Source organism: Arachis ipaensis, chromosome B6, assembly GCF_059453495.1.
Source record: "Arachis ipaensis isolate K30076 ecotype BB chromosome B6, ASM5945349v1, whole genome shotgun sequence".
NCBI classification, from domain to species: domain Eukaryota; kingdom Viridiplantae; phylum Streptophyta; class Magnoliopsida; order Fabales; family Fabaceae; genus Arachis; species Arachis ipaensis.
Genome location: NC_142441.1, coordinates 57,340,644 through 57,412,732, shown reverse-complemented (window position 1 = coordinate 57,412,732; position 72,089 = coordinate 57,340,644).

Sequence of the window (72,089 nt, the reverse complement as noted above, 5' to 3'; positions counted from 1 at the left end):
TCCCTGCCGAGGTCGGTCCTCCTGTTTCTGATCCCGACTGCCAAATTCTGAATCGGGATGACGGTACGGTAGATGCCGTTCCTCTCCAGACTCGGCCTCCGTCTCCTCAGCCTGATGCTGCTAAAAAGTCATCTGATTCTTAGCTTTTTATGTTTATTCTGGACATGTGGTTGGCCTGGCCTGTGGGCTTTATTAAACTCTTTACGTTTTGCTGACACTTTCCTGTTGCTCGCCTTAGCAACTTTTGTTTTTTATAAAAAAACAAATGGTAGCATGCTTTAGTTTCTTTGTGGTAGGTTTTGGTTGCCTCCGAGGCTTTTTGACCTTGTGGATTTTGTCTTTTGTGCTGAACTTAGTATTTCTTTTTCCGTGAATGTTGGAGCCTTACAGCTTAACCGCTTTTTTGGACTGCTTTTGCATTTTGAATTTTGAATCCTTTGTGGTTGTGGCTAGGTAGATCTAACTTGATTTTTGGTTCGTTCTCGCTCGATTTGTGACCAGATCCCTTCAAGTTGGTCTCCGAGTTGTTTTCGCAGTCCATTTCCAAGTTATTTTTGTGATCCTTTTCCTGGATCTTTGTCAAATCTCTTTCCGGTACTACTTTGATAACTTTTAGTAGTAGTAAGAGTCTGACTTGGCGTATCAGTCTCCTTTAAGTTATTTATAGTCCTCTTTCTTGGATCTTTGTCAGATCTCTTTCGGGGACTTCTTTGATAACTTTTAGTGGTAGTAGGAGTCCGACTTGGCGTATCGGTCTCCTTTAAGTTATTTGTAGTCCTCTTTCTTGGATCTTTGTCAGATCTCTTTCAGGGACTACTTTAATAACTTTTAGTGGTAGTAGGAGTCCGACTTGGTTATATCGGTCTCCTTTAAGTTATTTGTAGTCCTCTTTCTTGGATCTTTGTCAGATCTCTTTCAGGGACTACTTTAATAACTTTTAGTGGTAGTAGGAGTCCGACTTGGTTATATCGGTCTCCTTTAAGTTATTTGTAGTCCTCTTTCTTGGATCTTTGTCAGATCTCTTTCAGGGACTACTTTAATAACTTTTAGTGGTAGTAGGAGTCCGACTTGGCGTATCGGTCTCCTTTAAGTTATTTGTAGTCCTCTTTCTTGGATCTTTGTCAGATCTCTTTCAGGGACTACTTTAATAACTTTTAGTTGTAGTAGGAGTCCGACTTGGTTATATCGGTCTCCTTTAAGTTATTTGTAGTCCTCTTTCTTGGATCTTTGTCAGATCTCTTTCAGGGACTACTTTGATAACTTTTGTTTTGGGCTGACTTTGTCGTATCGAGCCCTTCTAAGTTAAAGTAATCCTCTTTAATAGGGTTGGCCAGACCTCTTTCCAGGGTTTACTTATAACTTGGGTTGACTTGGTCCGACTTGGCAACGTCGGCCAGTCTTAAAGTTATTATTTTAGCGATCCGTAAGACCTCGTCAGGTTCTTTTTAAGATTGCTTTCGATAACTTCTTACATTATTCCGTGTTCATCTTTGCCGATTTGTAGAAAGTGGTTGTCATCTCTAGATCGTCCTTTGGGTGAATCGCGTTTTCACCTTTATCGGACGGTTTGTCTTTATCGTGATCGTATAGTGAAATTGTTTTTCACTTTCTGCCGATCTGTCGCTTTATAATCGGACGATGAATGCTTCAGATTAATGCGTCTTGAAATCTTTGTAGAATATCTCAGAAATATTTTATTTAAAAGAAAAGGGAGAAATATATACATATGGGATTGTCTGAGTCTCAACTTGGTGCCTCATTAAAAAACCTTTTCAGGAAAAAGAGTGCATCCAATGATGAGGTCTTTTATATACTTTTTTCTAATTGTAGTACCTTCTGAGGTTACAGGCGTGCCATGACCTGGGAAGCTCTCGTCCATCGAGTTCGGACAGTCTGTAGTAGCCCTTTCCAAGCACTTCTATAACTCGGTAGGGTCCTTTCCAGTTTGCTGCCAGTTTTCCCTCTCTTGGTCGAGTTATTCCGATATCATTTCAGATTAGGATGAGATCATTTTTTATGAAACTTGGCACCACCTTTTGATTATATCTGGAAGCCATTCGGCGTTTTAGAGCTTCTTCCCTGACTCGAGCTCTTTCTTGGGTTTCGGGTAACAAGTCGAGCTCTTCTCTCTGAAGTTGGGAGTTCACTCCTTCATTGTAGTGAACTACTCTTGGCGATCCTTCCTCAATTTCTACTGGGATCATCGCTTCTGTTCCATATGCTAATCGGAAGGGGGATTCCTTCGTGGTTGAATGTGGAGTTGTTCGATATGCCCATAGGACCTGTGGAAGTTCTTCTGCCCAGGCTCCCTTTGCATTTTATAATCTCCATTTTAGTCCAGCCAATATGACTTTGTTAGCCACCTCGGCCTGTCCATTGGCTTGTGGATGCTCAACGGAGGTGTACTGGTGCTTTATATTCAGGTCGGCTACTAGTTTTCTGAAGCCTGCATCTATGAATTGAGTGCCATTGTCTGTAGTTATCGAATATGGAATCCCGAATCTCGTGACAATGTTTCTATATAAGAATTTTCGACTTCTTTGAGCGGTGGCATTGGCTAGGGGCTCTGCTTCGATCCACTTCGTAAAGTAATCTACGCCCACTATGAGGAATTTAACTTGTCCTGATCCCTGTGGGAAGGGGCCGAGAAGGTCGAGTCCCCATTTTGCGAATAGCCAAGGTGAAGTCACGCTGATGAGCTCTTCTGGCGGGGCGATGTGAAAGTTGGCGTGTTTTTGACATGATGGACATGTCTTTACAAATTCTGTGGCTTCTTTTTGTAAAGTTGGCCAATAGAATCCTGCCCGGAGTACCTTTTTGGCGAGAGCTCGCGCTCCGAGATGATTACCACAAATGCCGCTATGTATTTCTTCTAGTACTTCCTTTGTGTTGGAGGTCGGTACGCATTTTAGTAAAGGTATTGAGATTCCTCTTTTGTATAGGATGTTGTTTATGATGGTGTAGTACTGTGCCTCTCTTTTTAACTTTTTTGCCTCCTTTTCTTCTGCGGGGAGTGTTCCTTCTTTGAGTTAGTTGATTATGGGGGTCATCCATCATTGGTCCTGACTTGTTATGGCAAAGATTTGTTCCTCTTCCGAGATTGATGGGTTTTGCAGCATTTCCTGGATGAGGCTTCTATTGTTGCCCCCTGGTTTGGTGCTGGATAGTTTTGAGAGTGCATCAGCTCGGGCATTTCGTTCGCAGGGTATGTGGCAGATCTTATATTCCCCGACTTGTCCGAGCAGTTCCTTGGTTTTATGCAAATACTTTTTCATGGTGGGATCTTTGGCTTGGTAGCTCCCTGTTATTTGTGATGTGACCACTTGTGAATCGCTGTAAATGTTGAGTTTTTGAGCTCCGACCTCTTTAGCCAGCTTCAAACCAGCTAATAGTGCTTCATATTCCGCCTGGTTATTGGAGGCCGGGAACCCGAACTTGAGGGAGAGCTCAATTTGGGTTCCTTGGTTGCTTTCTATTATCACGCCTGCGCTGCTTCCAGTTTTATTTGAGGAGCCGTCCACGTAGAGATTCCATTCTGTGGGAGTTTCCGGGGTATCTGTGAATTCTGCGATGAAGTCGGCTAGATATTGTGATTTGATGGCCGTCCGAGCTTCATATTGGAGGTCGAACTCTGATAACTCGACCGCCCATTGTAGAATTCTGCCTGCTAAATCTGTTTTCTGCAGTATTCCTTTTATGGGTTGGTTAGTTCTGACCTTAATGGTATGAGCCTGAAAGTATGGGCGGAGTCGTTGAGATGTTAGGATGAGAGTATAGGCAAATTTTTCTATTTTCTGGTAGTTCAGCTCAGATCCCTGTAGTGCTTTGCTAATGAAGTAGACGGGTTGTTGCCCATTTTCGTCTTCTCTGACTAGTGCTGAGGCTATCGCTCAATTTCCTACCGCGAGATATAATACAAGTGGTTCTCCTTCTTGTGGTCGAGATAGGATAGGTGGCCGTCCTAAGAACTCCTTGAAGTCCCGAAAATCTTGCTCACATTCTGTCGTCCATTCGAACTGTTTTCCCTTTCTTAAAGTAGCATAGAAGGGGAGAGATCTTATCGCAGCTCCTACTAAGAATCGGGATAGGGCGGCCAATCTCCCGTTGAGTTGCTGTATCTCTTTGACACAGGTTGGGCTCTTCATGTTGAGTATAGCTTGGCATTTGTCTGGATTTGCCTCGATTCCCCTTTGTGTGAGCATGAATCCCAAGAACTTGCCTGCTTCAATTGCGAAGGTGCATTTTGCGGGGTAGAATCGCATGTCATGTTTCCTTATAGTGTTGAATACTTGGGACAGGTCGGACAGTAATGTATTTTCGCTTTGTGTTTTTATCAACATGTTGTCCACGTATACTTCCATGATTTTCCCGATGTGAGTAGAGAAGACTTTGTTCATTAACCTTTGATAAGTGGCTCCCGCGTTTTTGAGACCGAAAGGCATCACGATGTAGCAGTAGTTTGCTTTGGGTGTCAAGAACGATGTTTTTTCTTGATCTGGTGGATGCATGGGGATTTGGTTGTATCCTGAATAGGCGTCCATAAACGATAGGTATCTGTATCCGGAGGAAGCATCTACCAGAGCGTCAATACTTGGGAGTGGATATGGATCTTTTGGGCAGGCTTTGTTGAGATCGGTGTAATCGGTACACATGCGCCATTTCCCGTTTGATTTTTTCACCAACACGACGTTGGCTAGCCATAGTGGGTACTTGACTTCTCTTATGAATCCTGCCTCCAGTAGCGTTTGTACTTGTTCTTCCACAGCTTGGGATCGTTCCGGTCCGAGTTTTCTTCGCTTCTGCTGTACCGGCCGAGATCCTGGATAGACTGCCAACTTGTGGCACATTAACTTAGGGTCTATGCCTGGCATGTCTGCGGCTTTCCATGCGAAGAGGTCGGCATTATCTCGTAGGAATTGTATCAGTGAGTTTTTTGAATCTCCTCTTAGGACCGTGCCGATATTAGTTGTTTTATCCGAGGTATCTCCAATCTGAACCTTCTCTGTCTCGCCTTCTGGGTGCGGACGGAGTTCTTCCCGACGCTAAGCTCCACCAAGCTCAATTGTATGAAACTTTTCTCCTCTTCCTTTGAGGTTTAAGCTCTCGTTATAGCAACGACGTGCCATCCTTTAATCTGCTTTTATCGTGGCTATCCCTTCTGTAGTTGGGAATTTCATGCATAGATGTGGGGTTGAGACTATTGCGCCGAGTTGATTGAGTGTTGTCTGACCTATGAGAGTATTGTAGGCTGAACTTACGTTGACTACTATGTAGTCTATTTTGAGGGTCTTAGATTGGTTCCCTTTTCCAAAAGTAGTGTGTAGCGATACGTATCCCAATGGTTGTATCGGGTTGTCTCCTAGTCCAAACAGATTGTTCGGGTATGCTCTAAGTTCCCTTTCGTCTAAGCCGAGTTTGTCGAAAGCTGTTTTGAATAAGATGTCGGCAGAACTCCCTTGGTCTACTAGTGTGCGGTGTTGATTGGTGTTTGCCAGTATAATTGTGATGACCATGGGATCGTCGTGTCCCGGAATGATGCCGGATGCGTCCTCTTTAGTAAATGTTATCGCCGGGATGTCGGGTGCTTCCTCCTTTCCCTCAACGTGGTATACTTCTTTGAGATATCTCTTTCGGGACGATTTGGAGATCCCACCTCCTGCGAATCCGCCATGTATCGTGTGGACGTGCCTTTCTGGAGTCCGAGGTGACCGTTCAGTTCGTCCATCCTCTTCGTCTCTCCGTCTTTTTCTTTGGTCATCATCCCGGGTGGCCAGAAATCGATCTAATTTGCCTTCTCTTACCAATTTTTCTATGATGTTTTTCAAGTTGAAGCATTCATTGGTAGAGTGCCCTCGAATCCGATGGTATTCACAATATTCCTTCCGATTTCCTCCTCCCCTTTTGCCTTTGAGTGGTCGTGCTGGGGGAATTTTCTCTGCATGGCAGACTTCTTTGTATATGTCGACCAAGGATGCTTTGAGAGGAGTATAGTTATGGTACTTTTGATTTTCTCACCCTGTCGGTCTTCTTTCCTTTTGGAGTCCTTGTCTTTGTCTCGGTAGGAGGCTCCATATTTTGAGGTTTCTCCCAACCGAGCGTTCTCTTCCATGTTGATGTATTTTTCTCCTCGCTCCTGTACTTTGTCTAGGGAGGTAGGATACTTCTTTGATATGGATTGGCTGAAAGGCCCTTCTCGTAAGCCATTGATAAGCCCCATGATGGCGGCCTCTATTGGTAAACTTTGTATGTCCATGCATGTTTTGTTGAATCTTTCCATGTAGTTGCGAAGGCTCTCCCGATCTCCTTGCTTGATCCCTAGTAAACTGGGTGCGTGCTTAGCCTTATCTTTCTAGATGGAGAATCTGGCCAGGTCGTCGAAGTTTGTGATGGACTTCGGAGGTAGGTTGTCGAACCATCTTATCGCCGTTTTTGTGAGAGTTGTTGGAAAATCTTTGCAGCGAACGGCGTCTGAGGCATCGGTAAGGTACATCCTGCTTCTGAAATTGCTAAGATGATGGTTGGGATCTGTGGTGCCATCGTATAAAACCATATCCGGAAGCTTGAAGTCTTTTGGAATTTTGGTCTTCATGATTTCCCTGGTGAATGGGTCCTGTTCTTTGCGTGAAGTTTCCTCAGGAGTGGTCCGAGGAGCTTTCGTTTTGAGGTCGGCCTCTAATTGCTGTAGTTTTTCTTCTAGTTCTCGACGTCGCCGTACCTCTCTTTGCAGATCCTTTCCGATCTCCCATTGTTGTTGGGTTTCTTTCTCAAGTTGTTTTAAACGATTTTGGAGTGCTTCCATGGCTCCCGGATTTGGTGAGTTTTTGTCCCCGTTGGATTCTGGGGTATCCTTTAGCGTAGTGTCCGCGTTCTTATGCGGTGTTCTGTTCTCCAGATCTGAATCGTGGTCGTTGTCATGGCCGTCCGCCATGGTTTTGGGATCACTTCCAGGTCCCCGGCAACGGCGCCAATGTTCCAAGGGTTACCTGAAACTGTAGGTCGATCTCGGATGAGATCTTCTGTGCTGGTCGGAGCTGTTGTGTCCGACTTGTTGTACTGACTGCCCTGCTGAATCCTTGGTCACCGGAGGGTGGGGGGTACCTGCAAGAGACTCCGATGCTTAAGTTAGCACGGGTATTAAATAGGTTTATTATGTGGAATCAGTGTATGAGTTATACCTGGGTGCTCCAGTGTATTTATAGTAGCGTGGGCTGACCTTTCTGATAAGATAAGTTAGTTATCCTATCTTATCTTATCTTATCTTGAGTGAAGTCAGCTTATCTTCAAGGGAACCGCTTTTATCTCTGTAGGCTGGGATTGCCTTTGGATTCTGGGTCGTGTTCCTCTATTTGGGCCCTTTTATTGGGCTTTGCTGTCGATTTGGCCGAGTTCTTCGTAAAGAAGTCGGTCCGCTTGACCTGAACAGGTCGGTCGCTTCGCTACTGAACATCCCAGTTCGGACAGCTCGACCCTGGGTATGAACACTAAGTTAATAACAAGATCCTAATAAGAGAAAAGGGAAAGAACAATGGAAGTGAAAAACAAAAGAAAAAGAGTAAGCAATAAGGCTAGGCACCAATGGTTTGGACCTTGAGACAAGTGTCTGTGGTGCTCCTGTGTGAGGGATCTACTTGGATGAATAAGCTCTCAGGGGTGTTTTATCACTTGGTAACTTGGGTTAACTAACCCGGGATTATCAGCTGAAAATCCACTATCAAGAGTAACCCTCACTACAGAGCATTTAATAACCCAAAGAGGTGCTGGACACCAAGGTCTCAAGAAAAGAAAATAAATAAACTATATGCCTGTGGTGTGTATGTATGGGGGAGAGACTTGAGGGAGTAAGTCTTTAGGGGTGCTTCAACACCTAGCACCTTGAACCAACTGGTTTGGGAGTGTTGGCTGAAAACTTATCTTAAAGAGTTGCCCCCTTACAGAGCACTTAGCCTAAATAACACAAATAACCCTTGAAATAATAATAAAAGGATCAATGAATAAAAGTCTCATGGGATATAAACAAAGTAAGTGTTTAGGGACATGATAAAAGTCTGAAAGCCAGTAATGGAATGAACCTAAGTTGCTATATATGAAACCACCATAAAATCAGTAACATGACTTCCACAAGAATGACTCATTCCTCTGGATATTCCATTCATCATTCTCTTGTTCCAGTACTTGCTTAGGGACAAGCAAGCTTTAAGTTTGGTGTTGTGATGCCAGGGCATCTTGGCCAGTTTTACTGACCTTTTCTTTACTCTTTTTAGGGTAGTTTCATGCATTTCTTTAGGAAATAAGCTAGTTTTGGGTAGATATTCACCTACACCTTGATTCAAGCATACATTGTGCATTTTACATTATTTTATGAGGATTTTGCATGAATTTAGTGACAAATTGTATGCTGCATTACGCATGACTTGGACTAGAACTTTGATGCACTCTGTTGCTTGATTTCAGGACCAAAGGAAGCAAGAAAAGGGAGGTAACTTGCAAGGTTAATGAGAAAAGTGATTGCCAATAACACTCTCAAAGCCATCATTACCCACATTAAGAGTCACGTTAACTAAGTTAACGTGCACTCTAACGTGGAGAAGGAAAGTTGAGCCAACGTTAGTGACACTTAACATTGTCACTAACGTTGGCAAACACTCATGAGTGGCCACGTTAGAGCCCACGTTAACCTAGTTAACGTGGCCTCTAACGTTAAAGGGGGAAGAGAAGCCAACGTTAGTGACATTCAACATTGTCACTAACGTTGGCCTAAGGATGCAACACACCATGTTAACTCCCACGTTAACTTAGTTAACGTGGGAGCTAACGTAAGAAGTGAGAGTTGTCGACAACGTTAGTGACACTCAACATCGTCACTAACGTTGGAAGCAACCACACAACTCCCCAAGGAGCCACGTTAACTTCCATGTTAACTTAGTTAACGTGGAAGCTAACGATGAGGAATGAATGATGAGCCAACGTTAGTAACACTCAACATTGTCACTAACGTTGGGATGGCTAAGAATGGCCACGTTAGAAGCCACATTAACCTAGTTAACGTGGACTCTAACGTGAGATCTAGGGGCACATTGGAACGTTAGTGACAATGTTGAGTGTCACTAACGTTCTCGAAGTTTGGCAAAGCCACGTTAGAAGCCACGTTAACCTAGTTAACGTGGGCTTTAACGTGAAGCAAAAAGGGGCACACTGGAACGTTAGTGACAATGTTGAGTGTCACTAACGTTCTCGAAGGTTGGCAAGGCCACGTTAGAAGCCACGTTAACCTAGTTAACGTGGGCTCTAACGTGAGGCAAAGGGGTACATTGGAACGTTAGTGAAAATGTTAAGTGTCACTAACGTTCTCGAACTTATACTTTCACTAAATGTTAACACCCCTAACGCCCTGAGCAAAAGTCTCTGCCCACTTAGCACTTTCTCTCTGCAAGTAAAGCCAAGCCCAAATGAAGAAAAGAACTGCTTCAAACTCAAGATCCAAAGGCCCAAGACTTGAAGAGCAAACTAGAAGCTGAGAAGAGTAGTATATATAGGAGTAGCTTTGAATTGTTAAAGGAGTTCTAGAGGCTGGAAAAAGAGAACTACTCTCTGTATTTTACCTTCTCTGCATTTTCTAGTTTTATGATGTATTCTCCATCTTTGTTTTCATTTTCTAGAACTATGAACAACTAAACCCCTTTCATTGGGTTAAGGAGCTCTGTTGTAATTTGATGGATCAATACTAATTTTCATTATTCTTCTTCTATCTTTTCTCTTGATTTTACTTGAAAGCTTTCGATCTTCATCCCATTGAGTAGTTATCTTGGAAAAGAAGCTATTCAAACTTGGATCTCTTTGGAACCTTGAAAGAGGAATGAAGAGATCAAGCTAGAAATGCTTTCTCATGTTGGACCAAATTGGGTTTGGATGGGTATGTGACTATAACCCTCTCAATACTTGATTTGGGAAATGCATGTGGTATAATCAGTGACCATACTTTATCTCTTCTCATGAGCAATTGACCAAGGAATTGGCTATTGATCAAGACTTGAGAGATTGAATTACAAGAAATTGTAATTCAATCAATTAAGATTGCCAAGGAGATCAATGAGTGCATTGATTGAGGAAGAGATGAAAATGAACTTGATCCGGAGAATTGCAACATCTCCTAAGCCCAATGAACTCCCCATCTCTGATCTTACCCATTCTCTTTAATTTCTGCCATTTACTTTTATGAGCAAATCCCCAATTCCCATTTACAATTCTGCAATTTATTTTTAGTCATTTACTTCCAGTCCTTTAATTCTAGCATTTACTTTTCTGTTATTTACATTCCCGCCATTTTATTTTCTGCAACTCTCAACCCAAATTCTGGATTCGCTCAACTAGAACATTCTTCTAATTAAAGTTGCTTGATCAATCAATCCCTGTGAGATTCGACCTCACTCTATTGTGAGTTTTTACTTGACGACAAATTCGGTACACTTGCTGAAGGGAGATTTGTTGAGAGACAAGTTTTCCGTGCATCAAGTTTATACATAAACTTGATGCACGGAAAACTTGTCTCTCAACAAATCTCCCTTCGGCAAGTGTACCGAATTGTCGTCAAGTAATAACTCACAAAAGAGTGAGGTCGAATCCCACAGAGATTAACGGATTAAGCAATCAATGGTTAATTGATTATCCTAGTAAGATGAATCAGATTGGTAGGATAAACAACAAGGAATTGTAAATTGACAGAAAAGTAAAGAAAGCAATAAAGTGCAGAAAAGTAAAATGGCAAGAAAAGTAAATATAAGAACTAAAAATAAAATGAACATTGGGATCAAGAGATATTGCAATCCTCCGGATCAAGTTCATTCCCATCTCTTCCTCAATCAATGCACTCATTGATCTCCTTGGCAATCTTAAGTGATTGAATTACAATTTCTTGTAATTCAATCTCTCAAATCTTGATCAATAGCCAATTCCTTGGTCAATTGCTCATGAGAAGAGATCAAGTATGGTCACTGATTATACCACATGCATTTCCCAAATCAAGCATTGAGAGGATTATAGTCACATATCCATCCAAACCCAATTTGGTCCAGCATGAGAAAGCATTTCTAGCTTGATCTCTTCATTCCTCTTTCAAGGTTCAGAAGAGATCCAAGTATGAATAGTTTCTTTTCCAAGATAACTACCCAATTGGATGAAGATCGAAAGCTTTCAAGTAAAATCAAGAGAAAAGAAAGAAGAGAAGAATAAGAACTACAATTGATCCATTGAATCACAATAGAGCTCTCTAACCCAATGTAAAGAGATAGTTGGTCATTGCTCTACAAAAATAGAAAAGAAAGAAAGTGCAGAAAAGTAAAGATGAAGATAAAAACTAAAACTGAAACTTCAAATTCATAAATGAAAATTACAACTAAAATGAAACTACTCCTAAGGAAGAAAAGAAGAGAAAAGTAAGAAGAGTGGTTGAGGGGAGGGGTCCGAAGACCCACTCCCCTTGGAGTGTGCCAATTCACAGAAGTTCGAATTGGTCTTCACTCTCTCCCCCTTCCTTCAATTCTCCATAATTCCAGAATGTCACAGAATGTAAAAACTAAGGCCTTTATATAGGCTCTCCTAAATTACAAAATGAAAATAAAAGCAAATTACAATAAAATGAAAATTCCTATTCTAGATGCTTCTTGTGGTCTTGATTGGTAGACAATTGTGGGCTTGCTTGCTTGAGCTTTGAAGTGGACTTGAGAGAGAAGTGAGTTAAGTTGAGGCCCAGGTGCTAAAGTTAGTGCTAAAGTTAGCCACACTAACGCTACAAGTGTGGCGTTAGTGCTAAAGTTATTGTGGCTAACGTTGCACTTGCTGCCCAGTTGGTATTTTTAGGGCTTAAAAGATGCCTCTTGTTTGTGCTCAAATTTTATGACCACTATAGAGTATTATATATCGTTGGAAAGCTCTGAATGTCAGCTTTCTAACGCAACTGGAATCACCTCAATTGGACCTCTGTAGCTCAAGTTATGCTCCTTTGAAATGGACATGGTCGCTGGCATATATGCCAACGTTACTGGAAATGTTGATTGCCAATAACGCTAGCGATCAGGGCTTCATTATTTTCAGTTTCTGAATCTCAAACTTAGTGTCCACCCCATACTATTATACATTGTTGGAAAGCCCTGGATGTCTACTTTCCAATGCATTTGGAAGCGCATCATTTGAAGCTTTACAACTCGAGTTACACTTCTTGGAAGGTGAAGAGGTCAGTTGGCCTTAATACAGGTTGATACCATGTTCATCATTGGACATTCGGAGCAGTTTTTCTCCCTCAAATTTAGTGTCAACCATGTAGTGCCATATATGCTTGGAAAGCTCTGGAATCCTACTTTCCAATGCCACTGGAATCACCTCATTTGGAGTTTTGTGGCTCAGGTTATGCGTGTTTGAAGAAGGCATGGTCAGGCTGCCAGGTGCCACGTTAACTAAGTTAATGTGGGAGTTAACGTGGCTCATAGTGGCTTGTGTTGGCAACGTTAGTGACAATGTTTGGTGTCACTAACGTTGTCGACAACTTCTCTTCTTCACGTTAACTTCCACGTTAACTAGGTTAACGTGGGAGTTAACGTGGCTTCTTGGGGATAGTGTGTGTTCATCCCAGCGTTAGTGACAATGGTTGGTGTCACTAACGTTGTCGACCACCTAGTTTCTTCACGTTAGCTTCCACGTTAACTAGGTTAACGTGGGAGTTAGCGTGGCTTCTTGTGACTTGGCCAACGTTAGTGAGAAAGTTGAATGACACTAACGTTGGCTTCCCCTTTTCTTCTTAACGTTAGAGGCCACGTTAACTAAGTTAACGTGGTGACTAACGTGGCCACTTATGAGCTTGGTCCAACGTTAGTGATAATGTTAAGTGTCACTAACGTTGGCTCCATTTCCTTTCTTCAAAGTTAATGCCACTAACTTTTCTTACTAACGTTGGGGCTTTCCTTCCTTCCACGTTAGTGCCCACGTTAGTGTAACTAACGTAGCTACTAACGTGGCTTCTTCTCTTCTTCTTTTGGCCTGAAATTAATCAAACAAAGTGCATTAAAGTCTTGCTCTTAATCATGGGATCATGCATCATCCAATTTATCATATAATTCATGCAAAATTCTCATGAAATCATTCAAAGTTCACAATGTTTGCTTGAATCAAGATGTAAGTGAATATCTATCCAAAACTAGCTTATTTCCTAAGAAAATGCACGAAACTACCTTAAAAACAGTAAAGAAAAGGTCAGTGAAACTGGCCAAAATACCCTGGCATCACAACACCAAACTTAAAGCTTGCTTGTCCCTAAGCAAGTACTGGAACAAGAGAATGATGAATGGAATGCCAAGAGAAATGAGTCATTCTTGTGGAAGTCATGTCCCTGGTTTTATGGTGGTTTCATGCATAGCAACTTAGGTTCATTCCTGGCTTTCAGACCTTTATCATGTCCTAGAATACTCACTGTGATTGCATCCCATGAGACTTTTATTCATTGATCCTTTTGTTGTCATTTCAGGGCTTATTTGTGTTCTTTAAGCTAAGTGCTCTGTAAGGGGGCAACTCTTTAAAATAAGCTTTCAGCCAACACTCCCGAACTAGTTGGTTCAAGGTGCTAGGTGTTGAAGCACCCCTAAGGACATACTTGCTCAAGTCTCTCCCCCATACATACACACCACAGGCATATGGTTAATTTATTTTCTTTTCTTGAGACCTTGGTGTCCAGCACCTCTTTCGATTACTAAATGCTCTGTAGTGAAGGTTACTCTTGATAGTGGACTTTCAGCTGATAATCCCGGGTTAGTTAACCCAAGTTACCAAGTGATAAAGCACCCCAAAGAGCTTATTTATCCAAGTAGATCCCTCACACAAGAGCACCACAGACACATGCTTCAAGATTAAAACCATTGGTGCCTAGCTTTATTGCTTACTTTTTTTCTTTTATTCTTCCACTTTCATTGTTCTTTCCCTCTTTCTTATTAGGATCTTCTTATTTAGCTAGTCTCATGGGCTGTGTCTCAAGCATAGTATTCATGACAGATAGTTGTCTTTCCACCCTTGTGGTTGAACCAACTTAGCTAACTTATGACCACACCACAAACTCATGAACTCATTCCATAGTATGAACTCTACTCTGGTCTTTTAAAAACACTCATTCTCCTTTCATTTGATTCAAAAGGGACAAGCATACAAGTAAGCAAAGTAAGGATGCAATAATGACATTCAGACTAGAAAACACAGCCTTAATCAATAAAAAGTTTAAAAGACAGAATTGACATGCTTATTTACAGGGAACAAGCACACATACATACAAAGAACTTAGAAGACAATCATGCAATTGAATGTACTGGAAATAAGTAAGAGGAGAAAGGAAATTTACCACCTTGTAGTTCATCTTTATTGTTGTTGCCCTTCTTCTCCTACTTTTCTCCCTTCCCACACCAATTTAGACTAATTGCTTGTCTTCAAGCAGCAAATAAAACAGTGGTGGTGGGGTCTCTGATGGGTCATGAATGTCTTACATACTGAAATGTAAGTGATGTATGTGGTTAAGCAAGCAAGAATTTAGGATAACACTGCAAGCCTAAGAAGCAAAGGCATTATGATTATACAAACAAGTGGTGTTGCTGGATACATTGCATAGAAAAATAAGTGGCACACCAAACTTAGTGTGACACTTTCTCTTAGAATTGATGCAAGTATCCAGAAAGATTGAAAATAGATTGTTGCAGGGCAACACCAAACTTAGAATGTGATCATATGCCAATTTTATTTGGAAAGAAGTTGAGTAAAGAACTGTTGTATTAATAACAAAATCACCAAGAGCCAAAGCTGTCACGAACAGGGGCTTCTTGGTGAGGCATTAACACAAACAGTTAGAGAGCATAGAAAATAAAGAACTAAAGTAATTACATGAATAAAGCAAAACAAAAGAAAATGTCTAATCTAGGTAATCAACTAACCGGTAGTTTGTTAATCACAATTAATCCCCGGCAACGGCGCCATAAACTTGATGGACGGAAAACTTGTCTTTCAACAAATCTCCCTTCCGCAAGTGTACCGAATTGTCGTCAATTAATAACTCACAAAAGAGTGAGGTTGAATCCCACAGAGATTAACGGATTAAGCAATCAATGGTTAATTGATTATCCTAGTCAGACGAATCAGATTGGAGGGATAAGCAACAAGGAATTGTAAATTGACAGAAAAGTAAAGAAAGCAATAAAGTGCAGAAAAGTAAAATGGCAAGAAAAGTAAATATAAGAACTAAAAATAAAATGAACATTGGGATCAAGAGATATTGCAATCCTCCGGATCAAGTTCATTCCCATCTCTTCCTCAATCAATGCACTCATTGATCTCCTTGGCAATCTTAAGTGATTGAATTACAGTTTCTTGTAATTCAATCTCTCAAATCTTGATCAATAGCCAATTCCTTGGTCAATTGCTCATGAGAAGAGATGAAGTATGGTCACTGATTATACTACATGCATTTCCCAAATCAAGCATTGAGAGGATTATAGTCACATATCCATCCAAACCCAATTTGGTCCAGCATGAGAAAGCATTTCTAGCTTGATCTCTTCATTCCTCTTCCAAGGTTCAGAAGAGATCTAAGTATGAATAGTTTCTTTTTCAAGATAACTACCCAATTGGATGAAGATCAAAAGCTTTCAATTAAAATCAAGAGAAAAGAAAGAAGAGAAGAATAAGAACTACAATTGATCCATTGAATCACAATAGATCTCTCTAACCCAATGTAAAGAGTTAGTTGGTCATTGCTCTACAAAAATAGAAAAGAAAGAAAGTGCAGAAAAGTAAAGATGAAGATAAAAACTAAAACTGAAACTTCAAAATTCATAAATGAAAATTACAACTAAAATGAAACTACTCCTAAGGAAGAAAAGAAGAGAAAAGGAAGAAGAGTGGTTGAGGGGAGGGGTCCGAAGACCCACTCCCCTTAGAGTGTGCCAATTCACAGAAGTTCGAATTGGTCTTCACTCTCTCCCCCTTCCTTCAATTCTCCAGAATTCCAGAATGTCCCAGAATGTAAAAACTAAGGCCTTTATATAGGCTCTCCTAAATTACAAAATGAAAATAAAAGCAAATTATAATAAAATGAAAATTCCTATTCTAGATGCTTCTTGTGGTCTTGATTGGTTGACAATTGTGGGCTTGCTTGCTTGAGCTTTGAAGTGGACTTGAGAGAGAAGTGAGTTAAGTTGAGGCCCAGGTGCTAAAGTTATTGCTAAAGTTTGCCACACTAACGCTACAAGTGTGGCGTTAGTGCTAAAGTTATTGTGGCTAACGCTGCACTTGCTGCCCAGTTGGTGTTTTTGGGGCTTAAAAGATGCCTCTTGTTTATGCTCAAATTTCATACCCACTATAGAGTATTATATATCGTTGGAAAGCTATGAATGTCATCCTTCTAACGCAACTAGAATCACCTCAATTGGACCTCTGTAGCTCAAGTTATGCTCCTTTGAAGTGGACATGGTCGCTGGCATATATGCCAACGTTACTGGAAATGTTGATTGCCAATAACGCTAGCGATCAGGGCTTTATTATTGCCAGTTTCTGAAGCTAAAACTTAGTGTGAACCCCATACTATTATAAATTGTTGGAAAGCCCTGGATGTATACTTTCCAATGCCCTTGGAAGCGCATCATTTGGAGCTCTACAACTCGAGTTACACTTCTTGGAAAGTGAAGAGGTCAGTTGGCCTTAATACAGGTTGATACCATGTTCATCATTGCACTTTCGGGGCAAGTTTTCTCCCTTAAATTTAGTGTCAACCATGTAGTGCCATATATGCTTGGAAAGCTCTGGAATCCTACTTTCCAATGCTACTAGAATCACCTCATTTGGAGTTTTGTGGCTCAAGTTATGCGTGTTTGAAGAAGGCATGGTCAGGCTGCCAGGTGCCACGTTAACTTCCACGTTAACTAAGTTAACGTGGGAGTTAACGTGGCTCATAGTGGCTTGTGTTGGCAACATTAGTGACAATGTTTGGTGTCACTAACGTTGTCGACAACTTCTCTTCTTCACGTTAACTTCCACGTTAACTAGGTTAACGTGGGAGTTAACGTGGCTTCTTGGGGATAGTGTGTATTCATCCCAACGTTAGTGACAATGTTTGGTGTCACTAACGTTGTCGACCACCTAGTTTCTTCACGTTAGCTTTCACGTTAACTAGGTTAACGTGGGAGTTAACGTGGCTTCTTGTGACTTGGCCAACATTAGTGAGAAAGTTGAATGACACTAACGTTGGCTTCCCCTTTTCTTCTTAACGTTAGAGGCCATGTTAACTAAGTTAACGTGGTGACTAACGTGGCCACTTATGAGCTTGGTCCAACGTTAGTGATAATGTTAAGTGTCACTAACGTTGGCTCCATTTCCTTTCTTCAAAGTTAATGCCACTAACTTTTCTTACTAACGTTGGGGCTTTCCTTCCTTCCACGTTAGTGCCCACGTTAGTGTAACTAACGTACCTACTAACGTGGCTTCTTCTCTTCTTCTTTTGGCCTGAAATCAATCAAACAAAGTGCATCAAAGTCTTGCTCTTAATCATGGGATCATGCATCATCCAATTTATCATATAATTCATGCAAAATTCTCATGAAATCATTCAAAGTTCACAATGTTTGCTTGAATCAAGATGTAAGTGAATATCTATCCAAAACTAGCTTATTTCCTAAGAAAATGCATGAAACTACCTTAAAAACAGTAAAGAAAAGGTCAGTGAAACTGGCCAAAATGCCCTGGCATCATCAGTAGAGGGAATATCAAACGCACATGATGGAACTACAACAAGATCAATATACCAAGATGTATGAAGCCATCAATAACTCAACTGCTGGATATGAAAGATCCATGAATAAAGTAATACAAGAACAGTTTCAGTTGAGGAAAGAGCAAGCTCAACAAAGGGAACTTCTTCAAAGAATGGATGACAGAACATACAAGCTTTACAGAGAATTCAATGAAAACAGAATGTTCAAAGAGGCTAGACACAGAGACAGAATTGATTATGATATGTGCACCCAAGAAAAACTCAGCTACCTTTGTGGAACACTCCCAGTGCTCAACCCAAAACTCCAAACATTCAATGAAGCACAAAAGGTATTAGAAGAGCAGGAAATTGCAAGGGTGAAATTTAATGTTCAAAGGCTAGAGGAGAGGATGGTAAGTTCAGGGATATGGAAGAAAATAGAGGAGGACTCAACAACAAAACAACAAGGGGAAATAAGAAGCAAGAAAAGGCAAGATCCAAAAGGCAAGGGAAAGCAAGGAGAATCAAGCAAAGGAAAGGAACCCAACGCTTAAAGGTGGTGAAGTTTCTTTCAGTATTTCAATAAATAAAGAAGATGTATGTCTGAAACATGACATACCTTCTAAGATTTCTCTTTTATGCATTTTCATGTTTATGTTATGCATGTTCATACGTACATCATGTTTGAAATGTATGTTTGTCCTATGTCCTTTTGTTTGATAATTGAATAAAAGATGAGATTTGAACAAGAATAGAGAGAAATCTAACCTAGAAAGAATAAAGTCATCCTATAAAAAGTGCTAGTATACATGCCTTCTTTGTAAATAAATCAAGGCTCAAGAAATTAAGAAATGCTTGCTTACACAAGACTAGTTGGTCGAAGGTTACAAGACTCTAAATGAAAAAAAAAAAAAGAAGAAGAAAATGAAAAGCTAGGCATCAATGACCAAATTTGGATATGTGTCTGTGGTGATTGATGTTAGGGGATATACTTGGGTTAGTAAATCCAAGGGGTGCTTCATCACCCGATAATTTGAGTTAACTAACTCGGGATTATCGATTGAAAACCCCGTTCAAGAGTAGCTCCATAACAGAACATTTAGCAACCCAAAGAGGTGCTGGACACCACTATCCAAATAAAATCTCAAAGTTATATGCCTGTGATTGAATGTGTTAAGGAAAGAGGCTTGAGCTAGTAAATCTTTAAGAGTGTTTCAACACTTAACAACTTAAACCAACTGGATTGGGATTGTTGATTGAAAGCTTATGCTAAAGAGCCGCCTTAAGACAAGATTTTTAGCTCAATGGAAGCAAAGAAAACTGAAAAAGAAAAAAAGATGGAGTATGTGAAAAGGTGTGAAAAAAGGAGTCTAATAAAGCTAGCTAGTCTAATACTAAAGCAAGCATTTTGATAAAGAAGTGAATTAGCTTTGATCATTTGCATTGAACAAATGACTACACAATCAAGGATGATAGAGTTCTTGAAAGAAGTTCCTTTCTGTTAAGATATTTTTGCATCTTAAAGTCTGTTATCTATTCTTTTTCTCTCTTGCTTAAGGACAAGCAACATTTTAAGTTTGGTGTTGTGATGCATTTGCATATTTACCAATTTAACTAGTTAGTTTAGTTAGTTTTAGCTTAATTTCATTCACTTTCTTTGAAATAAATGAGCAATTTTGTGAGTTTTTCATCCATGCATCCATGAACTAAGAACTAAGTGAAATTTGGCATAATTCATGCAAATGGCTCAAGGAGTTTATATATAAGTTGATGTGAATGATTCCCTTGAAAATTATTCCATAAGATGGCGAAACTTTGAGGAAAATTCTTTGGTTTATGGCAGGTGATGGAGAAAGGGAAAAGAAGGCTTGAGCGTTGTTCCTGGCGTGTTCTGCCAATAACTTGGGCAACAACGCCAGAAAATCACCAAAGGAGAGGGAGTCACGTTGTTGCTGGTGTGTTTCACCAACAACATGGGCAACAACGCCCAACAAATCAAGCTGCCAGGGAGAAGAAGACTTGAGCGTTGTTCCTGGCGTGTTCGGCCAATAACTTGGGCAACAACGCCAGGAAATTACCAAAGGAGAGGGAGTCACGTTGTTGCTGGCGTGTTTCGCCAACAACTTGGGCAACAACTCTCAACAAATCAAGCTGCCAGGAAGAAGAGGCATGGGCGTTGTTCCTGGCGTGTTCAGCCAATAACTTGGGCAACAACGCCAAGAAGCCACCAAAGAAGAGGCATGGGCGTTGTTGCTGGCGTGTTTTGCCAACAACTTGGGCAACAACGCCAGGAAATCACCAAAGAAGAGGAATGGGCGTTGTTGCTGGTGTGTTTTACCAACAACTTGGGCAACAACGCCAGGAAATCACCAAAGAAGAGGCATGGGCGTTGTTGCTGGCGTGTTTTGCCAACAACTTGGGCAACAACGCCAGGGAGCCTGACCTTGTAATCTTCAAAGGAACATATCTTGAGCTAGAAAACTCCAAATGAGGTGATTTCAGTGGCATTGAAAAGTAGACATCAAGAGCTTTCCAACCATATATAATAGTGTGGGATTGGAGTTCATTTAAAGCTTCAAAAGCTGGCTTCATTTAGAGCCTCAGAGACTAAGGGCGTTGTTGCTGGCGTGTTTTGCCAACAACTTGGGCAACGACGCCAGGCAGCCTTACCTTGCCTTCTTCAATGGTACATAACTTGAGCTACAGAGATCCAATTGAGATGCTTCCAAATGCATTGGAAAGTAGACATCAAGAGCTTTCCAACCATATATCAAAACTAAAGCTCAAACCAGAGGCAACTTTGGGCATCAAAACTGAGTTCAAAAAGGCAGAAAGGGCCAAGTGTTTGGGCAACAACTTGGGCAACAACGCCCAAGCACCATGCCCCACTCCCAGGAAAGTGCCATGCACGTTGTCACTGGCGTGTTTTGCTAATAACTTGGGCAACAACGCCAGGCCATTGGACCAGAGCAATGAGAATGAGCCCTGTTTCCTCTGTTTGACAAGAATTCTTTCATGAAGCAAAATCAACAAGAGCAAGGCCCAAATTGCTAACCCAAAAGGAGAATTTCAAGGAGTTTTAGGAATGGTATAAATAGAGAATAGTTTTTTACTTTTAGGGACTCTCAGACACTTTTACTTTTTACACTTAGACTTTTATATTTTAAAACTAGCATTTCTGTTTTACTGCTTCGAGGGGTCCTCTATTTTGTTTTCTTTTGGAAATTTTGAATTTCAGTTTTCAAGAACTTCTTCTTCATTCTTCAATATTCTTCACTACAAAATTTTAATGTTTACTTTTGCATTTGTTGTTGAATTTAGAGCTATGATTCACTAAACCCCATTTTCATTAGGGGGAGGAGCTCTGCTCATTTGAATGGGTTGATAACTTTTCTTTTCCTTCTCAATTCAAGTTGTTCATCTAAGAGGAAACTCTTGTTCTTCGCAGATTTAATCACCATCGAGAGAGGGATTGAATCTATATAAATTATGTGGTGAACTTGAGAAAGGAGCTACATAATTCAGTTTAGAGTTCATCCTTTCATGATTTCTTTGATCAATACACTTTGGGTTGGTATGTGAGATGTAACCTCCCTTAGTTGAGATTATGGAAGTTGTGTGGCTTGGATTAGAAATTGAACTTCATCTCTTCTCATGAACAATTAGATCACGAGAGTGGCAATTGGTTGTGTTGAGAGAAATTGAGTTACCAAGAGATTGGGACTCAATTACCCACAATCTGCCATGGATCTATACCCATGATTGAGAAGGAATTGATCAACATCAATTCATGAGAATTTGCATCTCTAATCCCTAATGATCTCTCCATCATTAATTCTCATCTATTTTGTTCTTTAGTTCTTTGAATACCCATTACCCAATTCCCTTTTATCTTTTTGCAATTTATCATTCTTGCCATTTACATTCTATTTATCTATTTCTTGCAATTTACTCTTCTGCTCTTTAAAATTCTGCAACCTTTACTTTCATGCAGGTTATTTTCCATGTCATTTAAGTTTCTTGCAATCTAAGTTTCCGTTATTTACTTTCAGTCATTTAATTTGCCTTCATTATTCAAGTTCTTTAAATTCCTTGCCATTTAAATTTTTGCAATTATGTTCAAAAATCACAAATCTCATGAAATCAAAACCATGTTTGCTTGACTAAATTTACCATTTAACTAAAGTTGCTTAATCTACCAATCTCCGTGGGATCGACCTCACTTTTAGTGAGTTTTATTACTTGATATGACCCGGTATACTTGCCGGTGGTTATACGTTAATTATTAATTTTCGCGTATTACTTTAGCAAATCATTACTTTAAACAGCAAAATTGATGGAAATCAACAAGCTCTTGTGATGATAAGTTGATAACTCGGTCCAAAAGATTAGACATGGCTTCACAGCCAGCCAGACTTCAACAAATCATCATAAAACTCTAGAATTCATTATTAAAAACTTTGAGGAACAGAATATAAAATTAATTTTTTTTTTGTATTTTTGTAAAAAAATTTTCGAAAATAAGAAGTAAAAAGCTTAAACATAAAATAAAATTACCTAATCTAAGCAACAGGATGAACCGTCAGTTGTCCAAACTCGAACAATCCCCGACAACGGCGCCAAAAACATGGTATACGAAATTGTGATCATCAATGGCACCAACATCATGGTACGCACAATTGTAATCTCAACTCTTTGTCACAACTCCGCACAACTAACCAGCTAGTGCACTGGGTCGTCCAAGTAAGAAACCTTATGTGAGTAAGGGTCGATCCCACAAAGACTGTCGGCTTGAAGCATGCTATGGTTATCTTGTAAGTCTCAATCAGGAAGATTCAAATGGTTATGGAGAATTGATAATTAAAATATGAATAAAACATAAACTAAAGATAGAGATACTTATGTAATTCATTGGTAGGAATTTCAGATAAGCGTATGGAGATGCTTTGTTCCTTCTGAACCTCTGCTTTCCTATTGCCTTCTTCCAATCATTCATACTCCTTTCCATGGCAAGATTTTATGTTGGGCATCACCGTTGTCAATGGCTACTTCCCATCCTCTCAGTGAAAATGTTCCAAATGCGCTGTCATCGCACGGCTAATCATCTGTCGGTTCTCGATCATGTTGGAATAGGATCCATTGATCCTTTTGCGTCTGTCACACGCCCAACACTCGCGAGTTTGAAGCTCGTCACAGTCATCCCTTCTCAGATCCTACTCGGAATACCACAGACAAGGTTTAGACATTTCGGACCTCAGGAATGGCCGCCAATAATTCTAGCCTATACCACGAAGGTTCTAATCTTAGATTAGAAACCCAAGAGATACACATTCAAGCTATTGCAAGTAGAACAGAGGTGGTTGTCAGGCACGTGTTTATAGGTGAGAATGATGATGAGTGTCACGGATCATCACATTCATCAGGTTGAAGAACGAGTGTATATCTTAGAGAAGAAGTGGGCGTGAATTGAACAGGAAAAACAATAGTACTTTGCATTAATTCATGAGGAACAGCAGAGCTCCACACCTTAATCTATGGTGTATAGAAACTCTACCGTTGAAAATACATAAGAACAAAAGGTCTAGGCATGGCCGAATGGCCAGCCTCCCAAAGCGTGAACATACAAGTTCCAAGATGAAAAGTCTGATCAAATGTGTAAAATACAATAGCAAAAGGTCCTTTTTGTAGAAAACTAGTAGCCTAGGGTTTACAAAAATGAGTAAATGATGCAGAATCCACTTCCGGGTCCACTTGGTGTGTGCTTGGGCTGAGCATTGAAGCTTTCACGTGTAGAGACTTTTCTTGGAGTTAAATGCCAGCTTTTGTGCCACTTTGGGCATTTAACTCCAGTTTTTATGCCAGTTCTGGCGTTTTGACGCCAGAATTTCTATGCTGACTTTGAACGCCAGTTTGGGCCATCAAATCTTGGGCAAAGTATGGACTATTATATATTTTTGGAAATCCCAAGATGTCTACTTTCCAACGCAATTGAGAGCGAGCCAATTGGGCTTTTGTAGCTCCAGAAAATTCACTTCGAGTGTAGGGAGGTCAGAATCCAACAGCATCTGCAGTCCTTTTTCAGCCTCTGAATCAGATTTTTGCTCAGGTCCCTCAATTTTAGCCAGAAAATACCTAAAATCATAGAAAAATACACAAACTCATAGTAAATTCCATAAATATGATTTTTATTTAAAAACTAATAAAAATATAACAAAAACTAATTAAAATCTACTAAAAACATACTAAAAACAATGCCAAAAAGCGTATAAATTATCCGCTCATCAACTAGCATTAAAACAAAATTCCTTCTAGCAAATCAAAGAGAAGATAAAGAAAAGAAGAAATTCACTATCATTAATCCATCAAGTACAACAGAGCTCCCTCTCCTAATGAGAGGAAATTTAGCTACTTATAGCTTAAGAGAAAAGTACAAGAGATGGAAGAGATGATGTGAAAAGTAAATCTTACTATATTTTAACAAAAATTACTACTCAACAACCCCTTCTCGGTACTTTCAGGGGTTATTTATACTACTCCTAGCACTAGAATCAATAAAATACAAAAGAGAAAAGAAAATTACAGCTAGAGGGAAAGAAATAAAAACTCTAAAAACGTGACTTCTCCAGGCTTGGCGTGTGGCTGGCGCTTGAGTGGCATGCCACGCCTAGCCACTGAATTGGCTTGGCGTGCCACGCCTAGCTCACCTAGTGGCACGCTCCATGCATCAAGTTCCCTGGCGTGCCACGCCTTCGAGCCCAAGTGGCATGACCAGGTCTTTTTAAATCTTGGTTAGTGTTCCGTGGGTTACATGAAACTGTAGGTCGATCTCGGATGAGATCTTCTGTGCTGGTCGGAGATGACGTGTCCGACTTGAGGGTGGTGGCCGGAGCTATTGCGTCTGACTTGTTGTACTGGCAATGCTGCTGATCCTTCATCACCGGAGGGTGGTGGTACCTGCAAGGGACTCCGATGCTTAATAGCAAGGGTATTAAGCAGGTATTTGTGTAGAATCAGAGTATGAGTTATACCTGGGTACTCCAGTGTATTTATAATCTTGTAGAGTGATCTTTTTCGGGAGATAAGATAGTTATCTTATCTTATCTTTGAGTAGAGTTATCTTTATCTCTGTGGAAACTGCCCTTATCTCTCTAGGCTTGAGCTGCCTTTGGACTTGGGTCGTGTTCCTCTGTTTGGGCCCTTTTCTGGGCTTTTCTGGTGATTTGGCCGAACTCTTTTGAGAAGAGGTCGGGTAGTTCTGACCTGAAGAAGTCGGTTGACTCAGCCTGGGTCGGACAGCTCGACTCAGGGTATGAACAGTGCCCCTGCTCAAGTGTGGTCTTCCTTTTGAGGTCGAGTCCTTAGTTTTAGGACTTCAATCCTTCTCCGGAGAAGCCGAGCTCGAGCATTTGTTGATCACTTTTTGTAGAGCTTCCCTTTGAATGCGGAACGTTTTCTTTACTCCTTTAATTTTGAAAACATGCGTTCCTTGCCTTGGGAACGTGCGAGGTTTTTTAATGACCCATTAACTCCTTAATGTTCTATTTTCCCTCTTTTCATTTTGAATTGCCAAAAAGACTTTTGCTTTCTATTTTCTCTCTTTGCTTCTTTGAAACTCCATTCTTTACCCTTCTGTTTTTCTGGCTCGCCTGGGACTCTTTGCTTTCACGTTTTTGCGCTTCTCCCTGTGGCGCCATTAGTGATTGTTGGTGCTTTGTTCTTTGGAGAGGTGATTTTCGGCCTTGTTGTTGCTTCAACTTCTCAGTGTTCATTGTCTCCTCCCCTTTGCAGGTTGGTTTTCTTTATATCTCTTTCTTTTAGTTCTTTCACCGTTCTTCCTCGTGCTTGCATTATTCTATTTTTTGGCAAAGTTTTGATTTTGCTTGAATTTACGTTATAGAGCTTGAACCTTTTCATATCGTCATGCTTGATTGTTGCTGTGATGCATGTTTTCTGGAGTTCCTTCGACTTATATATGCTCCTTGGTGTATTCCCTGATAATTTGATGCTTTTAGGGTTTTGCATGTTGTCACTGCTTCTGATCGTACTTTTTGGGGCTTATGAACTGCTTGATTTTGAAAAAGATTGTGCCTTTGGTGATTTTGATCTGTTTGATGTTGACAGTTTCCTTTGCTAGTAGCTTTATTGAAAGATGGCTACTTTTGATGACTTTTTAATTTTGTGACTTTTTTCTCGGAGTGTCTTTTGTTTGAAAGAAGGTTATTTTTCTTGCTGAGATAACCTTGTAGATTTTTCTAAGTCCTCGTTCTGTTACTGCCTCCAAAGAATGCCCCTGGACCTTGGGTTGTGTCCTGGGGTTTCCTTTTGCTATTGCTTCTGCTTTGTGTGCCTTAGGTCGAGTTATATCTGTTTTTGTCTAAGCTATTTTGTTATGCCCGAGCTGTTTATTTAGTAATCCCTCTCTCTTTTTCTTTGCTGTAGGACTAGTTGACCATGTCTTCTCGCAAAAATAATGTCGAGACATCTTCCAAGGTCCCCGAGGGTATGTCCGACTGGCCGGACTCCCTCGTCTTGATGTGTGTTTCCGTAGTTAATTCTGAGTTCTGCGCGGAGCTTAGAAACATCACCGAATCTGTAGTAGTAGCGATCAGGAGCAGAACTACGAGTTGGTGGCACCGGATTCTGACGAGAGGGTTTGCTTTCCATCTCTAACCCAGGGGGAACGCCCCTTCTTTTAAGCTGACGATTACTTTTTTAGCCAGATGATCATTACCCTACCTTTTACCTCTTTCGAGACTGACTTGCTGTGGTCATGTAATGTAGCTCTGTCCCAGCTCCATCCTAACTCATGGGGCTTTATTAAGATTTTTCAGTTGCTTTGCCAAGAGTTGGATGTCAAACCTTCTCAAACTCTCTTTCTTTATCTTTTTGTTTTGACTAAGCCCAGGATTTCTTCAAAAAAGAAAGGTTCTTGGGTTTCCTTTCGGTCTGCTCAAGGACATAAAGTGTTTGCTATGTATGACGAGTCCTTTAGGGACTTTAAGAATTACTTTTTTAAGGTCCGAGCTGTTGAGGGAGCTCGAGCATTTTTATTAGAGTCGAATAATGAACCTGCCTTCCCCTTGTGTTGGCAAAAGAATGTTGTGGTGTCTCGATACTCGTGGAAGATGCTTGATGAGGTCGAGCAGGCTTTTATGAATGTGTTAGAAGATATTTAGGGGCAACCTCCCCATCTCGATAAAATGAGATTTTTGGGGGACCCCTCTCTTGTTCGAGCTGAGCTGGGTAGTGACTGACTTCCTTTGCTCTGTTTTACTTGCTTTTGCTTCTTTTCCTTCCAATTTGTAACTTGTTTTCTGGTTGATTTGTTTTTTCAGAGATGGCAAAGACCAATGATTCCATGAAAGCCTTTAAGAAGGCAAGGAAGGCTACCACTGCCCAGAATATCTCAGCTAAGGCTGCAGGGGAGGGATCTTCTCAAGTTCCTCCTAAGAAGCCAATCTTGAGCTCTGCTAGGCCGAGGAGGATGATTCCAACTCCTCAGGTCCATTTGGATGATCCTCTCCAGACTTCTACTGCTACTTCTTCTCCTACTGTTGGCCCTCCTCTAAAAAGATAGAAGACTTTTGAGCCTTTCAATTTGGACACCCCTGACTTTGATGCCTGATGAGCGGATAATTTATACGCTTTTTGGCATTATTTTTACATAGTTTTTAGTATGATTTAGTTAGTTTTTAGTATATTTTTATTAGTTTTTAAATAAAATTCACATTTCTGGATTTTACTATGAGTTTGTGTGTTTTTCTGTGATTTCAGGTAATTTCTGGCTGAAAATGAGGGACTTGAGCAAAAATCAGATTCAGAGGTTGAAGAAGGACTGCAGATGCTGTTGGATTCTGACCTCCCTGAACTCAAAGTGGATTTTCTGGAGCTACAGAACTCCAAATGGTGCGCTCTCAATTGCGTTGGAAAGTAGACATCCAGGGCTTTCTAGCAATATATAATCGTTCATACTTTGCCCGAGTTTAGACGATGCAAATTGGCGTTCAACGCCAGTTCCAAGTTGTATTCTGGAGTTAAACGCCAGAAACAGGTTGCAAAGTGGAGTTAAATTCCAGAACAGGTTACAAGCTGGCGTTCAACTCCAAGAGAAGCCTCTACACGTGTAAAGCTCAATGCTCAGCCTAATCACACACCAAGTGGGCCCCAGAAGTGGATTTCTACATCATTTACTTATCTTTGTAAACCCTAGTAACTAGTTTAGCATAAATAGGACTTTTTACTATTGTATTTACATCTTCGAATCATATTTTGATCATGTTTTGATGATTGAACCCTCCTTAGGAGGCTAGCCATTCGGCCATGCCTGGACCTTGTTCTTATGTATTTTCAACGGTAGAGTTTCTACACACCATAGATTAAGTTGTGGAGCTCTGCTATTCCTCATGAATTAATACAAAGTACTATCATTTTTCTATTCAATTCAAGCTTATTCTAATTCTAAGATATTCATTCGCACTTCAATATGAATGTGATGATCGTGACAGTCATCATCATTTCCAACCTATGAACGCATTCTTGACAACCACTTCCGTTCTACCTTAGATTGAATGAGTATCTCTGGGATTCCTTAATCAGAATCTTCGTGGTACAAGTTAGAATCCATGGACGGCCATTCTTGAGATCCGGAAAGTCTAAACCTTGTCTGTGGTATTCCGAGTAGGATCTGGGAAGGGATGGATGCGACGAGCTTCAAACTCGCGAGTGCTGGGCGTAGTGACAGACGCAAAAGGATCAATGGATCCTATTCCAGTATGATCGAGAACCGACAGATGATTAGCCATGCAGTGACAGCGTATTGGACCATTTTCACTGAGAGGATAGGAAGTAGCCATTGACAATGGTGATGCCTAACATACAGCTTGTCATAGAAAGGAGTATGAATAATTGGATGAAGACAATAGGAAAGCAAAGGTTCAGGAGGAACGAACGCATCTCTATATGCTTATCCGAAATTCTCACCAATGAATTACATAAGTATCACTATCTTTATTTTATATTTTATTTATCTTTTAATTACTAAATCTCCATAATCAATTGAATCCGTCTGACTGAGATTTACAAGGTGACCATAGCTTGCTTCAAGCCGACAATCTCCGTGGGATCGACCCTTACTCACGTAAGGTTTATTACTTGGACGACCCAGTGCACTTGCTGGTTAGTTGTGCGAAGTTGTGACAAAGAACTAAGATCATGAACGTGCGTATTGAGTTTTTAGCGCCGTTACCAAGGAATGGAACCGTCATGATTTTTGCACACCAATGCCGTTGGGTTTGTTGATCAGCAAATTGCTCCTTATAGTGTTGTTCCTACTGATGATGTCTCCTTCCTTCGTCATTTGGACTTTACTACTCGGAGCAGCATTAAGATGGCACATATAGGAGCAGCTTTATACCAAACTGCCCAGGATCTTCCCATTCATGCAACAAAGGCTTTTATAGAGGAGGCCAAATCAGAGTTTGACAGGATCAAGGGGTTGAAGGAGGATCTTGAGGTGAAGGTGGCAAAGCTGGAAAAAGAGTTAGAGGGTGAGAAGACTCGGGCTACTGCTGTGGTGGCTTCTGCGAACTTGGCTGAGGAGATGGCACTGAAGCATAAGGAGAGCTATGTCCTAACTTATGGTGAGATGGTAGAGCTCAAGGAGAGGTTGGACTCTGTTCAGGCTGATTATACCGAGCTCCAGGGTCATCTCGTGGGCAGTGTGACTTCTGCTTAAAAGAACTTGAAGGATCAGGTCCAAGTTCTTGCTCCCGATCTTGACCTGTCTCTCTTCAGCTTGGACAATATTGTGGAAAATGGGAAGATTGTCCCTGCCCCGGATGAAGATGATAATGATGTAGATCCACCTCCTGTGCCCTCTACCTAGGCTTCTGTTGTGCCGACTTCTCCAACTCCTGCAGCTGAGGTCGGCCATCCTGAGTCGGATCCTGATGTTCAGATCCTGAACCATTCTGATGGGACTGTTGATGCTGTCCCCCTTCAGATTCGTCCTCCTTTGCCTCGAGATGCCGCCACTAGAGAATCTTTGAATCCGTTGTAGTTTCTATTTATGAATCTTGATGTGTATAGCCCGGTTTCTGGGCTTTTGAACTTTTATTTTGATAATTTGTGTTTGACTGTGACTTTTGTAGTTGCTTTTTCTTTAGCAACTTTTATTGGAAAAAAATACTTTTTGAACTCTTGAGGTCGACCTTCTGGTGGCCTTCTGAGTGTTAATGATAGCAGCTGTGCTTTTCTTCTTGATGTGCTTTGTTTGCAATCTTTTGTTGTTTCCAGGAATCTTTAAAAGTGTTGGAGCTTTTTTTGCTGTCCAAGCTCTTTTTTGATTTCTCTAGAGTTGGTTTCTTTCTTGTTTTGGTCAAAGTGTCTTTTTGAGGCTAGCTTTGTCTTGAGTGTTCATTCATAGAACACTTCGTGATTTGTTTTTGGGAGAGGTCGTGGCTTTCTTTGGGTCGAGCTGCATCCCTTCTAGCGCACGCCTCCTGCCTGTCGACTTCTTCTGTTTGATTCTGAGTTGTTTCTAGTAATCCAATTTTAGTTGGACTTTGCTGGGTCTCTTTTTTTGGATTTACTTTTATCAACTTTGTAGCTTTAATCGCTTTGGGCCGACTTCTTCATGTCGGTCATTTCTAAGTTATTTCTAGTAATCCATTTTATTTGGACTTTGTCAGGTCTCTTTCTATGGATTACCTTTTATAACTTTTTCTAGTTTTGTTGGGCCGACTTCCGCATGTCAGTCCCTTCTAAGTTATTTCTAGTAATCCATTTTATTTGGACCTTGTCAGGTCTCTTTTTATGGATTACTTTTTATAACCTTTTGTAGTTTTCTTGGGCCGAATTCATCATGTCGGTCCCTTCTAAGTTATTTCTAGTAATCCATTTTCAGGGCTGGCCAAGCCTCTTTTCTATGGGTTACTATTCCGAGGGTTACCTGAAACTGGAGGTCGATCTCAGATGAGATCTTTCGTACTGGTCGGAGATGACGTGTCCGGCTGGCTGGTGGCAGCCGGAGCTGTTGTGCCCGACTTGTTGGACTTACTGCACTGCTGATCCTTGGTCACCGGAGGGTGGGGGTACCTGCAAGAGACTCCGATGCTTAAGTTAGCACGGGTATTAAGCAGGTTTTTATGTTGAATCAGAGTATATGTTATACCTGGGTGCTCCAGTGTATTTATAGTAGTTGTAGAGTGACCCTTCTAGATAAGATAAGTTAGTTATCTTATCTTCTCTTTATCTTTGAGTTGAGGTCAGCTTATCTTCAAGGGAACCGCCCTTATCTCTATAGGCTTGGACGGCCTTTGGATTTGGATCGTGTTCCTCTACTTGGGCCCTTTATGGGCTTTTCTGTCGATATGGCCGAGTTCTTTAAGAAGAAGTCGGTCCGCTTGACCTGAAGAGGTCGGTCGCTTTGTCGTTTTAATCATCCCAGGTCGGATAGCTCGACCCAGGGTATGAACAGTGCCCCTGCTTGAGCTCGGTCTTCTTTGTCGAGGTCGAGTCCTTAACTTCTTGTAGCGAAGCCGAACTCAAGCATTTTGTCGACTCCTTTTTGTAGCAGCTTTTGAATGTAGAACGTTTTTCCTCTATAAGCGCGTGCTTTTGTATTAGCATTTTTTTGGGAATGCAAGCGGTTTTAATATCCACATTTATTTGGCATTTAATTGCCCCGTTTCCCCTAACTTCTCTATTTTTGAATTTTGGATTTCAAGAAATGGTTTCTCTCCTTCGCCCTTTTCGTAACTTCTTCGCACTTATTCATTTTCTGCCTTTCACCCTCATTTCACCTTTTCTTGCGACGACGCTTGGTGATTTTCTGAAGCTTCTATTTTCGCCTGGAGTTTTGTAGTTTCGTATTTCTCTCTGTGATACTGCTTTTGTTCGTGCTTTTTTGCTCGTGAGAAGGCAATTCCAGACTTCGTCCTCCATCCTTAATTTCCTTGAAGCTTTGCTACTTTTTCAAGGTTGGTACTAGCTTTCCTGCTTCTTTCATAGCTTCGTCTTCAGTTTTTTAGTGAAGCTTTGATTTTGCATGTTTGAAAGTTTGAATCTTTTTTGTGGTCTTGTATTTGCTTGTCACTGTAATGTGTTTTCTTTGACTTCCTTTTACGCATTCTTTTGGCATTTCCGTCGAGGCTCTCTAGGATTTTGCTTCTGGTTGTTTCATGTCTGATATCGATAGCGAATCTGCCTCTGTTCCTCGCTTTGTTTGGAGATTTCTTTTTGATTTTGACAAAGTTTGCACTTTTGATGATTTCTACTTGGCATGTTCGATCTTGGTGCTTGCTCTTTGCTGATGATTTTTTGTTTGATTTCAAAAAAGTTTGCGCCTTTGCTGTTTTTCCGCTGATAAACTGTAGGGGGTGGACCTTTTGCATTTTTTGCTTCCTTTGTTTTCTTTCTGGATTTTATTTTGATGAGTGCTGGGATGTAGGTTGTAGAAATAACTTAAAGATCTTGCTTTGTTTACTGCCTCCAAGGGATTCCCCAAGACCTTTGTCTTGAGTCTTGGGGTTTTTCCTTTTTGTTTATCCGTCCATCGAGATGTTTTGCCCTCTATCCGAGATGTTTTTAAGTAATCCATTCTTCTTTTCTTTTTGTAGGATTTAGTTGACCTCATGTCTCCACGAAATAACATTGTAGAGATGCCTTCCCAGGTTCCCGCGGGTATGGCCGATTGGGTGGACTCCATGGTTCTCATGTGTGTCTCGCTGGTTGATTCTGAATTTTGTGCTCAGCTTAGGCAGTTTCATAGTGTCTGTAGTAATTCTGGTGATGAGAAAAACTATGAACTTGTATCTCCCCCTTCTGACGAGAGAGTCTGCTTTTCAACTCGGGTTGTTGATGGTCGCCCTTTCTTTTATGCTTATGATTTTTTCTTTGGTCAGCTGGGTATCACCCTTCCTTTTACCAAACTTGAAACCGACCTGTTATGGTCTTGTAATGTTGCCCCTTCTCAACTTCACCCCAATTCCTGGGGTTTTATTAAAATTTTCCAATTGTTGTGCAATGGTTTTGGTATTCCTGCTTCCCAATCTCTCTTTTTCTATCTTTTTGTCTTGACTAAGCTCGGTGTGGTAAAAAAAAAGTCAGCTTGGGTCTCCTTTCGTTCTACCCAGGGAAAGAAGATTTTTTCCATGTTTGACGAGTCGTTCTGTGATTTTAAAAACTACTTCTTCAAGGTCCGAGCTGTTGAAGGAGCTCGCCCCTTTTTTCTGGATGAAAATGACGAACCTGCTTTTCCCTTGGAATGGCAAAAAGACGTGAGGGTCTCCAGGTATTCGTGGGAGATGTTCGATGATGCTGAGCGAGCCTTTGTGACTATCCTGGAAGAACGCTAGGGTCAACCTCCCTACCTCGACACAAAGAAATTTCTAACCAATCCTTCTCTTCTTCAACTGAACTGGGTATCTTTGTATTTTCTTTATTATCCCTGTATGTTGCTTGTAGCTGTCTTTCCGACTTGTCCAACTTGTAACTGATTTTCTATTTTATTTGCAGAAGCAATGAAGAATAGTGAATCCATGAAAGCTTTTAAGAGGGCATAGAGGGCGACTGCTCTCAGAAATGTTGCTGCCAAGGCGGCTGGGGAGGGATCCTCCCAAGTGCGCGAGCAGCCATCAGTGCAGAGTTTCGCCGGGGTGAAGAAGGTGATCCCTATACCCCAAGTTCGTTTGGTAGATCCTCACGTCACCTCTGCTGCTCCTTCTGTTGCTCCTCCCAATAAAAAACATAAGACTGCTGAGCCCTTTGACCTCGATGCTCCTGATTTTAATGCTATTGAATTTGTGGATCAAGAAATCGGTCCCTACGGTGCTCTCTCTATGGACGATGTGTCCATCCTCCATCACTTGGAGTTTATGGCCCGAAATCATGTGAAGATGGCATATATGTCGGCTGCCATATATCGGACTGCTCAGAATCTTCCTCTCCATGCTACTAAGGCGTTTATGGAGGAGGCGAAACAAGAGTTTGATCGGATGAAGGAGTTAAAGGAGGAGTTTGAGACGAAGGTAGCCAAGCTGGAGAAGGACTTGAAGAATGAGGAGGCGAGTTCTCAGTCATTGGCGGCTTCTTTGAGGTTGGCTGAGGACGCCGTCTAGATGCACAAGGAGAGTTACCTTTCATCTTATCGGGAGGTGATGCGCCTGAGGGGGGAGCTTGACAGTGTTCGGGAAGATTATGCTGAGCTCCAAAGTCATCTTGTTGGCAGCGTGACTGCTGCTTATGAGAACTTGAGGGAGCAAGTTCAGGTCATTGCTCCCGAGGCCGACCTCACCCTTTTTAGCCTGGATAATGTAGTCAGGGATGGCAAGATTGTCCCTGATGATGAGGGTGATGATGATGATGTTGTTCCTCCCCCTGTGTCCTCTACCAAAGTGCCGACCTCTTTCGTTCCCCCTGCTGTGCCCGACTCGGATTGCCAGATCCTGAATCGGGATGATGGAACTGTGGATGCTATGCCGATCTAGACTCGTCCTCCTTCTCCTTGTCCTGATGCTGCCAAGAAGGCTCCTGATGCTTGTTGATCTCTTTCCTGGGAATTTGTGTAGTTGGCCCGGCTTGTGGGCTTTTTAAAACTTTTTTATTTTTTTATTGACACTTTCCTAGTTGCTTTTCTAACAACTTTTATTCTGACAAACAAAAAAGGTGGCTCGCCACCCTTAGATTTTGCTGGCCTTCGAGGCTTTTGCAACTTTTGCAGATTTTATATAATGCCTTTTGATTTGACATTTTTCTATTTTCTGCTGATGTGTGATATCTTGCAGCTCGACCTCCTTGGGTTATTTTGTTGTTTGTAGCTTGAATCATTTGAGGTTACGATTTGTGGGGTCCAACTTGTTTCTCGGTTTTCCATATTTGTGATCGGTTCCTTTGCGTTGGTCCCTTTCTAAGTTATTATTGTAATCCTCTCTTTCAGAGATTACTTTTATAACTTGTTTGTAGGAGATTGACTTCGTCAGGTCGATCTCTTTTTAAGTTATTTTTGTAATCCTCTTTCTTAGACCTTTGTCAGGTCTCTTTCAGTGATTATTTTGATAACTTTTCAGTAGTAGGAGTCCGACTTGGTTATGTCGGTCTCCCTTAAGTTATTTTTTGTAGTCCTCTTTCTTGGATCTTTGTCAGGTCTCTTTCAGGGACTACCTTAATAACTTTTCAGTAGTAGGAGTCCGACTTGGTTATGTCGGTCTCCCTTAAGTTATTTTTTGTAGTCCTCTTTCTTGGATCTTTGTCAGATCTCTTTCAGGGACTACCTTAATAACTTTTTCAGTAGTAGGAGTCCGACTTGGTTATGTCGGTCTCCCTTAAGTTATTTTTTGTAGTCCTCTTTCTTGGATCTTTGTCAGATCTCTTTCAGGTACTACCTTAATAACTTTTCAGTAGTAGGAGTCTGACTTGGTTATGTCGGTCTCCCTTAAGTTATTTTTTGTAGTCCTCTTTCTTGGATCTTTGTCAGATCTCTTTCAGGGACTACCTTAATAACTTTTCAGTTTTAGGCTGACTTTGTTATGTCGGGCCCTTCTAGGTTAAAGTAATCCTCTTTAATAGGGTTGGCCAGACCTCTTTCCAGGGTTTACTTATAACTTGGTTTGACTTGGTTCGACTTCTCAATGTTCGACCAGTCTTTAAGTTATTATTTTAGCGATCCGTAAGACCTCGTCAGGTTCTTTTTTAGATCACTTTCGATAACTTCTTACATTATTCTGTGTTCATCTTTGCCGATTTGTAGAAAGTGGTTGTCATTTCTAGATCGTCCTTTGGTGAATCGCGTTTTCACCTTTATCGGACGGTTGTCTTTATCGTGATCGTGCAGTGAAATTCTTTTTCACTTTCTGCCGATCTGTTGCTTTATAATTGGACGATGAATGCTTCTGATTAATGCGTCTTGAAATCTTTGTAGAATATCTAAAATATATTTTATTTAAAGGAACAGTGCAAATAGATACATATGGGATTGTCTTAGTCTCAACTTGGTGCCTCATTAAAAAACCTTTTCAGGAAAAAGAGTGCATCCAATGATGAGATCTTTTATCTCTTCTTAACTGTAGTACCTTCTTAGGTTGCAAGCGTGCCACGACCTGGGAAGATCTCGTCTATCGAGTTCAGACAGTCTGTAGTAGCCCTTTCCAAGTACTTCTACAACTCGGTAGGGTCCTTTCCAGTTTGCTGCCAACTTTCCTTCTCCTGGTCGAGTTATTCCGATATCATTTCGGATTAGGATGAGATAATTCTCTGCAAAACTTCTCGGCACTACCTTTTGATTATATCTGGAAACCATTCGGTGCTTTAGAGCTTCTTCCCTGATCCGAGCTCTTTCCCAGAGTTCGGGTAGCAAGTCGAGCTCTTCCCTCTGAAGTTGGGAGTTTGCTCCCTCATTGTAGTGAACTACTCTGGGCGACCCTTCCTCAATGTCTACTGGAATCATCGCCTATACTCCGTATGCTAATCGGAAGGGGGATTCCTTCGTGGTGGAATGTGGCGTTGTTCGATATGCCCATAGGACCTGTGAAAGCTCTTCTGCCCAGGCTCCCTTTGCATCTTGTAATCTCTGTTTTAATCCGGCCAGTATGACTTTGTTAGCAGCTTCGGCCTGTCCGTTGGCTTGTGGATGTTCAATGGAGGTGTACTGGTGCTTTATATTCAAGTCGATTGCTAGTTTTCTGAAGCCTGCATCTGTAAATTGAGTGCCATTGTCTGTGGTTATTGAATATGGAACCCCGAATCTCGTGACAATGTTTCTATATAAGAATTTCCGGCTTCTTTAAGCGGTGGCATTGGCTAGGGGCTCTACCTCGATCCACTTTGTAAAGTAATCTACCCCTACTATGAGGAATTTAACTTGCCCTGATCCCTGTGGGAAGGGGCCAAGAAGATCGAGTCCCCATTTTGCAAACGGCCAAGGCGAGGTCACGCTGATGAGCTCTTCTGGCGGGGTGATGTGAAAGTTGGCATGTTTTTGACATGGTGGGCATGTCTTTACAAATTCTGTGGCTTCTTTCTGTAGAGTTGGCCAATAAAATCCCGCCTGGAGTACTTTTTTGGCGAGAGCTTGTGCTCCGAGATGATTGCCACAAATACCACCGTGTATTTCTTCTAGCACTTCCTTTGTGTTGGAGGTTGGCACGCATTTTAGTAAAGGTGTTGAGATTCCTCTTTTGTACAGGATGTTATTTATGATGGTGTAGTACTGTGCCTCCCTTTTTAACCTCTTTGCCTCCTTTTCTTCTGTGGGGAGCGTTCCTATTTTGAGGTAGTTGGCTATAGGGGTCATCCATCCTTGGTCCTGACTTGTTATAGTCAGGACTTTTTCCTCATCCGAGATTGACGGGTTTTGCAACATTTCTTGGATGAGGCTTCTATTGTTGCCCCCTGGTTTGGTGCTGGCTAGTTTTGAGAGTGCATCAGCTCGAGCATTTTGTTCGCAGGGTATGTGGCAGATCTTATACTCCCCGATTTGTCCGAGCTGTTCTTTGGTTTTATCCAAATACTTTTTCATGGTGGGATCTTTGGCTTGGTAGCTCCCTGTTATTTGTGATGTGACCACTTGTGAATCGCTGTAGATGTTGAGTTTTTGAGCTTCGACCTCTTTAGCCAGCTTCAAACCAGCTAATAATGCTTCATATTCTGCCTGGTTGTTTGAGGCGGGGAACCCGAACTTGAGGGAAAGCTCAACTTGGGTTCCTTGGTTGCTTTCTATTATCACGCCTGCACCGCTTCCGGTTTTATTTGAAGAACCATCCACGTAAAAGTTTCATTCTGTCGGGGTTTCTAGGGCATCTGTGAATTCTCCGATAAAGTCGGCCAGATATTGTGATTTAATTGCCATCCGAGCTTCATATTGGAGATCGAACTCTGACAACTCGACTGCCCATTGTAGAATTCTGCCTGCTAGATCTGTTTTCTGCAATATTCCTTTTATGGGTTGTTAGTTCGAACCTTAATGGTGTGAGCCTGGAAGTACGGGCGGAGTCGTCGAGATGTTAGGATAAGAGTGTAGGCAAATTTTTCTATTTTTTGATAGTTCAGCTCGGATCCCTGTAGTGCCTTGCTAATGAAGTAGACAGGTTGTTGCCCATTTTCGTCTTCTCTGACTAGTGCCGAGGCTATTGCCCGGTTCCCTACTGCGAGATACAATATGAGCGATTCTCCTTCTCGTGGTCGGGATAGGATAGGTGGCCGTCCTAAGAACTCCTTGAAGTCTTGGAAGGCTTTCTCACATTCTGTCGTCCATTCGAATTGTTTTTCCTTTCTTAACGTAGCATAGAAGGGGAGGGATTTTATCGCAGCTCCTGCTAAGAATCGGGATAGGGCGGCCAATCTCCTGTTGAGTTGTTGTACTTCTTTGACACAGGTTGGGCTCTTCATGTTGAGTATGGCTTGAAATTTGTCTGGATTTGCTTCAATTCCCCTTTGTGTGAGCATGAAACCTAAGAATTTGCCTGCTCGATACTGCGAAGGTGCATTTTGCGGGATTGAGTCGCATGTTGTGCTTCCTTATGGTGTCGAACACTTGAGCCAGGTCGGATAATAATGTATCTTCGCTCTGTGTCTTTATCAACATGTCGTCCATATAAACTTCCATGATTTTTCCGATGTGATCTGAGAAGAATTTATTCATTAGCCTTTGATAAGTAGCTCCTGTGTTCTTGAGACCGAAAGGCATCACGATGTAGCAGTAGTTTGCCTTTGGCGTTAAGAACGAGGTCTTTTCCTGATCTGGTGGATACATGGGGATTTGGTTGTATCCCGAATATGCGTCCATAAACGAGAGGTATCTGTATCCGGAGGAAGCATCTACCAGAGCGTCGATGCTTGGGAGTGGGTATGGATCTTTTGGGCAGGCTTTGTTGAGATCGGTGTAATTGGTGCACATTCGCCACTTCCCATTTGATATTTTCACCAAGACGACGTTAGCTAGCCATAGTGGGTACTTGACTTCTCCTATAAATCCTACCTCCAGTAGTGCTTGTACTTGTTCTTCCACAGCTTTGGATCGTTCTGGCCCGAGTTTCCTTCGTCTCTGCTGCAACGGCCGAGATCCTAGGTAGACCGCGAACTTGTGGCACATTAGCTTAGGGTCTATGCCTGGCATGTCTGCGGCTTTCCATGCGAAGAGATCGACATTATCTCGTAAGAATTGTATCAGTAATTCTTTTGAGTCTCCTCTTAGGATCGTGCCAATATTGGTCGTTTTGTCCGCGGTGTCTCCAATTTGAATCTTCTCTATATCGCCTTCTGGTCGTGGACGGAGTTCTTCTCGTTGCTGGGCTCTGCCCATTTCAATTGTATGAAACTCTTCTCCTTTGCCTCTGAGGTTTAGGCTTTCGTTATAACAGTGACGTGTCATCTTTTGGTCAGCTTTTATCGTGGCTATCCCTTTCGGAGTTGGGAATTTCATACATGGGTGTGGGGTCGAGACTATTGCGCCGAGTTGGTTGAGTGTTGTCCGACCTATGAGAGCATTGTAAGCTGAACTTACATCGACTACGATGTAATCTATTTTGAAGGTCCTGGATTGGTCCCTTTTTCCGAAGGTTGTATGTAGTGGTATGTATCCTAGTGGTCGAACCGGGGTATCTCCTAACCCGAACAGACTGTTTGGATATGCTTTAAGTTCTTTTGCTTCTAAGCCGAGTTTATCAAAGGCTGTTTTGAATAAGATGTCGGCAGAACTCCCTTGGTCTATTAAGGTGCGGTGTAGGTTGGCGTTTGCCAATATGATGGTGATAACCATGGGATCGTCATGTCCTGTGATGACGCCCGACGCGTCTTCCTTAGTGAATGTTATCGCTGGGATGTTGAGCGCTTCTTCCTCTCCTTCGACATGATATACTTCTTTGAGATATCTTTTGCGGGAGGATTTGGAGATCCCTCCTGCTGCGAATCCGCCATGTATCATGTGGACATGTCTTTCTGGTGTCCGAGGTGATCGTTCAGTTCGTCCGTCATCCTCGTCCCTTCGTCTTTTTCTTTGGTCATCATCTCGGGTAGCCAGAAATCGATCTAATCTTCCTTCTCTTACTAATTTTTCTATGATATTCTTTAAGTCGAAGCACTCGTTGGTGGAGTGCCCTCGAACTCGATGGTATTTACAATATTCCTTCCGATTTCCCCCTCCCCTTTTGCCTTTGAGTGGTCACGCTGGGGGGATTTTCTCTGTGTGGCAGACTTCTTTGTATACGTCGACCAGGGATGCCCTGAGAGGGGTGTAATTATGGTACCTTTTGATTTTCTCCCCATGTCGATCTTCTTTCTTTTTGGATTCCGTGTCTTTATCTCGGTAGGGGTTCCCAGATTTTGAGGTTTCTCCCAACCGAGCGTTTTCTTCCATGTTGATGTATTTTTCTGCTCGCTCCTGTACTTCGTCTAATGAGGTAGGGTACTTCTTTGATATAGATTGGCTAAATGGTCCCTCTCGTAGGCCATTGATGAGTCCCATGATGGTGGCCTCTATTGGTAAGCTTTGTATGTCCATGCATGTTTTGTTGAATCTTTCCATGTAGTTGCAGAGGCTCTCCCGATCTCCTTGCTTGATCCCTAGTAGACTGGGGGTGTGCTTGGCTTTATCTTTCTGGATGGAGAATCGGGCCAGGAACTTTTTGGCCAGGTCGTCGAAGTTTGAGATGGACTTTGGAGGTAAGTTGTCGAACTGTCGGATTACTGTCTTCGTGAAAGTTGTTGGAAAAGCTTTGCAGCGAACGGCGTCTGAGGCGTCGGTAAGGTACATTCTACTTCTGAAATTGCTGAGATGGTGGTTGGGATCTGTGGTACCGTCATATAAAGTCATATCTGGGAGTTTGAAGTCCTTTGGGATTTTGGTTTTCATGATCTCCCTAGTGAATGGATCCTGTTCTTTACGTGAGCTTTCCTCAGGAGTGATCCGAGGGGCCTTTGATTTGAGATCGGCTTCTAATTGCTGTAATTTTTCTTCCAACTCTCGACGTCGCCGTACCTCTCTTTGTAGATCTTTTCCGATTTCTCGTTGTTGTTGGGTTTCTTTTTCAAGTTGTTTCAAGCGATCTTGAAGAGCTTCTATTGCTCCCGGTTTAGATGTATTTTTGTCTCCATTGGATTCTGGGGTGTCTTCTAGTGGGGTGTCCGCATTTTTGTGCGGCGTTCTATTTTCTAGATCTGAATCGTGATCGTTGTCATGGTTGTCCGCCATGGTGATGAGATGACTTCCAGGTTCCCCGGCAACGGCGTCAATGTTCCGAGGGTTACCTGAAACTGGAGGTCGATCTCGGATGAGATCTTTCGTACTGGTCGGAGATGACGTGTCCGGCTGGCTAGTGGCGGCCGGAGCTGTTGTGCCCGACTTGTTGGACTTGCTGCACTGCTGATCCTTGGTCACCGGAGGGTGGGGGGTACCTGCAAGGGACTCCGATGCTTAAGTTAGCACGGGTATTAAGCAGGTTTTTATGTTGAATCAGAGTATATGTTATACCTGGGTGCTCCAGTGTATTTATAGTAGTTGTAGAGTGACCCTTCTAGATAAGATAAGTTAGTTATCTTATCTTCTCTTTATCTTTGAGTTGAGGTCAGCTTATCTTCAAGGGAACCGCCCTTATCTCTATAAGCTTGGACGGCCTTTGGATTTGGGTCGTGTTCCTCTACTTGGGCCCTTTATGGGCTTTTCTGTCGATATGGCCGAGTTCTTTAAGAAGAAGTCGGTCCGCTTGACCTAAAGAGGTCGGTCGCTTTGTCGTTTTAATCATCCCAGGTCGGATAGCTCGACCCAGGGTATGAACAGTTACTTTTTATAACTTTTGTCGCTTTGATCTGGTCCGACTTCTTTAATGTCGGTCCATTCTAAGTTATTTCTAGCAATCCATTTTTTGTTTCAGACTTTGTCAGGCCTCTATTCATGGATCACTTTTTTTAACTTCTTGCATTATTCTGTTTTTGTCGCTTTTCATCTTGCCGATTTTGATCCTCGCTTGGCCTGACCTTTGATGAATTCGGTTTTCATCTTCACTGACCGTATCATGATCGAGCAGTGAGTTTGGTTTTCACTTTTGCCGATCTATAGCTTTATAATCGGGTGATGAATTTTTGCATTTCAGATTAATGCGTCTTGATAAAGAGGATTTGTAGGAAATATGAAAGAACTTTATTCAAAATACAAATATATACATGTGGGTGCTTTACCCCTCTAAGTCAGGCAGTTCATAGATCTTGGCTTGGCACCTCATTTTAAAAAATCTTTCAGGAAAAAGAGTGCACCCTATCCTAAGATCTTTATTACCTCCTAACTATAATACCTTCTTAGGTTGCAGGTGTGCCATGACTTTGGAAGCTCTCGCTCCTCGAGTTCAGACAGCCTTTAGTAGCCGTTTCCGAGTACTTCTATGACTCGGTAGAGTCCCTTCCAGTTTTCCGCGAGTTTTCCCTCTCCAGATCGACTTGTTCCGATATCATTTCGGATTAGGATGAGGTCGTTGTTGGCAAAACTTCGCTGTACTACCTTTTGATTGTATCTTGAGGCCATTCGACGTTTTAGCGCTTTCTCCCCGATCTGAGCTCTTTCCCGTATTTCTGAAAGTAAGTCGAGCTCTTTTTTTTTTGAAGTTGGGAGTTGGCCTCTTCACTGTAGAAGATCGTTCTAGGGGACCCTTCTTTGATTTCTACTGGGATCATTGCCTCCATTCCATAAGCTAGTCGAAAGGGTGATTTCCTTGTCATGGAGTGTGGCGTTGTCCGATATCCCCATAGGACTTGTGGGAGCTCTTCAACCCAGGATCCCTTTGCACCTTGTAATCTCTATTTTAGCCCGGCTAATATAACTTTATTGGCGGCTTCTGCCTGTCCTTTGGCCTGGGGGTGTTCTACGGATGTGAATTGATGCTTTATTTTCAAGTCGGCTACCAACTTTCTAAAGCCTGCATCTATGAATTGAGTGCCATTGTCTATGGTAATGGAATATGGGATTCCAAACCTTGTGACAATGTTCCTATGTAGGAATTTCTGACTTCTTTGGGCAGTGGCATTGGCTAGGGGCTCTGCTTCAATCCATTTTGTAAAATAATCTACCCCTACGATGAGGAACTTGACTTGTCCCAAACCTTAAGGGAAGGGCCCGAGGAGATTAAGTCCCCACTTTACAAATGGCCAAGGTGATGTTATGACGATGAGCTCCTCTGGTGGGGCGATGTGGAAGTTAGCATATTTTTGACATGGTGGACATGTCTTGACGAACTCGATGGCTTCTTTTTGCAAAGTTGGCCAGAAGAATCTGGCTCAGAGTACTTTCTTGGCAAGAGTGCGGGTTCCGAGATGATTGCCACATGTGCCACTATGTATCTCTTCCAAGATCTCTTTTGTGTTAGAGGTTGGTACACATTTTAGTAGGGGCGTTGAAATCCCTCTTTTGTATAGGATGTTGTTTATGATGGTGTAATACTGTGCCTCTCGCTTTAACCTCTTTGCCTCTTCTTTATCTGTAGGGAGTATCTCTGATTTGATGTAGCTGATTATGGGAGTCATCCACCCTTGATCCTGACCTAATATGGCTAGGACTTTGTCTTCTTCCAAGATTGACGGGTTCTACAGTTTTTCCTGGATGAGGCTTCTATTATTGCCCCCTGGTTTGGTGCTGGCTAATTTTGAGAGTGCGTCAGCTCGGGCATTTTGTTCTCAAGGTAAATGTCGGACCTCATATTCCTTGAATTGTCCGAGTCGTTCCTGGGTTTTGTCCAGGTACTTTTCATGGCAAGGTCTTTAGCTTGGTAGGTCCATGCTATTTGCGAGGTGACGACTTGTGAATCAGTTAAGATGACAAGCTTTTGGGCTCCCACCTCTTTAGCCAGCTTCAAACCAGCCAATAACGCCTCGTACTCAGCCTGGTTATTGGAGGCAAGGAAGTCGAACTTCAGGGAAAGTTCGATTTGGGTTCCCTGATTGCTTTCTATTATCACACCTACTCCGCTCCCAGTTTTATTTGAAGAGCCATTCACGTAAAGATTCTAATTTGTAAGGATTTCTGGGGTGTTAGTATACTCTGCGATGAAATCGGCCAGATATTGGGATTTGATGGCTGTCCGAACTTCATATTGAAGGTCGAATTCAGACAACTCGACTACCCATTGTAGGATTCTTCTTGCTAAATCTATTTTTTATAGAATACTTCTCATGGGTTGGTTGGTTCGGACCTTGATGGTGTGAGCTTGAAAATATGGGCGAAGTCGTCGAGAAGTTAGTATGAGAGCATAGGCGAACTTCTCTATTTTTTTATATTTCAGCTCGGATCCCTGTTGATGTGCGGAAAACGATTCGACACAAAACTCACCGGCAAGTGCACCGGGTCGCATCAAGTAATAATAACTCACGGGAGTGAGGTCGATCCCACAGGGATTGAAGGATTGAGCAATTTTAGTTTAGTGGTTGATTTAGTCAAGCGAATCAAGATTTGGTTGAGAGATTTGTGATTTGCAGAATTTAAATTGCATAGAAAGTAAAGGGAATGGGTATATTGCATGAAATTAAAGAGAACTGAAATTTAAAGTGCTGAATCTTAAAGAACAAGAAATTAAATGGCAGAAACTTAGAACGCAAGAAATGTAAATTGCAGAATCTTAAAGTGCAAAAAATGTAAATGGCTTGAATTGTAAAGGGAATTGGGAATTGGATTTGCAGAAATTAAACAAGACAAAGTAAAATTCAACAAACATAAGAGTGGAAGATGAATTGGATTGAATCGGATCTTGAAACAGAAATGTAAATGAGCTTGAAAGCAGTAAACAGAGAATGTAAAATGATAATTTAGATCTTAGGACCCAAGAGACTAGATAACCAAGTCTAGATCTCAATGCCTTCCTAGATCCAACAAGAACAATTGCAAAGGAAATGTAAATTGCAGAGAAAGTAGATGAAGAAGCAATTAACAGAAATTTAAATTCAATTGTGCAGTAAAGAAACAGAGAGGTCTCAGGATGAGATTGAAACAGAATTCCTTCAATTCTCCAACCCAAGATCCAAGACAATTGTAATTGAAATTTAAAGCAAGAAAACTAAGAGGAAGGGAATTCAATTCTCCTTCCCCGAGACTTAGAAATTAAAATTCACTCCACACCAAAAGCTCTCCGAAAACTCTCTATGAAAACTAAAAGGAAAAGCTCTCTCAAAAACTTAAATTCTATGCTATTTATACACTTTCTTCAAATGGTCTTCAAGCCTTCAATTGGGCCTTTGCTCTTGATGGAATTGGGTTGATAGAGGCCTTGGTTGATTGCTCTTGGAGTTTGGAGAAGAACCGAAGTGAACCGGGTTTGGAATCATGTAAGCTTGAGTAAAAGTTTGAGTAAAAGTTTGAGGCAAACTTTTACTCAAACTTTTCATATCAGCCACCCCATCCTTGCTGCTACTAACGTTTGAGCCAAAGTTTGGGGTCAAACTTTTGCTCAAACGTTGGCTCCCTCTTGCACACTCATGGCGCCAACGTTTGCCAAAAAGTTTGAGGCAAACGTTGGCGCAAGCTTTTGCTCTCCAGGGTGTGTTGTTCATGGCGCCAACGTTTGCCAAAAAGTTTGAGGCAAACGTTGGCGCAAACTTTTGCTCTCCAGGGTGTTGATTTGTGATGCCAAAAGTTTGCCAAAAAGTTTGAGGCAAACTTTTGCTCAAGCTTTTTGCCCAAAAGTTTGCACAAATGTTTGAGGCAAACTTTTGGTCAAGCTTTTTGCTCCCTGGTTCGTTTTCACTTATTCCAAAAGTTTGAGCTAAAGTTTGAGGAAAACTTTTGCTCAAACTTTTTTGTCCTCTCTTCCTCCTAGCCATTCCTTCTTGCTTCAACCTTTCTTCAAGCTTTCTTCACCTATCATTAATAAACCAAACACATCAAAGCTATGCTCAAAATCATGAGATATTCATTCTTTCATAATATGTGACAATTATAGCATAAAACCTCATAAAATTGCATTAATTCATCTATGGTTGATTAAATTAAAGGAAGCATGAAAATCTACCCAATTGGCTTGCTTATGGCTCAATAAAGTGCATAATTCAATTGAAAACAAAAGAAAAATGCTAGTGAAACTAGGCTAAGATGACTTGTCATCACAACACCAAACTTAAAGCTTGCTTGTCCCCAAGCAAGGAAACTAATTATGCTCAGAGGTTCTTTCAATTAAGACGGATTGAAGAACAACTTGTCAGGTCCTGTGAGTGAAGTGATCAAGTAACAGTGGGGTGAACTCTAAATTATATGCTCATATAAGGGCTTCAGTGCTTACTAGTCCTCACATATTGGGAGTCTTAGGTTTTAGGATTTTCATCCAAATGGTATCATGGAGATCTCTTTATATGTAGTCACCTTGAAGCAGCTTATAGTTTCTGTGCTTTGGCCTCGACTCTAAGTGTCATGTCTCAAAGCGGCTCTTTAGATAAGCTTTCAATCAATACTCCTAAACCAGTTGGTTTTAAGGTATTAGGTGTTAAAGCACCCCTAAGAATTTACTTGCTCAAGCCTCTTTCTTTGACACAACTCAACCACAAGCATTTACTAGGCTAACAACTCTTTGAGTTTTGTTTCTTCTTTCTTTTTCTGCCTAGTAATTGATGCTCAGAGCCTTGGGCCATGTTCTTTTTGCTTTTGTATTTTCTTTATTTTCTTTTGTTTTGTTTGCTGCTTCTTGGATCAATAGATTTTTGAGAATCTCCACAATACTTCTTTGAACTTCATGTCCTGCCTATGAGCTCCCATGCAAGTTTTCACAAGCATGCAACCTCAATACATAATCATACAACTAGAACCACCACTTCTCCTAATCTTTTGCTTGCCTCAAGATTGTTTGATTCCTCAATCCTTCTTTTCAAAGAACTTTCATGTGATGCATTTTTTTTTTTTTGAAATATTGAGTGCAAACAAGTTTTGGAAAGTATAGTGTTGTAAGTGATCAAGCATCTTGCTTATTGAATTACAGAAAAGCTATGCTATGCAGGCAGGCAGGGGTATCATGTAACTTTCAATTTAGTAGCATCTGATACAAAATAATCACTGAACAATACAACCTTTTGAAGTTCGCTTGCTTTCCTCTTCCTCATCATCATTGCCGATCTTTACATTCCTCTCTCTTCCTTTTGATAGATGATGCTAAATCTTTCCAAAAGTTTGTATGGTACCCTGCAGTGATATTGAAAGTTGCTTGTTCCCCAAGAACTTAGAGAAAATGGTTAGTCTGCATGATTTATTTGTAGTCCTTTGAACTTACTTTGGTGTGGGAACACCAAACTTAGTACCTTGCCAATGGTTTTCATGCATCAAATTAACCATGTGTGATAATTTTTTTCTCTCTTTTTTTTTCTTTTTCAAAAGCCATGGAACTGAAAACTAGGAAACAGCAAAATAGCTAACTAGTTCATCCAATATGCTTGAAGCCAACATTATGCAGAAAGTGAGTGATGACAAGTCATCTTAGCCTATTTTAACTAGTCTTTTTCTTTTGTTTTCATTAAAATTATGCACTTTCTTGAGCTACAAGCAAGCCAATTATGTAGATTTTCATGTTTCCTTTGATTTAATCAACCATGTATGAATTCATGCTATTTCATGAGGTTTTATACTATAATTGTTACATATTATGAAAGAATGAATATCTCATGATTTCAAGCATAGCTTTGATGTGTTTGGTTGATTAATGATAGGTGAAGAAAGCTTGGAGAAAGGTTGAAGCAAGAAGGAATAGCTAGGAGTAAAGAGAAGACAATGGAATAAGTGAAATTGAACCAGGAAGCAAAAAGCTGGACCTAAAGTTAGCCTCAAACTTTTGCACAAACTTTTGGGTGAAAAGTTAGCCCCAACGTTAGCCCCTAACTTTTGGGCTAACGTTGGAACTTGAAAATCACTCCCTGGGTACCAAAAGTTTGCGCCAACGTTAGCCCCTAACTTTGAGGCTAACGTTGGCACATGAAAATCCTCCCTGGGCACCAAAAGTTTGCGCCAACGTTAGCCCCCTAACTTTGAGGCTAACGTTGGCATGAAGAAAACCTCCCTGGGCACCAAAAGTTTGCACCAACGTTAGCCCCCTAACTTGGAGGCTAATGTTGGCACATGAAAATCACAAGGGGAGGAGCAAAAGTTTGCGCCAACGTTAGCCCCCTAACTTGGTGGCTAACGTTGGCACATGAAAATCACAAGGGGTGGAGCAAAAGTTTGCGCCAACGTTAGCCCCCTAACTTGGTGGCTAACGTTGGCGCCACAAGTGCACAAGGTAAGGCCAACGTTAGGGCCAAAGTTAGACCCCTAACTTTGGCACCAACGTTGGTATCAGATGGATATAGCTGCTGATATGAAAAGTTTGGGCAAAAGTTAGCCCCCTAACTTTTGCTCAAACTTTTGGTCCAACTTTTGCAAAACTCAAACCCGGTTCAATTGGTTCGTTTTGGTTCCTCTCCAAACTCCAAGAGCAATCAACCAAGGCCTCTTTCAACCCAATTCCACCAAGAGCAAAGGCCCAACTCAAGGCTTGAAGATCATTGGAAGAAAGTGTATAAATAGGATAGAATTCAAGTTCTTCGGAGAGCTTTTCTTTTGGAATTTTCATAATAGTTTTCGGAGAGCTTTTGATATTGAGTGATCTTTAATTTCTTTGTCTTGGGGAAGGAGAATACACTTCTCTTCCTCTCAGTTTTATTGCTTTCAATTTCAATTACAATTGTCTTGGATTTTTGGGTTGGAGAATTGAAGAAATTCTGTTTCAATCTCAACCTTGGATCTGACTGCTTTGTTTACTGCTTGATTGAATTTCAATTTCTGTTAATTGCTCTTCATCCACTCTCTTTGAATTTCAATTTCAATTTCTTGTTGGATCTAGGAAGGCATTGAGATCTAGACTTGGTTTACTAGTCTCTGGGTCCTGAGATCTAATTTCCCAATTTTACATTTTCTGTTTACTGTTTTCATGTTCATTTACTTTTCTGCTTCAAGATCCAATCTAACCCAAACCTTCTTCTACTTCTCTGCTTGATGCAATTTACTTTTCCTTGTTTAAATTCTGCAAATCCAATCCCCAAGTCCCTTTACAATTCCAGCTGTTTACATTTCTTGCACTTTAAGATTCCGCTATTTACATTTCTTGCATTCTAAGTTTCTGCTATTTAATTTCTTGTTCTTTAAGATTCAGCACTTTAATTCCCTGTTCTATTTACTTCCATTCAATTTAATTTCTGCAAATCACAAAACACTCAACCAAATCTTGATTCGCTTGACTAATTTAACCACTAAGCTAAAATTGCTCAATCCTTCAATCCCTGTGGGATCGACCTCACTCCCGTGAGTTTTTATTACTTGATACGACCCGGTACACTTGCCGGTTAGATTTGTGCGTTTTGGGAGAAATTTATTTTTCACCAAAATACTCATCAAGTTTTTGGCGCCGTTGCCGAGGATTGATTAGATTGACAATGATTAAGTGAGGTGGTGATCTAGATCAAGCACTTTCTCTTTAATTTTGATTAACCCACTAACTGTTTGATTTTTCGCTTAAACTAACTAACACTTCAATCTAGAAGTAGATTGAAGTGTCACTGGTTTTGTGCATTTCTCATGCTCTGCTTGTATGTCAGGTATAAGAAGAACCATACCCAATTTTCATGAACAAGACGAAAGAACTCTCAGGAGGTTAAGAAGAGCTGAAAGAGGGAAAAATATTGTTGGAGAAGAGGAATCAGACGAAGAATTCCAAGAGATGGAGGAACATTCAACCAATCCACCAGGTGGAGCAGACAACAACAATGACAACCCACCCCAGAGGAGAGTTTTGGCTTCCTATACCTTTGCAAATCCTAGACATTGTGGGAGTAGCATCTTGGCTCCAAATGTCAATGCTAACAATTTTGAACTCAAGCCACAACTCATCACTCTGGTTCAGAACAATTGCTCTTTTGGTGGAGGACCACTTGAGGACCCACACCAACATTTATCCACTTTCTTGAGGATATGCAACACTGTCAAAACTAATGGAGTGCCTCCTGACAGTTACAAACTGATGCTATTCCCATTTTCTCTCAGGGACAAGGCCACTCAATGGTTGGAATCTTTTCCAAGGGACAGCATCAATAACTGGGATGATTTGGTAACCAAGTTTCTTGCCAAGTTTTACCCACCTCAGAGGATTATAAGGTTGAAGGCTGAGGTACAAACATTTACACAAATGGAGGCTGAACCCATCTATGAGGCATGGGAGAGGTATAAGGCTCTAATCAGGAAATGTCCTCCTGCCATGTTTAATGAGTGGGAGAAGCTGCAGAACTTCTATGAAGGCTTAACACTGAAATCCCAGGAAGCTTTGGATCATTCAGCTGGAGGTTCCTTGCAACTCATGAAAACTGCAGAAGAGGCTCAAGAACTCATTGATATGGTGGCCAACAACCAATATTTCTTTGCTCATCAAAGAGGCCGCCAACCATCACAAAGGAGAGGAGTAATGGAACTAGAAGGAGTGGATTCAATCCTGGCTCAAAACAAATTAATGTAGCAGCAAATTCAACAACAATTTGAGCAAATGACCAAGAGGATTGATGGCCTCCAAGTTGCAGCAGTTAACACGAACCAACCATCAGCCACATGGGGGCAAAATGAAGAAATCCAAGAGGACCAACAGGAACAAGTCCAGTACATGCATTCAAGCCCAAATGAATTCTATGGTGATACCTACAACCCCTCATGGAAAAATCACCCCAACCTCAGATGGGGAGACAGTCACAACCAAAACCAACACCTATGGCAGAGGAATTCAAACCAAAACAACCCAAGAAACAACCAAAACTACAACCATCAGCAGACTAACCAAAACACATACAGAAAACCTCAAAACAACTACCCTAATCTCAACCAATACCAATCCAATAACCAACCCACCAACCAAAATGCCTATCATCCACCACCCACATCTCACAACCCATCACAAGCACCACCTGAACCTCAAAGACTCACCAACTTAGAGACCTTGATAGAAAAAATGATGAAACACTAGGAAATAACAAACAAAAACCATGAAGCATCATTAAAGAGCCTAGAGAGGCAGATTGGGTAACTCTCCAAGCAAGTATCTGTTGAGAGATCTTCAAACTCACTGCCCAGTGACACAATCCCAAATCCTAAGGAGGAATGCAAGGCAATACAATTAAGGAACGGGAGAACATTGATAAGCAACAATGACACTATACAGAAGCAAGCAGAGGGCATCAAAGAACCAACAGAGGATGAGAAGCAAGCAAAGGACGATGAAGCTAAGGAGCAAGTTGTGATGCCAAACAAAAGCACTGAGAAACTTAAAGAGAAGGACAACCAGCCACATAGCTCAAAGAAAGTAATCCAGGGACAGCAGCAAATAGGAAAGAGCATCACACCTCCACTACCATATCCCCAGAGGTTTAACAAAGAGGTTAAAGACCAGCATTTTCACAAATTCCTTGAGATTTTTAAGAAGCTGGAAATCAATATCCCCTTGGCTGAAGCACTTGAGCAAATGCCTCTGTATGCCAAATTCTTGAAGGAGCTTGTCAACAAGAAAAGAAGCTGGGATGAGAAAGAAACCATAATGATTACTGAGGAATGCAGGGCCTTGATTCAAAAGGGGCTTCCTCCCAAGCTTGAGGACCCAGGGAGCTTCCTGTTGCCTTGCACCATTGGGGAATTGACCATCACTAAAGCAATGTGCGATCTCGGAGCAAGTATTAACTTAATACCATCCTCCTTGGTGAAAAAGCTGCATATAGAGGAGGTCAAACCAGTACAAATGTCTCTGGAGCTGGTAGACAAGTCAATGGTATACCCCAGGGGTGTAATTGAAAATCTTTTGGTCAAGGTGGACAGTTTTATATACCCTGCTGATTTTGTGGTTCTAGAATCAAACGATGATGATGGTGACTCTGTTATACTGGGAAGGCCATTCTTGGCCACTGCTAGAGCTATCATAGACGTAGAGGAAGGGGAATTAACTCTCAGGATGCATGACCAGAGTGTCACTCTGAAAGTATTACCAGAGGCACAATTTAGCAAGGAGAAGAAAGACTATATGAAAAATGACCAGGAAGGTCACAGCAACATCCCAATGCTAAGGATTGTGCAGACTGATGAAGAAACCCAAGAGGATATTAGAGTATTAGCCACTGAAAAGAGAGGCCCCCAAGGAAAGCCTACGGCCAGAAAAGAAAGATCAACAAAAGGAAAGATGAAACGCAGAAACAAAGTAAAAAGGGGTTGGAAGAATAGAAAGATTCCAACAGAGGGGTTTCCAATGGTGACAAAGTGCAACTGATATATCAACAGCTGGGGGCAACTCAACAAACTGAGGATTACTACACTGTCAGCAACATACTCTCATTAGAGCATGCTGAAATTGAACACCAGAGAACAAAGAAGAGGATCACGGTCAGAGGAGACAAATTGAGGCCCTACAAGCACCAACCACCATAAAAGAAACCCTCAATGTCAAGCTAATGACAATAAAAGAGCGCTCTATGGGAGGCAACCCATGCTTTAAGATTCATGTCATTTTAAATTCAATAAGTTATGATCAATTGAGCATGAATTCTTTTCTCTTTTCATGAACATGTCCATTGACTGCATGCACTATTTTGAAACATATGCTAAGTTTGGTGTGCCTTCAAGCACACTAAACCAATGTTACAAATAATTCCATTTTGCATGTTTGGAGTATCTTGACAAAGCATATGGCCAAACACCAAGTTTGGTGTCCACATAGCTTCATGAAAAGTAGAAACTCATGCATCAATAATCATACAATTGTTGTTTTCCAAAATCTTATAAATGGAAAAATTCTTTTCCGGTAATGAAGGCATTAATTGTGATGTACCCTTTGACAAGAAACAAGTTTGGTGTTCATCAAACCTTGATGCACCGATTTAGGGATACAATTGATCCTTCATGAAAAAAAAAAAAGGGAGAAAAAGAAAGTATGATGAAAACAATTCTTATGAACATTTAACATTTGAATCTCACTAATTGGAGGAAGATACTCATTTTCTTTATATATGACCAAGCATTAAGTTTGGTGTCCTCAAAGGAGAGTGTCACGGTTCAAATGATATAAGAATTGATGGTTCACATAGTATTAATAAAAAGAACACTCTTGCTACGGTTGGATAAAACTAATGTATGTTGTCTTGTTGTGGTGACTAGGAAGTCAAAGAATCTTCAAAGAAAAAGACAAGACAAAGGAAAGCATAGCATGTGGACAAAATCTCATCACATGCCTCGAAAAAGAAATCTGCCACTCCTTGAGAATGATCACGGCAAAGGCAAGGGAAGGAGCAAACTTTGTCTTCATTCATCCTTACATGCATACCTTTGATCTCCATAAGTCTAATTGCATCCCAGCCCTTCATTGCTCATTTAAAAGCATACCACCTTCAAGCCATGCACATGACCGAATCACTCCAACCTTGGAAACTTCACTCCCTTCATCACTCCTCAACATAACAAGCTCTGTGCAACATTTCTCTTACTTTAAACTCCAACCATTTAAACTTCTCTTCATCATTTCTTGTCATAGCAAGTTCGGTCTCAATTTCTTTTTGCTCCAAACACACATCAAACTCTCCAACATTCTTCATACTCCTTCTAACCTCACAAGACTCAACCAACCAAGTGATCATGGCCTCCTCCTCAAGAACCAAACGAAGAAAAGGGAAAGATCCCATGGTGGAGGAAGACACACATGAATATGACCAACGAAGATTCAAGTCTTGGTTTCATCAAATGCAAATTCAATGAATGAACGAGAAAAGAATCTATCCTGAAATTCCATTCTTGTTGCCGGATGATGGATGTCAAGAAATGAAGGACAAAATTCGGAAGAGGAGGTGGGAGGAACTTGCATCACCAGCCATCCGAATCAATGCCAATATCATAAGAGAGTTCTATGCAAATGTCCCAAGGCTTGACATGCGTGAGCCCCCAACGTACAAGAGCTATGTGCGGGGGTGGAAGTAGACTTTAGCCCGGATGCAATCAAGAAAGTCTTGAAACTAAAGTCAGTCCGCTTTAGTGAACCGGGATACCAACAAAGATTGAATGAGAATCAGGATTATGATGAGATTGCGAGAGACATTTGTATGGAGAACTCAGAGTGGGAAGGAGATGACAAGAACAGATATAAGTACCTGAAGAGATGTAACCTCACCCCGGAAGCAAAAGGATGGTATGAGTTGATGAAAAGATCAATTCTGGGCACAGTGAACACCTCAGAAGTTAACAGGGAGAGAGCCGTGATGCTGCATTGCATCATTGTGGGAGGAGAGATAAGAGTTCATGACATCCTTGCAAAAGACATTCAAAAGCTGGCTGAGAAGAATTCGGCCGGATCTTGGTTATACTATCCGAGTACCATTTGGAGGTTGTGTGCAAAGGCTAAAGTTCCAATGGAAGAGGAGAATCCAATGTGGTTAAGCCAAGGCATGCCCATAACCATTGAATGAATGATGATGCCCCTTGAAGCACATCAAGGCCGAAGACCACATGGAAGAAGGGAAAGAGAAGAACCAATGGAAGAAGATGAGCCACACATAGAAGAAGAGCCACAAGAGGAGGAGGAACAGCCACACTTTTTCCCACATGGCAATATGGATATGACTCAAATGCAAGAAGCAATAGGAAGATTGTCACAACAGTACACGAGAATCCAAGAAAGGCAAGAGGAATACCATTCTCTGTACATGAAAAACCAACAAGCACAAGAAGAAAGGGAGTTAAGAATAATGAACAAACAAAGTGAATTCGAGTCAAGATTCCTTGTGATGCAAGAAGAACATGCTTTTCAATCTCATGAATCTTTTGGAAAGTTGGAACAGATGCAAGCTGAAAATTTGAGGGCTCTCAAAGAGTTCACAACACTCCAAGATGCAAGGTATGAAGTACAAGCCGATTACAACATCAATAGCCAAATCAAACTGAACTACGGATCCGGCTTTCCCAACTTTTGATGAATTCTTCCAAAAGAGAAGTGAGGTAGAGGTAAGCAATGCTATGAGACTTGAAGATAGAGTGGAGGAGGCTATGAATAAGGCTGGCTTTTGGCGAGGTCAACAGGCACCAAACACGAATGGTGGGAACACTAGCAGCCAAGTGTATGAAAGGAGAAAGAAAAGGCATGACAAATGAAAGGTGGACTTGCTCCTTGTTCATCACTACAAAGAAAAAAAAAAACATGCATTCTATCTGTTCTAAGTGTCTTTGCATCTTTAAGTAGTTCTTTTTAATTAAAAGTATTTGCATTATGTTTGTTTCTTTTAAAATAAGTAGGCTAGTTTATGTGTGTGCTTGTGTGTTTACTTTCACTTGACAAGAAGCATGTGTTGTCCCCTGCATCTTTAAGTTCAATAAAAGAAAAGTTTGAATGTGAAGCAAGATGATCTCTGTTAGATAGAAGTAGAATAAAAGTAAGTAGTGGTATGTGTGTGGTTGTATAATAGCTCACTTTTAGTGAATAAAGAGCTAGGATATCTCTTTCTAAGTAAAGAGTGGCCTACTGTCTATGAATCTCAATTAAATAAAAAATTCCTTGGTTAGAAAGAAAAACAAAAAGAAGGAAAGAAAAGAGATAGCCAAAAAGTGGCAGAACAAAAGGAAACAAAAAGAAACAAAGCTGGACACCAATAGCTTGAACTTTAAAATATATGCCTGTGATGTCTTTGTACTAGGATCTGCTTGGATTAGTAAGCTCTTAGGAGTGCATCAACACTCGGTGACTTGGGTTAACTAATCCGGGATCATCAGCTGAAAGTCCACTATCAAGAGCAACCTAACTACAAGGCATTTAGTAACCCAAAGAGGTGCTGGGCATCAATGTTTTAAGAAGGAATGTGAGCCAAGTGTCTATGGTGAATAATGTGTCAAGTATAAAGAAAAGAAAATGAACTTGCTACACATGACACTCAAATAAAGCTTATAAACAAAGTAATAGCCAAGGATAAAGGAATAATGAGAGGTCATAGCAGTATGTTTCTTGAAGCTTGAAGGAGACTTTCTAGGCCTAGGAGTCAGTAAGAAGTGAGTATTTACATATCCACACAAAACCCCCTGAAGTATCAATAATACTCTGCTAGCATGAACATCCTCTTCCATTTCATTCTTTCTTCTCAATAAATCTTTTCTTGCTTGGGGACAAGCAAGTTTTAAGTTTGGTGTTGTGATGACAAGTCATCTTAGCCTATTTTAACTAGTCTTTTTCTTTTGTTTTCATTAAAATTATGCACTTTCTTGAGCTACAAGCAAGCCAATTAGGTAGATTTTCATGTTTCCTTTGATTTAATCAACCATGTATGAATTCATGCTATTTCATGAGGTTTTATACTATAATTGTTACATATTATGAAAGAATGAATATCTCATGATTTCAAGCATAGCTTTGATGTGTTTGGTTGATTAATGATAGGTGAAGAAAGCTTGGAGAAAGGTTGAAGCAAGAAGGAATAGCTAGGAGTAAAGAGAAGACAATGGAATAAGTGAAATTGAACCAGGAAGCAAAAAGCTGGACCTAAAGTTAGCCTCAAACTTTTGCACAAACTTTTGGGTGAAAAGTTAGCCCCAACGTTAGCCCCTAACTTTTGGGCTAACGTTGGAACTTGAAAATCACTCCCTGGGTACCAAAAGTTTGCGCCAACGTTAGCCCCTAACTTTGAGGCTAACGTTGGCACATGAAAATCCTCCCTGGGCACCAAACGTTTGTGCCAACGTTAGCCCCCTAACTTTGAGGCTAACGTTGGCATGAAGAAAACCTCCCTGGGCACCAAAAGTTTGCACCAACGTTAGCCCCCTAACTTGGAGGCTAACGTTGGCACATGAAAATCACTAGGGGAGGAGCAAAAGTTTGCGCCAACGTTAGCCCCCTAACTTGGTGGCTAACGTTGGCACATGAAAATCACAAGGGGAGGAGCAAAAGTTTGCGCCAACGTTAGCCCCCTAACTTGGTGGCTAACGTTGGCGCCACAAGTGCACAAGGTAAGGCCAACGTTAGGGCCAAAGTTAGACCCCTAACTTTGGCACCAACGTTGGTATCAGATGGATATAGCTGCTGATATGAAAAGTTTGGGCAAAAGTTAGCCCCCTAACTTTTGCTCAAACTTTTGGTCCAACTTTTGCAAAACTCAAACCCGGTTCAATTGGTTCGTTTTGGTTCCTCTCCAAACTCCAAGAGCAATCAACCAAGGCCTCTTTCAACCCAATTCCACCAAGAGCAAAGGCCCAACTCAAGGCTTGAAGATCATTGGAAGAAAGTGTATAAATAGGATAGAATTCAAGTTCTTCGGAGAGCTTTTCTTTTGGAATTTTCATAATAGTTTTCGGAGAGCTTTTGATATTGAGTGATCTTTAATTTCTTTGTCTTGGGGAAGGAGAATACACTTCTCTTCCTCTCAGTTTTATTGCTTTCAATTTCAATTACAATTGTCTTGGATTTTTGGGTTGGAGAATTGAAGAAATTCTGTTTCAATCTCAACCTTGGATCTGACTGCTTTGTTTACTGCTTGATTGAATTTCAATTTCTGTTAATTGCTCTTCATCCACTCTCTTTGAATTTCAATTTCAATTTCTTGTTGGATCTAGGAAGGCATTGAGATCTAGACTTGGTTTTCTAGTCTCTGGGTCCTGAGATCTAATTTCCCAATTTTACATTTTCTGTTTACTGTTTTCATGTTCATTTACTTTTCTGCTTCAAGATCCAATCTAACCCAAACCTTCTTCTACTTCTCTGCTTGATGCAATTTACTTTTCCTTGTTTAAATTCTGCAAATCCAATCCCCAATTCCCTTTACAATTCCAGCTGTTTACATTTCTTGCACTTTAAGATTCCGCTATTTACATTTCTTGCATTCTAAGTTTTTGCTATTTAATTTCTTGTTCTTTAAGATTCAGCACTTTAATTCCCTGTTCTCTTTACTTCCATGCAATTTAATTTCTGCAAATCACAAAACACTCAACCAAATCTTGATTCGCTTGACTAATTTAACCACTAAGCTAAAATTGCTCAATCCTTCAATCCCTGTGGGATCAACCTCACTCCCGTGAGTTTTTATTACTTGATACGACCCGGTACACTTGCCGGTTAGATTTGTGCGTTTTGGGAGAAATTTATTTTTCACCAAAATACTCATCAGTGAGAATGTGTTTTATAATGGGATTTTGGTGAAACACCAAACTTAGAATCCTTCATTCTCCTTTATATTGTTTTGGTGTGTAACACCAAACTTAGCTTCTAGCAATATAGACAAAACTAATTAGCCTTTTTATTAAAATAGATATGAAAAGATGGTTACCTCCAGTTGGGTTGCCTCCCAACAAGCGCTCTTTTATTGTCACTAGCTTGACATCCTCTGTACTTGCTCAGTTCAGATTCTGAGCTTCCTTCTCCTTGTCCCCTTGTCCTCCTAAGTGACGCTTTGCTTTGTGATGCTCATCCTGGATGAGTGATTCTTTTCCTTGAGCCCTCTTCTCACTCATTTCTGTGAGATTCTTAGCTAATTGTTCCATTTGCCTCTCAATTCTCCCAAGTGAGGCCTCCTGGTGTTTGCTTATCATCTCTTGATGTGTCATCATTCTCTCTACTAAGATCTCCAGATTGGTGATCCTCTGAGAGTCTTGTGAGATTGGTTGGTTGTGGGGTGTTGGGGGTTGGAAGGGTGGGTAGTGTGGTGGTATGTAGTGATTGTTGTTGGTATGGTGGTGTTTTTGCAGGTTTGGGAAATTGGTGTTGTTGTAGTTGAAGTCCCTTTGTTCCTGATGTTGAGATTCCCTCATTCTCAGATAGGAATGTAGTTTCCATGGTGGAACTTGTGCATTCACTGTAGTAGGATGTAGAAAATCAATCTATCTAGCTATTGACTCCAATTGTTGCTGAGTTTGCTGGTGTAGCTGTTTGTTTTGATTCATGACTGCCTTTATTCCTTCAAGATTTATTACTTCCTTTTCTGAAGTTGCATTCTGTGGTGTCTCAAATGAGTGTTGGTTATTGGCTCTCTTGTCATTGAACTCTGCAGTTCCTTGGCCAGTTGCTGTTGCTTTGAGTAGGTCATCTGAGAAGTAATCCACCGCTCTTCTTGTTTCTGGGGTTAGTCCTTTATAGAACGCTTGGAAACCCACTTTGTCACTTGCTTTCTTGTATCTTTCCCATGCTTTGAACAATGGTTCTTCCTCTCCTTGTATGAATGGATGTATTCCCTCTTTCGTCTTGATGTTTTGTTGGGATGAGGAGAATTTGGCTAGAAACTTGGCAACCAAATCATCCTAACTAGTGATACTTCCTTGGGGAAAAGTTTCAAGCCATTGTGCCGCTTCATCCTTCAGTGAGAAAGGAAACAGCAAGAGCTTATAGGCATCATGATTTACACTATCGAGGTTGACAACACCACAGGTCCTCAGAAAAATGGATAGGTGCTGTTTAGGATCCTCCAATGGATTTCCACCATAGGAACAATTGTTCTCGATTAGTGTAATGAGTTGCGGCTTCATGTTGTGGTGTTCTTCTTTCTCAGAAACTCCTTCTTCAATGATATCCTTCCCTCTGGCCGCTCTTCTTTCCTGTGACATATAAATCAACAACGGAACACACAGTGATACTCTTGAAAATTGAGTGTAGTCAGTTGAGACAAAACTTCAAACAGTTAGTGGGTTAGTCACAAATTAAAGAAAAAGTGCTTGATCTAAACTGCCACCTCACTTAATCATTGTCAATCTAATCAATCCCCGGCAACGGTGCCAAAAACTTGATGTGCGGAAAACGATCCGACACAAAACTCACCGGCAAGTGCACCGGGTCGCATCAAGTAATAATAACTCACGGGAGTGAGGTCGATCCCACAGGGATTGAAGGATTGAGCAATTTTAGTTTAGTGGTTGATTTAGTCAAGCGAATCAAGATTTGGTTGAGAGATTTGTGATTTGCAGAATTTAAATTGCATAGAAAGTAAAGGGAATGGGTATATTGCATGAAATTAAAGAGAACTGAAATTTAAAGTGCTGAATCTTAAAGAACAAGAAATTAAATGGCAGAAACTTAGAACGCAAGAAATGTAAATTGCAGAATCTTAAAGTGCAAGAAATGTAAATGGCTTGAATTGTAAAGGGAATTGGGAATTGGATTTGCAGAAATTAAACAAGACAAAGTAAAATTCAACAAACATAAGAGTGGAAGATGAATTGGATTGAATCGGATCTTGAAACAGAAATGTAAATGAGCTTGAAAGCAGTAAACAGAGAATGTAAAATGATAATTTAGATCTTAGGACCCAAGAGACTAGATAACCAAGTCTAGATCTCAATGCCTTCCTAGATCCAACAAGAACAATTGCAAAGGAAATGTAAATTGCAGAGAAAGTAGATGAAGAAGCAATTAACAGAAATTTAAATTCAATTGTGCAGTAAAGAAACAGAGAGGTCTCAGGATGAGATTGAAACAGAATTCCTTCAATTCTCCAACCCAAGATCCAAGACAATTGTAATTGAAATTTAAAGCAAGAAAACTAAGAGGAAGGGAATTCAATTCTCCTTCCCCGAGACTTAGAAATTAAAACTCACTCCACACCAAAAGCTCTCCGAAAACTCTCTATGAAAACTAAAAGGAAAAGCTCTCTCAAAAACTTAAATTCTATGCTATTTATACACTTTCTTCAAATGGTCTTCAAGCCTTCAATTGGGCCTTTGCTCTTGATGGAATTGGGTTGATAGAGGCCTTGGTTGATTGCTCTTGGAGTTTGGAGAAGAACCGAAGTGAACCGGGTTTGGAATCATGTAAGCTTGAGTAAAAGTTTGAGTAAAAGTTTGAGGCAAACTTTTACTCAAACTTTTCATATCAGCCACCCCATCCTTGCTGCTACCAATGTTTGAGCCAAAGTTTGGGGTCAAACTTTTGCTCAAACGTTGGCTCCCCCTTGCACACTCATGGCGCCAACGTTTGCCAAAAAGTTTGAGGCAAACGTTGGCGCAAGCTTTTGCTCTCCAGGGTGTGTTGTTCATGGCGCCAACGTTTGCCAAAAAGTTTGAGGCAAACGTTGGCGCAAACTTTTGCTCTCCAGGGTGTTGATTTGTGATGCCAAAAGTTTGCCAAAAAGTTTGAGGCAAACTTTTGCTCAAGCTTTTTGCCCAAAAGTTTGCACAAATGTTTGAGGCAAACTTTTGGTCAAGCTTTTTGCTCCCTGGTTCGTTTTCACTTATTCCAAAAGTTTGAGCTAAAGTTTGAGGCAAACTTTTGCTCAAACTTTTTTTGTCCTCTCAAACTTTTTTTGTCCTCCCTTCCTCCTAGCCATTCTTTCTTGCTTCAACCTTTCTCCAAGCTTTCTTCACCTATCATTAATAAACCAAACACATCAAAGCTATGCTCAAAATCATGAGATATTCATTCTTTTATAATATGTGACAATTATAGCATAAAACCTCATGAAATTGCATTAATTTATCTATGGTTGATTAAATCAAAGGAAGCATGAAAATCTACCCAATTGGCTTGCTTATGGCTCAATAAAGTGCATAATTCAATTGAAAACAAAAGAAAAATGCTAGTGAAACTAGGCTAAGATGACTTGTCATCACCTGTAGTGCTTTGCTGATGAAGTATACGGGCTATTGTCCACTTTCATCCTCCCTGACTAGTGCTGAAGCTACTGCCCGACTTCCTACTGTAAGGTATAGTACGAGTGCTTCTTCTTTCTTTGGTCGGGTAAGGATGGGTGGTTGTCCGAGGAATTTTTTTTAAACTCCTGGAAGGCTTGTTCGAACTCAGGTGTCCATTCGAACTTTTTTCGTTTCCTTAGAGTGGCGTAGAAGGGGAGAGATCTTATGGCAGATTCGGCTAGAAATCTGGACAAGGCTTCTAGTCGCCCGTTGAATTGTTGTACCTCTTTGACACAGCTCGGGCTTTTCATGTCGATTATGGCCTGGCACTTGTCCAGGTTTTCTTCTATTCCTCTTTGTGTAAGCATGAATCCCAGAAATTTTCCGGCTTCTACTGCGAAGGTGCATTTTGCATGATTAAGTCTCATGCCATGCTTACGTATGGTATTGAACACTTGGGCGAGGTCAGATAGTAATGCCTCCTTGCTTTGTGTTTTTACTAACATGTCGTCCACATATAGCTCCGTAAGTTTCCCGATATGGTCTGCGAAGACCTTATTCATTAATCTTTGATACGTGGCTCCTACGTTTTTAAGTCCGAATGGCATGATGACGTAGCAGTAGTTTGCTTTTGGGGTTAAGAATGAAGTTTTTTCCTGATCGGGTGGATACATCGGGATTTGATTGTATCCCGAATAAGCGTCCATAAATGAGAGGTATTTGTATCTGGAGGAAGCATCCACTAGGGTGTCGATACTTGGGAGTGGATAGGGATCTTTTGGGCAAGCTTTGTTGAGATAGGTATAGTCGGTGCACATCCGCCACTTCCCATTTGATTTCTTTACTAGGACGACGTTGGCTAGCCATAGTGGGTATTTGACTTCTCTTATGAATCCTGCCTCTAGTAGAGCTTGCCCCTGTTCTTCCACAGCTTGGGATCTTTCTGGTCTGAGCTTTCTATGCCTTTGCTGTACTGGCCGAGATCCTGGATATAGTGCCAGTTTGTGGCACATTAGTTTGGGGTCTATGCCCGGCATGTCTGTGGCCTTCCATGCAAAGAGGTCGACGTTATCTTTTAAGAACTATATTAGGGGCTCCTTTACATCCCTACTTAGGACAGTGCCAATATTGGTTGTTGTATCTGGGAAATCTCCAATCTGGACTTTTTCTATCTCGCCCTCAGGTTGTGGACGAAGTTCTTCCTGACCTCGAATTCCCCCGAGTTCGATGGCGTGGATTTCTTCCCCTTTGCCTCTGAGGTTCAGACTTTCATTGTAATAGCATCGCGCTATCTTCTGATCTCCTTTTATCGTAGAAATCCCTTCTGGAGTTGGGAATTTCATGCATAGATACGGAGTTAAAACTACTGCTGCGAGCTGATTTAATGTTGCCCGACTTAACAGGGCGTTGTAGGCTGAACTTACGTCGACTACAATGTAGTCTATGTTGAGTGTCCTTGACCGGCTTTCCTTTCCAAAGGTTGTGTGCAGTGAGATGTATCCAAGTGGTTGGATTGGAGTGTCTCCTAATCCGAATAAGTTGTTAGGGTGTGCTTTGAGCTATTTTTCCTCTAGGCCGAGTTTGTCGAAGGCGGTTTTGACCAAGAAGTCAGCCGAGCTTCCGTAGTCCACCAATGTGCGGTGGAGATTAGCGTTGGCCAATATGATAGTGATGACCATGGGATCGTCATATCCAAAGATGACACCAGTTGCGTCCTCTTTAGTGAAAGTAATAGTAGGGAGGTTGGGTGTTCCCTCTCCTCCCTCGACATGATATACTTCTTTAAGATGTCTTTTGCGAGATGATTTGGAGATTCCTCCTCTCGCAAATCCTTCGTGTATCATGTGGACGTGTCTTTCCAGGGTACGAGGTTGTCGTTCAGTTCGTCCGACCTCTTTGTCCCTTCTTCTTTTTCTGGGCTCATCTGTTTTGCTGGCTAAGTACCGATCTAGTCTCCCCTCTCTCACTAATTTTTCTATGAAATTCTTCAAATCGAAGAACTCGTTGGTGGGATGTCCATAAATTCGATGGCATTCATAGTATTCTGTCTGATTTCCTCCTCCTTTCTTGCTTTTGAGTGGGTGAGGTGGGAGTATTTTTTCAGTATGGCATACTTCTCGGTAAACATCCACAAGTGACACCCGAAGAAGGGTGTAATTATGGTATTTCTTGATCTTTTCTCCATGCTGATCTTCTTTTTTCTTGGACTCTTTATCCTTATCTCGGGAGGAGTAGGAGAATCCGAATTTTGAGGTCTCTCCTAGTCTAGAGTTTTCCTCCATATTGATGTATTTCTCTGCTCGTTCTTGCACTTAATTCAGAGATGTAGGATATTTTTTCGATATGGAGTGACTAAAAGGTCTCTCTCGTAAGCCATTGATGAGACCCATAACGGCTGCTTCTGTTGGTAGATTTTGTATGTCCAGACATGCTTTGTTGAATCTTTCCATGTAGTTGCGAAGACTTTCCTGATCTCCTTGCTTGATCCCTAATAGGCTTGGGGCGGCTTAATTTTGTCCTTCTGGATGGAGAATCTGGCTAGAAACTTTTTGGCTAAGTCGTCAAAGCTTGAGATGGACCTAGGGGCAGATTGTCGAACCATTTGATTGCTGTCTTCGTCAAGGTAGTTGGGAAGGCTTTGCACCGAATTGCATCTGAGGCATCGGTGAGATACATTCTACTTCTGAAATTACTGAGATGATGGCTGGGATCTGATGTGCCGTCGTACAGAGTCATGTCAGGGGGTTTGAAGTCTTTTGGGATTTTGGCCTTCATGATCTCTTTGGTAAATGGGTCTTGGTCCTTGCGGGGGCTATCTTCATGGCTGGATCGGGTAGTTTTAGCTTTGAGATCGGTGAAGAGAGAACTTTTGCGTGGCCTAAAAATTCGCAGAATAAATCCTCGTTGTAGGTATAGCTTATAAACCAACAAAAGTCCTTTCTCACAAATGTTTTGGTTGTCATAAGTAACAAACCCCTTTAAAATTGATAACCGAAGTATTTAAACCTGGGGTCGTCTTCTCAAGGAATTGCAAGGAGGTGTTCTTGTAACAACCCTGATTTTCGAGTACATGAGATCTTTTCTGAAAGTACGGATTTCTCCAGAAGATTAGTAAAGGGAACACCTCTGCTATATCATCAAGCATCTCAATCCTCATTATCATTATGCCATCCTTAAGCTAGAACCTCCTTTGAGGCAAGCTCGATAATACAATCGCGAAGAACCTAGTTTTTGAACCGTATCGATTGGCAGTTTTGATTCTGATTTTCGTAAATAGTCTCTGTTTGACGAACCGGACTCGATTCATGAGAGGAGAGAGATAATAGTATAATATTATCATTATATTAGTATAAGAACATGCTTGAATGATATTATAAGGTTATCTCGTTTGTTTTTGTTAAAAACAGAAAATCGGTTTAACCGAGTTTACGGTTTACTGGTGCAGCTTAACACCAGCATCTCTGATGAATTTAGCAATGCTAAGGCCTCATTCTACATGTTCTATTCTCATAATAAATATGTTACTAGTATCATTTATGCTAGTAGCTCAGAAAATAATTTTTAGAGATGTTTTTACGAGTGTTCCGGTACACCTAGTTTTAGTAGTTGTACACCAAAGATATTTTAATATTACATTAATCCACCTCCAAGCCAACCAATCACATCTCACCTTACACCCCCAAGACCTCCAAGGCTGTCTCATTTCATCATTTTGGCCAAAAATAACAAGAGAGAAAAGAGAGAAACTTTCATGAACACTTAATCTTCAAAGCTTGATTTCTTCTGAACTAAAACTCAAATCAAAACTCCGATTTCACCAAAATGATCCTCTCTTCTTCCTCTACATAACCATGTAACTTATCAAGGATGGAAATAAGGTGAGATGGCTGTCTCCCTCCCATTTCAATTCGGTTTTCAAGGAAAACCATGCAAAACATGTGTTTTCTTGATGTTCTTCCTTATGAATCATGCTTAACTTGACTTGAGGGCCAAGAAACGTGAATTTCCAGCAAGTCTAAGGTGAGATATCTCTTCCTAACATACTGAGTGAGATTTGGTCAGTTGAGAGTTTTTGGATTTAAAGTTGTTCTTGATGTGATTTAGGAGGAAAAAGTGCTTAAGGACCACCTGAAAGTTTAACCGAATTAGGAGCAGCAAAACCAGGTAGGGTGTCACGAAATTAATCTTGATTATTTGTGTTTGAGTTATGTGAATGTTGTATTATTTGGCTGTGCTAAAAATTGGTTGCATATATGACTGATTCTTGGTGAAAATTTGGTGAAATTTTGATGAAATTTGATGAAATTCAAGCTTTAAAGTTCATGTTCTTGGGCAGCTGGAAAAACGAAACCCTAAGCTTAAATTGAGGTTCAATTGGTGTTGAAATAATGTAGAAAATATGGGGTTTTAGTGGCTGCAATTTTATTTTGAATTATGGTAAAAATTGGTTGCTAAAAAGACTGAAAAACGGGTAAAAACAGAGAAAGAATCTGAAGAATTTATGAAGAACATGAAGAACACTTTGAGTGTGGTGAAGAACATTGAAGAACACCTTTTAGATCTTAGAAAGGGCAAGGGAGTAAAATTTTTGGTGTTTAAGGGGTTATATGGTAATTTCTGGAAGTTAGGGTGGTAAAAGTAGAAATATTAAAAGTTACGGGTGCTAAAAAGTGAATTTTAAAGGTTAAAGGTTAAAGTAAAGTTAATTTTCGAAAATTTAATAATAAAATATTAAATAATAATATTTAATTAAAAATAATATTTTAATAAAAATAATAAAATAATGCGGAAAAGGCAGTTTTCTGTAAAAGCTTTAGAAAGACAACTTTAAGTGCAGAATCTCGTAATTACCTTCATAAAACACTTAGGGAGTGGTAATAACATGATAGTGAGGCAAAGATAAATAAAAGATAAAAATTTAAAGAAAAGATAAAAGCCAAAGAAGAAGTCTGTAAAATTTTAACAACAGAAAAACAGACAGAGACTAGTGAACGAACTAGGGCAACTTAGTTAGTACTTGAGTTGCGACTAGGGTTAGGTATAATATGAAAAGTTAAACTGTTTCAGTATAGACTTAATGAACCTATACTTGGCACAGGCTAACTATTCAAACCAAAATTTACATAAGCTTTAAATACATGCGTTAAGCAGAGAAATCAGAGCAGAGTATAGAAACACAGAAAATAGAGTAACCAGAGAAAAGTAAAGAGATAAAGAGAAAAAGAGTAATATAGATACAGATGAAAAGAGTAATCAGAGAAGAGAAAAGAGATACAGAGATCAGAGTAATTAAAGCAGAGTAAAGAGATACAGAGAAAAGAGAAACCAGAGCAGAGTAAAGAGATATAAAGAGAAGAGTAATATAATAAAGAGACATTATATATATATGTTGCTTAATGCAACCCAAGAGATATTATATATATATTTGTTGCTTAATGCAACCCAAGAGATGTTTGTTTATTTATCTGTTGCCCTAAGGCAACCCAAGAGTAATTTTCCGTTCCCAAGAGTATATTTCCTGCGAGTAGAAAGCAGAGGCTGTCTCAATAGAGCTGCTAATAATTATATGCGCATTTATTTGAATGGAAAATCGTATCCGGGAAATCGTGAACTCGTGACCAGATAAATGTCGGGAATGCAGGTGCTAACCGACACATGAGCTCATGGCCTGCGCTAGGGCTAGACATGCATCATTCTTGTCTGCGCATCATTCTCTGTTGCATTCCTTTCTGTGTGTGATCTACTTCTTTATGTTTGTCTGCTCGTATGCTATTTCTGTGCTTTATTTTCTTGTATTCTTTTGTTTGTGTTCTACTTTCTGTTGTCTCTACTTTCTCTTTCTATCTTTATCTTTTGTATACTGCTTCGCTATATTATGTTATTCGTCTACTAATCGACCCCAAATAAATGAACGTAACTAATAACCCCGACCCTACTAAGAACTCCCCAGTTCTTACCCCTTCTCTCTCCCTTTCCCCTTCAGATGGAAGTAAGAGTTCCTTTCCATAGTTCGCTGATAATTGTACGCAAAAAGGGATTCCGCTCTAGGCAGTCTTCTGAGTCTAGGGTGAATATCGTTCTCTGATTATATGTATATACTGTGAGACCAGCCAACGTCTGCACCCCGTTCGTATGCGCACTTTAACCTAAATCCTGTGTACGAGATTCCTATTGCGTGGCTACTTCATGAGGTACCAGAGACACATCCTATGGAAAAGTCTGATCGTGTAGAGGAGTAGCAGATGATGTTCTATCTTTTGATGACGTTCCACTTGACTTGAGTTTTGAAGACCTAGAACGTACTTTCCCTCGCTTTAGTAGTTTAGAGGGACTAGGTGAGTATAGAGTATAGGCTAGCCTAGGTGCCAGCTTAGGGACCTCTTGAACAGGTCAGGACCTGGGATGTTGTATGTATATATATGTATATAGATATTATTTAGCTATATCTAGGGGTGTTCTAACTAACAGTCTATATGCTAATAAAGGCTGAGTCACCGAACGTTGTCAACTACTTGTGACGTATTTTTGTGTGGTTGTTTATAACTGTTTTATCTGTTATTACTTGCGAATTGATTTTAAATGATTCTGTCTATTAATCCAAACGTTTTCAGAAAAAAATATACACCACGCAAATTAACTACGCGTTTAACAACGAATCAGGCTCATATGATAAATAATAGATAATAATTAGGAAGACAAATTGGTAGCGCTCAGTTTCCAATATGATCTAGACATATTGAAAATTGGGTCGTTACAATTTGGTATCAGAGCAGTTCGTTCCCAGTAGAGCCTGGGGAGTGGACAGACTATGCTTCGTTGCATACTCTGTTGTGTGTCTCATGCGTATAGGATATCCCAGTGATATATGTTGCATGATTGTTGATGAGTATTTTGGTGAAAAATAAATTTCTCCCAAAACACACAAATCTAACCGGCAAGTGTACCGGGTCGTATCAAGTAATAAAAACTCACGGCAGTGAGGTCGATCCCACAAGGATTGAAGGATTGAGCAATTTTAGCTTAGTGGTTAATTTAGTCAAGCGAATCAAGATTTGGTTGAGTGTTTTGTGATTTGCAGAAATTAAATTGCATGGAAGTAAAGAGAACAGGGAATTAAAATGCTGAATCTTAAAGAACAAGAAATTAAATAGCAGAAACTTAGAATGCAAGAAAAGTAAATTGCAAGAATCTTAAAGTGCAAGAAATGTAAACGGCTGGAATTGTAAAGGGAATTGGGGATTGGATTTGCAGAATTTAAACAAGGAAAAGTAAATTGCATCAAGTAGAGAAGTAGAAGAAGGCTTGGGTTAGATTGGATCTTAAAGCAGAAAAGTAAATAAACATGAAAACAGTAAACAGAAAATGTAAAATTGGGAAACTAGATCTCAGGACCCAGAGACTAAAAAACCAAGTCTAGATCTCAATGCCTTCCTAGATCCAACAAGAAATTGAAATTGAAATTCAAAGAAAGTGGATGAAGAGCAATTAACAGAACTTGAAATTCAATCAAGCAGTAAATAAAGCAGTGAGATCCAAGGTTGAGATTGAAACAGAATTTCTTCAATTCTCCAACCCAAAATCCAAGACAATTGTAATTGAAATTGAAAGCAATAAAACTGAGAGGAAGAGAAGTGAATTCTCCTCCCCCAAGACAAAGAAATTAAAGATCACTCAATATCCAAAGCTCTCCGAAAACTATTATGAAAATTCCAAAAGAAAAGCTCCCCGAAGAACTTGAATTCTATCCTATTTATACACTTTCTTCAAATGATCTTCAAGCCTTGAGTTGGGCCTTTGCTCTTGGTGGAATTGGGTTGAAAGAGGCCTTGGTTGATTGCTCTTGAAGTTTGGAGAAGAACCAAAGTGAACCAATTGAACCGGGTTGGAGTTTTGCAAAAGTTGGACCAAAAGTTTGAGCAAAAGTTAGGGGGCTAACTTTTGACCAAACTTTTCATATCAGCAACTATATCCATCTGATACCAACGTTGGTGCCAAAGTTAGGGGTCTAACTTTGTCCCTAACGTTGGCCTTACCTTGTGCACTTGTGGCGCCAACGTTAGCCACCAAGTTATGGGCTAACGTTGGCGCAAACTTTTGCTCCTCCCCTTGTGATTTTCATGTGCCAACGTTAGCCACCAAGTTAGGGGGCTGACGTTGGCGCAAACTTTTGGTGCCCAGGGAGGTTTTCTTCATGCCAACGTTAGCCTCAAAGTTAGGGGGCTAACGTTGGCGCAAACTTTTGGTGCCCAGGGGTGATTTTCATGTGCCAACGTTAGCCACCAAGTTAGGGGGCTAACGTTGGCGCAAACTTTTGGTACCCAGGGAGTGATTTTCATTATGCCAACGTTAGCCTCCAAGTTAGGGGCTAACGTTGGGGCTAACTTTTTACCCAAAAGTTTGTGCAAAAGTTTGAGGCTAACTTTAGGTCCAGTTTTTTGCTTCCTGGTTCAATTTCACTTATTCCATTGTCTTCTCTTTACTCCTAGCTATTCCTTCTTGCTTCAACCTTTCTCCAAGCTTTCTTCACCTATCATTAATCAATCAAACACATCAAAGCTATGCTTAAAATCATGAGATATTCATTCTTTCATAATATGTGACAATTATAGTATAAAACCTCATGAAATAGCATGAATTCATACATGGTTGATTAAATCAAAGGAAACATGAAAATCTAGCTAATTGGGTTGCTTGTAGCTCAAGAAAGTGCATAATTCTAATGAAAACAAAAGAAAAAGACTAGTTAAAATAGGCTAAGATGACTTGTCATCACAACACCAAACTTAAAGCTTGCTTGTCCCCAAGCAAGAAAAGATTTATTGAGAAGAAAGAATGAAATGGAAGAGGATGTTCATGCTGGCAGAGTATTTTTTGATAGTTCATGGGATTTTTTGTGTGGATATGTAAATACTCACTTCTTACTGACTCCTAGGCCTAGAAAGTCTCCTTCAAGCTTCAAGTAACATACTGCTATGACCTCTCATTATTCCTTTATCCTTGGCTATTACTTTGTTTATAAGCTTTATTTGAGTGTCATGTGTAGCAAGTTCATTTTCTTTTCTTTATACTTGACACATTATTCACCATAGACACTTGGCTCACATTCCTTCTTAAAACATTGATGCCCAGCACCTCTTTGGGTTACTAAATGCCTTGTAGTTAGGTTGCTCTTGATAGTGGATTTTCAGCTGATGATCCCGGATTAGTTAACCCAAGTCACCGAGTGTTGATGCACTCCTAAGAGCTTACTAATCCAAGCAGATCCTAGTACAAAAACATCACAGGCATATATTTTAAAGTTCAAGCTATTGGTGTCCATCTTTGTTTCTTTTTGTTTCCTTTTGTTCTGCCACTTTTTGGCTATCTCTTTTCTTTCCTTCTTTTTGTTTTTCTTTCTAACCAAGGAATTTTTTTATTTAATTGAGATTCATAGACAGTAGGCCACTCTTTACTTAGAAAGAGATATCCTAGCTCTTTATTCACTAAAAGTGAGCTATCATACAATCACACACATACCACCATTTACTTTTATTCTACTTCTATCTAACAGAGATCATCTTGCTTCACATTCAAACTTTTCTTTTATTGAACTTAAAGATGTAGGGGACAAAACATGCTTCTTGTCAAGTGAAAGTAAACACACAAGCACACACATAAACTAGCCTACTTATTTTAAAAGAAATTTGAATCTGTTTGAACTGAATAAACAATTTAACAAGATATCAATCAAAAGTATTTCTCAACAGCAAAGGTTAAGTATAGATACAACCTATTGGGTTGCATTTCTTTTGTTCTTCTTTCTGCTGTACCCCTTTTTTGAGTCTTGATGCATAGTATCTTCAATTGGTGGTTAACTCCCAGACTTAATTCCTTGCTACTTCTTCTGATTCAACAGGTTAACTCTGGGCAAACTTTTGTGTCCTTGCTAAAGGTTATGAAATTGAGACTAAACAAAAACAGTTAAGTTGTTTGAAAAATCTGTTTGATTGCTTGGAACTAGCAATGTGCGGGAAGTTAGAATGTAATTTTAAATGAAGTTTTGGTGGAACACCAAACTTAGCTTCTTGCAATACATAGCAGTTATCCAACAATCTTATTGAAAAAGTTATGAAAAGAAAACTACCTCAGGTTGGGTTGCCTCCCAACAAGCGCTCTTTTATTGTCACTAGCTTGACATCTTTCAATTCTTTTTAAGAGGGCTGTAGGTGTTGAACCTCTTTTTCCTTATCCCATTGTCCTCCCAAATACAGCTTTGCTCTGTGACCATTTGCTGTGAATTGATTCTTTGTTGCCTCATCTAGCAGTTCAATATTCCCATAGGGAAAAATCTTTGTCACCAAGTATGGGCCAGTCCACTTAGACTTCAGTTTGCCAGGGAAAATTTTAAGCTTCGAATTATACAGGAGCACTTGCTGTCCTGGCTTGAATTCCTTCTTTGTGATCTTCTTGTCATGCCACTTCTTAGCTCTCTCCTTGTATATCTTAGCACTTTCATAAGCTTCTAGTCTAAATTCATCCAACTCATTTAGTTGTAACAACCTTTTTTCTCCTGCAGCTCGGGGATCAAGGTTGAGGAGTTTAGTGGCCCAAAAAGCTCTGTGTTCAAGCTCCACAGGGAGGTGGTAGGATTTGCCATACAAAAGCTGAAAAGGTGACTTGCCAATAGGAGTTTTAAAAGCTGTCCTATACGCCCACAATGCATCCTCTAGCTTTCTAGCCCAATCTTTTCTTGTGATTCCCACTGTTTTCTCT